We start from the raw sequence: 72,089 nt of genomic DNA, 5'->3' as shown, positions 1-72,089 counted from the left end.
TGTGATTTTTGTCCCTTTCTCTATTTGCAATGATAATTGGCTAATTAGAGAGTTGATCATTCACAAAAAAACACAGCACTGTCGAGAAGATGGCTTTGGATATGCAAATGTTTTTCTGTATCAAAAGGGATTATTTTTAAATGTTTTTCCCCCCAAAATTCCAGTGTCACTGTTTTACTTGTCTTCACTCCTGAAAGGTCATCAATGACATTTTTCTAAACACACCAAAAGAAGAAAAAAAAAAAATCTGTGTTTAATTTGTTTTATGAACTTTGTACTTCTATGTTTGTATACATTTTTAAAATGTACCCCTATAATTTATTTATGCATCAAATCTTGGCTCAACCTACTATAGCATTAGCATTCAGTTTCATCTTTACATGTGGTCATTAGCACATTAAGTCATTAAGAATTATAAAACCTCTTTTAACAATGTTTATGGGAAAGGTATCTTTACTCAAAGAACATACATTTAGAATATCTGTTTTTCAAACTAAATGGGGCACTAAATAGAACCACATCTTTCTCTTAGCCTCACAGTTCTGGGATTATATAATTTTATTTTTTATAAGTTAAAAAATACAGGGACGCCTGGGTGGCTCAGTTGGTTAAGTGTCTGCCTTCAGCTCAGGTCATGATCCCAGGGTCCTGGGATGAAGTCCCACGTCGGGCTCCTTGCTCAGCCAGGAACCCACTTCTACCTCAGCTTCCAGCTCCCTCTGCTTGTGCTTTCTCTCTCTCTCTCTCTCTCTGTCTCTCTCACAAATAAAGAAATAAAATCTTTTAAAAAATACAGCAAATCCAGGGTCTTTGAAACCACTCCTTTTGCAATTAATTTCTTCTGTTTCTTTGTTAATTTCCTCCAAGTAACTTTTGTTCATGAGCATCTATTAATCTTAGGGCAATATTAGTTTGTTTCTAAAACAAATCTATCATTTGTTATGTGTTTACTATGTGTAGTAAGATATTATTTTGTTTGATCCTTATCTAAACTCCATCAAATATGACCAGCAATTTTACAGATGAGGAAAAAGAGGCATAGAATATCCGAGTATCTTACTAAAGTCGTATAGATAACAAGCAGCCAATCTAAGAATTGAGCTTATGGCTGCCTGATCCAAAGTCTGTTTCTTAATCTCTTTGCTATAATCCAGCACTACCATGGCCCAGTTATTGCAATGGAAGACAAAAAGTAATGTATATAGCAATACTTAGCTTAAGGAGTATATTCTCATTTTGGAAAGGATAACACTTCTCAGATTTCAGCTTTTCTTTGAGGAGGTCAAGATCAATGTTGCATTGATTTCAGTGCCTGAAACTATACTATCTCTTAGCTTTCCTTGTCCTTACTGAGCTGCTTCCAAGAGATTTTTTTTCTATGTAGAATGTCAAGTCACATGATTCAATCATGTTGGCCATGGCTTTTTGGATCCAGCATCTGAGCCATGGTATCCTACATAAAAGCTGGATTATAGCCTAGAAAAAGTCTAGCCCAAAGTGTTATTCCATAGAGATGATGACTTGGTCCAATCATATTGTCTCATTTGGAGAGCTTGAATGGAGAATTTTGGAGAGATATTGTTAGTTAGTGGCCTCAGCAGGAATATCTAGGTATAGGAGCAGAATGTAAAAGGCAACTAGAGAAAAGCTGAAATAGAGAGTAGTTAGGTCAAGCATAATGGTGAATCTACAGAAATATCAACAAATTTCTGCTGCTGAGGATTCTCTAATTAAAATCTGGTAGCTAGAGCTGCCTAAGAGGCAAGAACTATAGAGAAGAGAGGGGGAAATCAAAGCAACTAACAAGAAAGCAAGTTCATGAGCTCTTGTCTCCCACTTGCTCCTTTAATTCTCTTGGTAAATATTCTTTTTTATGTCCAGCATACTGGCTTCAATTCCCCGCTGTTTTACTTGTTTTGTGATTTAAGCCAATCTCCTACCCCATTTAGACAATTTACCCAACTATACAATGGACAGGACAGGTATTATGATAGTTCTGACAAATGGTAGACCCTCTTGAAACATTACTTGAATTTACATGTAAACCAAGCAATTCTGCATTGAGGCTTCAGTTCAAGATCAGGCTCTGTTCCTACTTATTCCATCTTGTTTTCTCCTCTCTCCCATCTTCCCTCGTTTCTTCTTGTGATGAGAAGAGAGGGGAGCTCAGTCAGATCCCTCAGTCAATTACTTTCTGAACTTTTCTGCTAGGTTCTACATTTACATTCTACTTAAGACTATACTCTAAATAAGAGGATGTCAGTGGACCTACTACACCTCACATCGGTTTTTGTTTTGTTTTGTTTTGTTTTTATCAAATTCCCAATCATCCTTTAAAGCCATTTCCAAGAAGCTTGGTCTGATTTCTCCCACCAGGTTTATTGTCCCTTATACCATAATTCCTGGTGAAACTATCTTGTCAAAGTGGCAGTCTCTGAGGGCAGAAACAATATATTACTCATTTTTCATCTCTAGAAGTATATAACACAGCGCCTGGCACATAGAAGTTATTCAATAAATATTTGAACCGAAATGCAATATGCTGAGCCATGGGGCAGGCTGCCTGAACAGAAGCAATTACCAAATCAAAAGGGCAGCGGAATGCTTGAGCTAGTTTTGCTGATTTCAGGCCTTCTGTCCTTCCTCAATGTGGGAGATTCACCCTTATTGTGCATGGGTGGCTGCTTTACCACAACCCAGAAGTGCAGGTGCAGATATTAGCATTGAGCAGATTTGCACAAATAAGAACTCTTCAATTTGTCATGTAAAGCTAGGATTCCAAGAAAGAAGGTGATAAGTTGAAAAATTAGGGGAAAATATGTTGTAAGAAGAATCTGGCACACCCCTTCCCCACCTCCATATTAATGAAATGAGAAGGGTGGGGGAAGGAAATGTTATGCTATACATTGGCAGGAAAATTGTGCGTGTCCTGTGAGCAGATGAACATGGGACTGTGAACAGGAAGCTGATTATTCCAACACATTATATTTCTCACTGGAAATATCATCCTGGAGGAAAAGTCCAATATCTCTACTTTTGGATCACCTACTGCTCTAACTTTCTATATTTTCTTGGACTGGAGATAAGAAGATCTATAACTATCTTAGAGGCAGGGCATTTAAAAATAAGGTAGGTAGATATTTATTAACGTGTGTTCAGCCCAATACTGACCTCCACCTACCACCATCACCATTTCGTGGGAATTGCCTCTTTTTTTTTTCTCCAATCAGCTTGTGAGAGTAACTTATTTTTATATACTCTCGGACCAATGCAGAACACTACTTAGTCGCACTGGATTGTCTCACGAGTAGTAACTGAAGCAATCTAGACCAAACAAAATCTCTTTCTAAAGTTGGTACTGAGATGGGAGAGAATTCAGTCTACAATGTAAGAATTGGGGAGCCTCTTTCAGCCAGATTTTCTACTCCTTGGACCAGAGAAATAGAGAAATCTAAGGTGGGATTGAAATAATAATGAGTAAAAATGAAATGCTATAAATAAAGGAGAGAGGCGTGCCTGGGTAGCTCAGCGGGTTAAGCAGCTGACTCTTGGTTTCAGCTCAGGTCATGATCTCAGTCAGGTTCGTGAGGTCCAGCCCCGAGTCAGGCTCTGCACTCAGCCAGGAGTCTGCTAAACGTTTTCTCTCTCCCTCTCCCTCTACCCCTCCCCCGGCCCCTCCCCCTGCTTTCACACACTCTCTCTCTTAAATAAATAAATAAGATCTTTTAAAAAATAAAGAAAGGAGAAAGATGGAGAGAGATAATATTTGAATTATTGGTTCCAAATCATCCCTGAGGACCATTTGTTTTCCATTCCTTGCCTTGTGTGACACTCCCATATCCTTAAAAATGACACCCTCCCCCAAAGAGACTTGGAATTGTTTTCTACTAAATACAGTGAAACATGTCTTAAATATTTCAATTTCAGATCACATTAGTATCCATCTGTCTGAGAATGACCCAGAGAGCTCCTTTCTCATCTTTAAAAAGGAGCCGTTCCATGTCTACCCAAGACTAAAAACATAACCACAGTTAGCATTAAATGCGACTCTTCAAGATTATTAAAGTTAAGCCATTAAAAAAAAAAGTCAAAGTTGCAAAGATTTTTCAAACAAGAAATAATGTTTAATAAATCACAGAAGGAAAAAAAAAGAAATATCACACAGTAAGGAAAAGCAGCCACCTTCATCAATCAATAAAACAAGTTTTGTGTGTGTTTTGTTGTTGTTGTTGTTGTTGTTGTTGTTGTTGTTAAATTCTACAATAGTAGCTTAAAAAAAAAAAAAGGTTTGTGTTTGAAGCTCTGTTGTACAGTGGTCTCCCTAGTCCCACATGGAGGGTGGTATTTTGAAGTAGGTAAGACACAGGTGTGCATCGTTTGAAATGGAATTCATTAACAGTTTGTATTATTTTGCTCAGCCTCCATGGAACATGACAATGAACTGATAAGCTGCCACGCTTCAGGCAGAGGGAGGCACATAAACAAAAGTTTTCAAATGAAAAAGCTGTGGGGTTAGGAACATAACACAATATGCCCATGCCAGCTGATTTATCCAGTAAGACAGGGGAAAAGATGATTTTTTCTTAATTTCAGTGTATTTTCAACGTGATAGAGCACCAAATCCAGTTACTAACCCCACTAAATTACTTGGCAAGGGCTGGACCCTATTTTTCTTTGGAAAAAAAAAAGTAGCAATGCAATGAGATAATTTGTAGTTCTGGGTTTCTAATATACAATAATTCTGACCATTTAAAACAGTTTTTGTAGGAAATATTTTATAGTTAGAGAAATAGTTTTTGACATTTTGGGGGAAAAGAACAATGGGCCGTTTACAGGTCTACACAGCAGATTAATGAATCTAATTGAGTCTGTAGGGAAATGTTTCAGTTTAACTACTGGAACTAATTTATACATTCACTACATCGTAATAAGTCAATTTAAGTTTCTGGAAATAAAACTGGATATCCTGGGTATAGATTTGAACTATAAATTTCTGCAAGAAAGGAGTCTGTGTGTTCATTATACATTGTAAAATTACCATATGGACCTGTCAACACTTCTTAGCACAGCTTTGTAATAATGTCATTTAGTTTAACATTGTAATGTGCCAACTGAATTAATGTGTATGACACAAAGCATGCCTCCCTCCCAACCTCTGCTTCTGGGGAGCTCTGCAACTTTTACAGATTTTTCTCAAGGCAAGAGCCTCCTGCATTTACATGGAGAACTTCAATACAAAGATTGAGTGTAATCACATTTACTGGTAGCTGCTGGAAAACAAGCTACAGGGCTCTGATGCCTAAACTTTCCAGAAATATGCAGTCCAAAAATGGGAATAAATCTTCACCTACGAAACCATACACTAATCTACAACTAGATAGCAATAGCTTTCTTCATTAATTTCTTCTTTAACTGTGTAAAACTCTTTAAGAAGGAGACTTGAGGAAACATTCTACACGTAGTGACACTTGGTGTCACTCTATTACTCAGCCATTCTCCTCAATCTGGATATTTATAAAATGAATATAAAAACATCTTCTACCCGGATATCATTAGACTGTGACATAATATAACCCTGTGGAAAAATAGTCAAGCAAAATGGGAAGCGGGAAAAACAACTGCTAACATTTACCATGTTTGAAGCCATATCCATGTGTAATCTGATTTAATTCTCATAACCTATTTTCTAGATGAGAAAACTGAGGCACAGAGAGATAGGGTCACTCCCCCGAGGTCTCGTACCTAGAACAACGTGGATTTGAACACAGGTATGTCTAATGCCAGAGCCTGAGTCCTTCACCAATACACCACACTCTCTATCCAGAATAATAATTACTAACTCTTACATAGAGCTGATACTGTTCCAGGTAATTAAATCACTTGACTCATTTTATCCTCAACACAATCATGTAAGTAACGATTATTATTATACCAATTTTATGGATGAAGAAACTGAGACACAGAGAGACTCTGTAACTGGCTCAAAGTCACATTGTTAGCAAGTGCAGAGCAGGAATGTGAACCAAGGCAAAGTGACATTAGGATTTTATTTTCTTCACAACAACCACGTAGATGCATTGACCTTTGAATAAAGTAGGGGTTAGGGTGCCAACCCCTGCACAGTTGAAATCCACATATAACTTGGACTCCCCCTAAACTTAACTACCAATAGCCTACTGTTGACTGGAAGCCTTACCGAAAGCATAGACAGTCAATTAGCACAGATTTTGCTTATTTATTATAAACTGTATTCTTATAATAAAGTAAGCTAGAGAAAAGAAAATGTAATTACAAAAATCATAAAGAAGAGTAAGTACATTTACCGTACTGTACTGCATTTATTTAAAAAAAGGTAAAAACATCCACATGTGAGTGGACCCATGCAGTTCAAGTCCCTGCTGTTCAAGGATCAACTGTATATAGTTCCTTTCATGGCACGTCTTAGTAGAAGAGTGGATTTCATTTCTTTCATTAAATCATAAGTGCTTCATAATTCTGTACAAAAATTGGCGTAACCACTCTTTGGGTTAAAGCATTGCCTTTAAAACCATTCTTTTTCCCTCAGAAGGGCAATACACTATTATATAAACATTTACGATCACACCAGCGTAGATGAGTTGATCTGATAAGCAAGCAGCCTTTAGGCAGAGAGTTAAATTTCAAATGAAGGAATCTGGGTTGAGTCTCTGATAAAGATAAAGCTTTCAGAAAAGGTCCAGGTGCTCCCTGAAGAAGTCATGCCTGGTAGGAAGTGAAACTATAGGAAGCCCTGAATAAATAGGCCACCACTTTGTACCATAGAGAGAAAGGACACTTAGGAACACTGTTTGCTTCAGACTTGGACCTTTAAGCCAGCCTGACACACCCAAACACTGGAAATGGGATAACCAAAGAAAATTAACTTCTTCACAGAAAGCTTCTTGCGTGGTGTCCAGACTCAACTTTCATTCAACGTGCACTCAACAGTATTTGCTCACTTCATGTGTCAAATTTTGGTAATTCTCACAATATTTCAAACTTTGTCATTATTATTATATTTGTATGGTGATTTGTGATCAGCAACTATGACTTGCTGAAAGCTCAGATGATAACATTTTGTAACAGTAAAGTATATTTTAATTAAGGGATGTACATTGGTTTTTTTAGACATAATGCTAGTGCACCCCTACTAGACTACAGTATGTGTAAACATAACTTGTTTTTTTTTAAAGATTTTATTTATTTATTTATTTGAGAGAGAGAGAATGGGAGAGAGAGAGCACATGAGAGGGGGGAGGGTCAGAGGGAGAAGCAGACTCCCTGCTGAGCAGGGAGCCCGATGCAGGACTCGATCCAGGGACTCCAGGATCATGACCTCAGCCAAAGGCAGTCACTTAACCAACTGAGCCACCCAGGCGCCCTAAACATAACTTGTATATGCACTGGGAAACCAAAAATTCATTTGACTTGCTTTACTGTGATACTCACTTTATTACAGCAGTCTGGAACCAAACCCCCAATATCTTCAAGGTATGCCTGTATAATTCCTAGAAGAGTCGAATTTAAATATGACTCGTGTTTAAAAATGACAAGCCTAAGTGTGGATCTAATAAATTGGCTGAGTAATTTAGGTGAGAAATCATTAGGACAGAATGCTCACATTAGAACATAAGTGCTCTGGCTTGGCTTCTACCTTGATCAGTGTGGGACACTGGGCTTCATTCTCCTTTCCTTTGCTCTTTCCAGGCATCGGTGCAGTCTTAGGCTTTGAAACCCATGGTGAAGGAAGGGGTAGATAATTATCTCATGAATTCAGGCAACCAATCTAGATCTAGATCATGTAGATTCCAAATTAGATGTTTTGGCCTTGAAATTAAGTTCCAAGAACATTATAAAATCAGCTCCTTTATTGGGAAGTCCTGACTTCGTTCTATTAATTTCATAAGTGTGAGAAAAATTGTAATTCTTTACTATTTTAATAAATTTGCATTGTCTCTTCAGCAGTTTTATAGGAATGCACACATCTCTTGCTTTATGATAATGGTAAATGGGAGAGAAATGTAAAGGATCGTTCTTCTCTTGATTACATTTGCACTTTTCCAACCAACTTCTACTTTCGCCTACCCCCTGCCTTCAATATATGCCTAGCTTTTCCATTTAGACGAAACATAATTTGTTCAAATTCTCCTTTCCAAACTTTAAGAAATCCAATCTAGCATATCAGGCAACACATGGCTTTAAAATACTTAGCATTTGTATGACGCTGCTTATCTTTAATGCACTTTAGAAGTATTAGCTAATTAATTAATTAGTTCTTGATTACAAGGGGGTAGAAGTTCAAGGAGAAAATTGACAACATTTCTCCACCTTTATAAAAAAAAATGCTTATTTTAGAGAACATTATTTCTCCTTTCGAGTAATCTGTACTATCATAAAAAGTGTTGTAGATGCCCTTTGCTCTGACTGGGTACAATAATCATTAAAAATGAAGAATTGTACTAATAATACTAGTACAAATACAGCAATATTTTGTAAGGTGGATACGCATTTGTTAGATTCTGTGCTATTTAAGAGCAGGAACTATATCTTGTTTTCGTTTGTGTTCTGACACCTAACACAGTCCCTGGCACAGAAAATATAAATACATTAATTTATAGGTAATGAAGTCTAATTTATAAAGTTTACTTCATACAGTGATAAATAAGATGAGAGTCAATACAAAACAGAATTATTTCATCTAAAAAGGAAAGTAAGAAATTAACAGTGTGGTTAATTTTCTGATCACGAAGCTATGTCTACATTCCATTAAATCTCAGGAAGAAAAGTAAAAGAAAAAAAAAGAAAAGAAAATCCTACTAAATGTGAGCATATTCTGTATGTAGACAATAGATTTAGCTTTTGATGCCATTTCATACAAAGAGCAATCTAATTCATTAAAACATAGTCTCAAATATATTTTCTTAGAATAGTTACCCTGATATTATAACAGTTGAATTGGTTGAAAGTGTAATCTCTCCTCAACCATCTCATGTCAAACAGCTAAATATTTCAAATTGACCTTTTAGTTTTACACGAGTTCCTGGTATAAGATAGACACAAAACTAGGTTGTCCACACACATAAATGCTACATTGTTTTGATACCCAAATTACAAATTTAGCTAAAGATAAAATGACCGATATATATATATTTTTTAATTTAAAAATAACTATAATTTTTTCCACTAAATAATGATCTAAGATTTAAATTTCCCTTATAGACAGAAAAGCTTCTGCTTATTCTCTATTACTGAGCAAAACCAAACCAACAACTAATAATTTATTCTGATATATAATAGTCATGAAATGTGACCAAAATGCTTGTAAAGGTAGTCTAAAAATTCAGATTTGTATATATTGCTCAAGATACATAAGAGAAAAATCGATGTTAAATTCAGCAGTGCAGCAGTGATTTTTTAAGCCTTTTTTTTGATATCTGACCCTTTTGAAAAACTGATAAAAAATTCTAAAAGCTTTCCTCAGAATTAAGAAATATAAAAGCAATACAAACATAGTATTTTACACTTTATATTAAGAAAGCCACATACCTTAAGAACCCCATGCATGGTCCATAGACCCCAGGTCCCTTGGAAGATAGTACGGATGACAAAAGTTGAGACATCCAGAGAAAAAGGTTTCGGAGAGTACATTGATTCATATTTGGGTGTGTTGAAAGTTTCAGGGGTCAGTAAGTATAAGTCAAATTGTTCAGCATGTAACTGGAAAATCAGAAGCTGGAGAGACAGAGGTCGGGGCGAAAAATAAAAATTTTTGGTCATCCATGGAAGTGATTACTAAAATCATGAGAGTGAATAAAATCAGCAAGGGAGAAAATATAAAAATAGGAAGGAAAAAATGGTTGAAAAGATGGTAGGATGCTTACTTGTAAGGAATGTGAGAAAGAGCAAAGGAAAGGAACGTGGAAAATGGGACACCAAACAGGTAGAAGAAAAGCCAGGAAGATCATTGTCTTATCGAGAGATTCAAGCAGCAGGTAGTCAACAGTGTCAGAAGCTTAAGGAGAACATACAGAGAACTGAGTAAAGACCATTTTGTTAAGGGGCTAAAAAGAGAAGAAGAGAAAGAATAATGAGGAAGAGAAGCCACCATGTTACTGAGAAACTCTGTAGTCAAGTAAAAGGAGAATGGAAGATAGACAATGCTTAGACAAAATTATATTCATCATTTTAGGGCTGAATTCAGAGAAAATTCAGGAACAGCAAACTAGTGAGCACTCCACTTTCCCCCAAACTTCCCTTTTCCTATCTGATTGCTGTCTCTCATGCATTGTTCTTTTCCTGAGGCATCAAAAGTTGCTGAGCTGGGTAGAGTGGAAGATTTAGCAAAGCCAGTCTCTCCTATGGTAGAGAGAGACACACATGTTTATTATATTCATTATATTAGGACTGTGAGTTGCTTGGAAAAAAAAACTTAAAAATTTAAAAAAAGTATCTTTGAGCCTTTCTTCCTGAAATAGAGGGACTTCTGTAATCATAGGGAAGTTGTCACCTACCAACGAATGACTCTGAATTATGTGGCTTGACTGGAAATGTTCACAAGCTGTGGAAATGCTGTGAGATTTCCCTGTGGGTAGAGTCTTGAGCAAAGGACTAGTGAATTTACTACAATCCTACCTCACTGAATTAGATGAACAGACTAATCCTCACAAATGGGTAGGATTTAAGATATGATTGTAAGATTTTTATCTGATTGCATAAATCTATGTATAGATGTAGGTTCAGATTTGTAGACACTAAATATAACAGAAAAAGAAATGGACATTTTCATCTAGCAACTTTTATGTACATTTTAAATCGTTTAGTATGTATTTCTCTCAATAAAAGTAGCATGCTGAAATGGAGGAATTTGTTGCAATAAAATATAAAACCAAGCTATTATGTTACTAGCTCAAGAGCACAATGCCTTAGATACTTAAATTTGTGCAGAGGGAGTTATATATAAAATTCTCTGGCCAAAGTTACCACGTATGAAGCTGGAAACACAACATCTATCTATGGCTGAACGGAGAAGTTTGGAATATTACTTTAAAAAACTTACCTCTTTACATGAGAATCACTAAAATTTATGTATTCTTTTTATTTAAGCAAAGGATGCAAAAGGTATTGTGGCAGTAACTATGCATGAACTCACCCTTAAAACAAAATTTCAAATAGTCTTTTGATAAAATCCTTACCAACCTGTTTTATTACTCCATCTTTTATTTTCTGTGTTACTATAAACTTGCTTTCTATTTAATTCTGATCCAAGAAAACACACACACACATTTTACAAAACACACACACACACACACACACACACACACACACACACACCTGGGTCATAGAGTCAGAGCATTAAGAGCTGTAGGAAATTTTGAGACTAAAGTCTAACTCCAGCCCAGAGTTAGCAGATGTGAAACTGGGTTCACAGAAGATGAATCCTTGTCCCCAGATCACAGTGTGAAAAGCCTGGTAAGAACTTTGGTGTTCAGGCTCATGGTCAACTACCTTTCTCCCATATCACCCTCCTTCATCATTTCACAAATACCCTCTGTAAATGTTTCACTTTTTGGTATCTTATGCCAACACGTATTCCCTTCTTTTGTACCTTAAGGGGGTCATGGTGATTTCCTGTGTTCCTTCAGACATAGTAAACTGGCTAAATATGCAAGAGTCTAACCTTGTGGTATCAACCTAACTAAGCCTTTTCTTTTCTTTTTTTTCTGAGATAATTCTTCTCCCAGATAGAGATGGATTATTATTGGTTTCAAAATCAATATTGTAAAGATAAGAATGGATTCTTTGTAATATCTCTGTCCCTGGTCCCATTTCTGCTGGATCCATAATGTAAGAAAATACCAACTGACTTTATATGCGCTGATCTTTGAGTTTTGTGCAAAGTTCCTAGCCTGAAACATTATCAATCACACCATCGTGTGCACACATAGCTTCTGGCAGAATATGTATTCAGCGGGTCATTCTAGGAATCGTGGTGTCTCCTGCAGTCATCCTGTTGGTAGTCCATTCACGGTGTTACTGCAGAGCTGGAGTGAAGAGGGAACTCCCCTTCCTCATCCACGCTGAATCTAAATGAAGAGGTCTTAGATAAGATGGCTCCATTCTTGATTTAATCCAGGGTAAATATTCAAATAAAGCATTCTATTTCCTCAAGTCCTAATCTGTCTTTTCCTAAGAAAGGAAGAAGAACCTAGTGCTGTAAGAGATGCCTGGGATCTCAACTGAGATAAACAACATACTATATTAGACTAAGAGTTCCAAATTATTTTAAAATACATTTACATCATTTAGATTTACCGAAGTGTTGAACGGCATGTGTTCCTATTCAGAAACTGTGAAAAGTAAGGCTTCAGGAGATTTTTCGAGGTCATGTATCTAACAAATGTTCTCTTTGTTGTTTTTATTCTTTTTTTTTTCTAAAGATTTTATTTATTTACTTGAGAGAGAGAATGAGAGAGAGAGAGCACATGAGGGGGGGAGGGTCAGAGGGAGAAACAGACTCCCTGCCGAGCAGGGAGCCGGATGCGGGACTCGATCCGGGGACTCCAGGATCATGACCTGAGCCGAGGGCAGTCACTTAACCAACTGAGCCACCCAGGCGCCCTGTTGTTTTTATTCTTAACTGTTATTTTCAGTTTTAAGGCTCCACGTACTCTACAGTGCTGACAGTTTTTAGCTTGCATGTAGAGTACCGTGCCCATGATTATGGACTATGATGGCCCAATGGAAAGTCCTTCTGTGTCCACAGTCACCCACAGATATGGGAAGCAGTCACCCACCTGTCTCCTTGTGCTCTTGCTTTGTTCCTGTCCTGGATATTTTGTTCTCGTGTAGCCACAGGCATATTAATACCATCTTCCCTCCAAGAAATGTGAAAAGAGTGGATTCTATGCTACAGCCCGTGCTCCTGAGATATGGCTTATGTCATTGTACTGTTATCCACACATGTTCCACAAATTCACTAGCAACATCTGCACATTTTAATGCATATGTTGCTTAACTGCCTGACCTGCACTCACTGTTAATAATTTCAGTGATTAATTATAACTCATCAATCATTCTATCCTTTCTCCGAGTCAATTGTTCTTTCTTAACATCAAAAAATGTTATAAGTTTGGGGAACCTTCTTAGATTCTACTGCTTTCTGTTCTATTGCCCGAATTATATGTTGTCATAACGTTATTTTGTTAGATTTGGATATTTGTGTCGGTCCCTTTCTTACTTTGGAGAGAAACATTTCACTTTTTGGTAAAACAATGCCAGGATTTAAAAAAACCTAAAGATGTGAAACAGATGAAATTTTTTTTCTTTATCACATTCCTGGGGCATTTGCATAATAAAATTCCAATAGTAATTCATGAATCTAAAAATAATACTATGACTCAGATAATTCTGTAAATAAGATAAGAATTCAGACTAGCTGTCAAAACTCAAAACAAAATAATGTCAGTGAATTTCAAAAAAGATTACTTGAATCAATTTTAATCATTTTTTAAAGAAGTCATGTTATTTGAAACAAATATCCACAGATTACAACTGAGTTTCAAATTTGCAACCCTGTCATATGAATTCAGAATCTTGTATTTCTAGTTTCAAAATCTGCAGCTTTTCCTTGAAAATTTTTTGTTGTTGTTGTGAGGGATTTCTTGATACTTAAACAATTTTAAAGGATTTTAAATCTCGAAGTGTATTTTGAACATACAATCAATTTAATGTCTAGCACTAATGCAAAGTTCACTTTGTTCAAGTGAAAGTTACTGTAAATATTATCTGAAATGACTTGATTTTTTTCTTCATTCTTTTATTAGGTAACTGATCTTTAGATAAAATAAAAAAAAAGCCAGCTTGGTTAAATGAGGTAAACCTCATTTAATCCTTTAGGAGACAAATTATCGTTATGGTTATTGATTGTTTCTTGGTTTTATGTGGAAACAAATTAGAGATGCTTAAAATTCTCATTTTTTATTTCAAGAGAATGTGTCCATAATTAAATATATTTCTGTGTAAATGCAATAGCGCCCTCTGGAGGCTTGGAACACTTTGCATAACTTTCATAAATCAGTGTCTTCTTTTGTTAACCCTACATATTTTTGTTGACTTCGACATTTAATATTTTATATTCTGACAATTGGATTTGTCTCTTAAAATGATTAAATACGTTTAATCTATTACTACTTTCTAGCATGCATTCATCGTGATTTGTGTGTCATCTCATTTGTAATGCTACAATGTAATAACAAAACACACGATTCTGCTGATCTTGGTGATGTATCCATAACTTTTCTATTTTTTATCATGTGCAAATATTTTCCAAACAAGAAATGACAACTTGCATTTCTGAAATCCTTTCATATTTGGTTATATGCAGACAACAGGGAACTCATTTCACCTCCTTTGAAGATTCCTCATAGAAACAGTTACTTTCATTCTTTGAGTCCCTGATCAACAAACACAGCTGTGGCTTTTCTGTGGTTCTGAAGCGAATTTATTGGAGATGGGAGAATATGGAAAGGGGCAGAGGTCAAAAAACATCGGAAAAATATCATGAGTCACTGGAACACATTCAAGAACCAGAGTGACTTCTATTGTGCCATAATAATATAAATAAATGATCCCATAATCATCGGCCTCTCTGTAACAGTTCTACACAAAAAGATCTTTTTGAAGTTCAGGGAGATGGAAACAGAGTTGTTCACCCACTATAAAAAAGGGGATGAGCATATGACTAATACAGGGTGAGAGGAAATAATGTCATGCAACTCTGAATGAAGCTCAGGCTGGCCTCTCCCAGAAGGTTTTCAAGAGGCCACATGTCAGCTAGTTGGGGGTGGATATTGGAGTGGCCCTCAGTTGGAATAGGTCTCTGGGGAGGTTGCTCTTTCTTGGTTCTAGTAAAGGGAGTCAGAGGACCGACCCAGTACTGACACTTACGGCAAAAGAATGACAGCAAGCACATCACCCAGAGTCCTCCTGTTACATACAAAGATAACAAATAGACACAAAGACAAATGGAATCATAATTCTAGCCCCAAGCACTTAAATACACTCAAAATAGATGCACAAAGATATATAAACTCATGATTTCTAAAGCAACTAAAATTCATGGGAAAACTTAATACTGAAATGATTATATACCTAATAGGGAATAGGAAAAAAGAAGGTTGGGAGAGCTAAAACTGCCTCCATCATTCTGTCCCTGAGAGTCTGTTCCCTGGCCCCCTCCCTTTCCTCCCCTCCTTTAGTGATATCATCTAGAAGAGTCAGGTCACAATTCCGTCAGCAAAACTGGGAATTTGAACCATATTAGTCATTATAGAAGTTAAAGATGTCTAAGCTGTGTTGTTTGGGTTTTGTCACTGACTTTCTTGAGTTTATCCAGAGTCCGTTCCATAAGTAAGCTCTCTGTGCTTTGGTTTACATAAAGTGGTGAGGAGAGTTTTATAAATGATGAGGTGCTTGCAAAGCATGAGATGGTGTCTAAGACAGAAACAAAGGCTGCATTTCATAGAGTCTTAACCATGTCACTGACACTTAACACCTATATGGACTAGGTGCAGTTCAAAAATACTTCATTAAGTATTAACCAGTTGACTCTTCCTAGCAACTGTATGAGATAACTAATGCATCATTATCACCACCATCAGCTTCATCGGTAAATCTGAGATGCAGATTAAGCAATTTTCCCAGTCACACAAGCTAACAAATTCTGGAGCCAGCATTGAATCCAGGCAATCCAGCTATTCTATGCTCTTAGCAACAAGGTGATTTTGCAATCCTGCAACTGCCATCATCGTGGTCATTGTTGGACAAGACCATCCTATAACTTTTTGTTGCCAAATCTGTCAACTCAACCTGTACCTAAAGAGAGTGAGGACAACTTTCTCTGGGAATGTAAATACAATGGTGTGACTGAGACATCAGTGTAAGAGATGGAATTTGTCTGAAAAATGCTGCTTTGTTTCTTAAATTGGCCTTAACATTTACTTCTTTATATCCATTCTTCCCTGGGTGGTCATAAGTTTCTGAAAGATCATCCCTCTAAACTCCAGGTGGACTTAAAGTAGAAATAGGAAATCAACTGAGTAAAGGGAACACAGCGAGGGCTGCTGCAAAGGGCCCTCTTGTACCCTCCGCACCCAGGGTTTTGGTTGTGCACCTATCCTGGGAGTCCACCATCACAGTGCTGTGGCTTTTCCATCAGAATCATTCCACAGTGATTCTCGCAGGTAAAGGCTGGAACTGTAGAGGGACCTATACCTTCCTAGAAAGTAGTGGGCTTATGTCTGGTGACATTTGTGCTTCTTGAGTCATAGAAGAGCAATGGCAAGTGCCCTGAATAAGCCTGGGAGTTTTGATGTCAAGTTTTTGGCTCTCGATGGCTTTGACCCAGCTCCTTTTATAAAGGACCCATTGCTTAGCTTATTGCTAGCATTGGGAAAGGGCATCTGTGCACATTTCTCTTAATCATCAGATCTCAGACTCAAGTGTGAATCAGAATTGTCCCAAAGATCCTGATTCCGTAGGTCTAAAATGGAGCCTAGAAAATTATGCATTTTCAAGTGTTTCTGATGCAGCAAACTCAAGGACTGCACTTAGAGAAATAGATCAGGACCAGTTGGTCTGGGAGCCAGAGGGAGGGGTGATCTCCTGGGGAGCTATTTCAAATCCATGTGCCTGAATGCCACACTAGACCCCAAGAATCAGAATCTCTGGAAGACAGAGGGCTGAGCATGTGTTTTTAGAATGAACTACTGGAGTTTTCTGCAACGTCCCCAGAACTTGCTCTGTTCTGGGATTGTGGTTTAAAGGCTGTGTTGAGTAGAGCCCTAGGAATTTAGGAAGTGCTTCAAAGCCTTTCTGTGGCCAAATAGGCAGGCATTTCCCTCCAGGCTTCTTACCAAAGGTCTGCTTATGTTGCTTTTTAAAAATATTGGGATTCCACATAAGTGTTCTCCCATTTTTGGAGAGGGGAGGATTTCTGGGGGGAAAAAATATTTCAAAACCACACCTCTAAAATTAATATCAGGGATTTCATTGAGACCATATAGTTAATTCTGGTCATTTTGAACTAGCTCTATATCCAGCTCCATTCCCCATTCTCCAACAGACAAAAGATGTGATATTGAGAGAATGTCTCAAATCATGGAAATCTCTGAATCACAAGTGATACTAAGAACCTGTTGATTTTATTTTAAGCCCATGACCTAAAACACACAAATACTTTTCATTTTGTTGTTATCTAAAGATAATTCTATAGGAGTAATCATAAAAATCAATAAATTGACATCTGAATCCATGTTAGTCATAATAGATTTTTCATAATCTTTCCACTTCCACTCAGCTATTAGCGTCAAGAAAAAGGCTAATTTATTCTAAGTTTCAAAAATGAGCACATGGACGGAACTGAATGTTCTATTTACTCCTGGTTATAAACTGACAAGGTTGCCATTGGACCAAGAAAAATGTTTCTACTGTGATTATTAATATTTGTTGAGAACCCAGGGTCTGGATTGAGACCATAAAATTTATAATACAAAATTTATAGTCTGTCAAACACTAAAAGTCAAAAACTAAAAACAGGAAACAAACTATATGTAAAAATATAGGTGAACTAAAGAGCCAGAGTTAACTATTTTCACAACAGATATTATTCTTTAATTTTTAAAGATATCTTGGCTTGAATAGGATCATCTTAAAGCACAGATCAACTAAATAATTAAAATATTTGGACAAAAAACACTTATAGTTACAAGTTCTGATTTTGCTGTCCATTGAAAAAACGATAATCAATAAAATAGGCTAAGTACGTTTAAAACATTTCGACCCCTAATTTTACTGCTCTGCTCATCACCTTCATCCCTCTTACCGAAGCCTCCAAGTAGCAAAATAGGAGCCACGTATACTTTATTCTCTTCTCCGTGCCCAAGTACAAAAAACAAAAACGATAAACAGGTACATAGCTCAAACTTAGGCTCAAGACCGAGAAGAAATGTAATAAGGTATATTATAACTGAAAAAATTTTTAAAAACATTTTCAGAAATAACACCTTTGGATAGTCATCCATTTAATAAATATTTATCTTGCCCCTACCATGTGCTAGGTGTGGGGGAAGCAAAAATGAATAAGAGGCAATTCTTTGTCATTTGGGAAAGAGTTTTTCGAATTGGGAGCTGCGGCCCATTACTGAACTGTGAAATCAATAGAATAAATTTTGATCAACAATTAAAAAAAAACGAGAGTAGAGACTATCAAAAGACATTGTCTTATTGTAAAGGAGTACATTCTTTTAATGGAAGTTCTGTTTCAATCTGTGTCTGTGTGTGCTCTGGATTACAATGTAAAAATGTATTTCTAATGGTAGTTGCATTTGAAAAGTTTGAAAGCCACCGTTAAAGAGTCTACTTAAAGAGACAGACAATTAAATAGATAAGTAAAACAAAGTATCACAAGTGCTCTTTCACTGGCGTGGAAAAGTAAGCCTGAAATCTAAAGAGAGAGAGCGGCTATCTCTGCCTGGAGACTTGTAAATGATTGTTGAGGAAGAGTACTGATATTTGAACTGTGCCCAAAAGGATGAAACTGAAGGTAGAGAGGGTGACCCTAAAAGGAAATTCCAGGAAGAAGGAACTAACTGTGTAAGGAGTTCTGAAACGGAGCACTGTGTTTAGAGTGGTGGGAATGTGTCTGTGGGGGAGCATAAAGTTCCCAGGCGTGAGGCGTGGGGAATGGCATGTGATAAAAATGTAGAAGTGCATCTGAAACAGGACGTCCATTGAAGAAAGGAATGACAGATCCACTTTGCTCTGTTTTGTTTGTCTATGTGTTCTTCAGGGGTAACACTGTCACTGAGATGGAATGGGAATGAAAGACGTGAGGAGATCATGGCAATCATTCTGAACATAGTGAAGGTGGAAAGAAGTACCACAGTTAGGAAGATGTTAAGACAGAATCTGTATGAGTCCCTCCTTAATTATGCATGTGTGCTGCGGCAGAGATGATTCTAGAATGATCCTATTATAATAGAACTACAGAGATAAAAGCATCAGAATGTAAGAGAGACATCTATTTCTCCCCTTTTAAATTCACTTTATTTTCAGTGGTGGACCATTATGTAATTTTTTGAGCCTCCACTTTTTAGTCTGCTAAATGGAAATGTATGTCATATAAATTAGCCTTTAATAAGAGCTTTCTAACTTTGTACTCTTTTGAACAGACTATGGTGTGCTATTATAATGTCATAATTCTGTAATGTTAAACACATGTTTGCTAGTGTCATCCTCACTATGATTCAAATATCTCACTTCTCGAATCAAAGGCAGTGTTATTAGCTTAAAAAAGTCAGAGAAAGAAGCTAATTATTTTCCTTTTACTTAAAAATAAGTCTAAGAAAGCAAATTCAATTAAGATTCTACATGATACCAACTTATTTAGGTAAGAGAGAAAATCAATAAATCAATGAATCAATAAAATTGGTCATATTGTCAAAATAATAGAAAAGCCATTTTCCTTCCTTTCCTTGTTCACACCAAGGACACCTAAGCCTCTAAACATTATCTTCTTTTCCTGCCATAATGAGAAAGAAACTTTGTGACCTTGGTGTTTGCTAATTGACACATTTCAAACCTTCCATCTGGGCATCACAGAGTCATTTGCTCCCCAAAGGAAGATATCCAATTCACAGGAGAATGCAACAAAAAGCAAGCCAACCCACGCTCTGGGATTCTTCAGAGTATAACGTGTGTGGCCCAACAATCTGCCTTAAACAAGATTCCACCATTTCCTGTCCATATACAAATATTGATAACCACTCTCAGAAATATTTTTTTAGAACTATAAAAGTCCACATTAAAATAATTGAGTAATTGAGAAAAGTTGAATATGTAATGGCTGAATCATGCTCCATATGTTGGACTGTGTAATGCCCTGTAAAAGTAACCAAGTGAGGATTCCTTGTGGTTTGTATGAGAACCTTAGAATGGTTCTCCAGATACTGTGGACCCAAGGAATGTGATTTGGAGAAACCCAAGAGCCCTGACTGAGACTTTAGAGACTTGGATTCCAGGTTTCACTCTTTCTCCAGCTGACCAATGTCAAGTCTTCACGTTTCCTTAGAGTTTGCTCACCCAGGGGCACCTGGATGGCTCAGTCGGTTAAGCGTCCGACTCTTGGTTTCGGCTCAGGTCATGATCTCAGGGTGTAGGATCTGGCCCTGTGTCAGGCTCCCTGCTCAGCAGGAAGTCTGCTTCTCCCTCTCCCTCTGCCCCACCCCCCTTCTCCTTCTCTCACTTTCTCTCTCTCTCAAATAAATAAATAAATAAATAAATCTTTTAAAAAAGTTTGCTCACCCACAAAAGAAGGGGCTGAAATTAGAGAGATGGTAAAATCTTTTCTAGCTCTAATGGTGTCCAGTTTTATTAAAAAGCTTAGAAAATAAGAGAGAAGGTAAAGTGCCTCCAGCTTGCTATCCTGGTAGCTCTTAAGATGACTCTGAAATGGAAATAAAGCAAAAAAAGTCACAAAGAACTTTCGTTTGGGCACCAGTTGGAGTTCTTAGATGGAGAGGAGGGGATTGGACCATCCATCTTGAAAAAAATTTATTTGTAAATGCCTCTAAGAATGGTGGATTGTGTCCTCTTCTCCATAAAATGCCTTCTCTTATTCACCATAAAGTGCAGATTTTATAGTTTTGCATGACCAGCCTAAGAATTATTAATAATACTTATTTGTTCACTATTCTGCACGTAGGTGGGGAATAAAGAGCAAATAAAGACTTGCTCTCTCATATTTTCCATATCTAGGATTTCTTAAACTTTTGAAAACCATTAGTTATGTAAAGGCACATTGTTTTTGAGGAAGTTTATGGCCTTGTCTTTATAAGAGAAATTAAAACTACACATCTGGTAATAAATTATGATTGTGGGTATTTACCAAGATTCTCCCAGAAAGCAAATCCACTCTCACTGAAGTGTAAGACTGAGTTCTTCTGCTGAAACACTTTGAATCTCTGGGAAATGTATCCTTTTCCTAGATTTTCAGTTCTGGAAAATCTATGCAAAGTAGAAATTAGCAGATGGACTGAGAAACCATCAGAATAATGTTTTTGGTGACAAATTTTCAGCAAGTGCCCTGTGAGCATGTTCCCATCTGAAAAGGACTGCAGCTGTCTTTCCACGTTAATGCAATGAATAATAGTCATAGGCCCTGGTCAACCCTTGGATAGGAAATCAACTCCTAACATCAAGGTAAAAGCAAAGTGCTTTTTTTTTTTTGGATTCCTCTCTCCTGGGTTCATTTAGGCATATTACACCATTTCAAGTTTAAAGTGGTCCTGGCCATTTTATCAGTTATCATCCTCGCTTTGTTGGAAGGAGAAAAACATTTTGCTGTTCAATGAGAGAGGTTTGAGCACACCTGCCAAAATGCGAGTGGATGAACTCACTTTAAATGTGTGCTTTCCTTTGGTGGATCTTTGTGTCAATGTGGGACTCAGAATTGATGGCTTTCCAGTTAAATGGGAAAGCCTGGAGACAACACATACACATTCAGCAAGTACTAATGTTACATATCTATATGACAAAGAGGAGAAATAGTTGCTCAATTTTCAAAACTTCCCCCACCAACATTTATTACTTGGCATCTGTTTCGTGCTTGCAACCCGCTAACAGTTTTAGTTCTGGGGCATTTGCTCCTTTTGCTTAGTTCTGCGTGGACCGGCACGAAGTAACCACATGTGGCTAGTGGCTACCATATTAGACAGTGTAGATTTATACTTTGACTTTCAAAGTATCTCCAGATTTTGGGTAATGGCCACCCAGATCCTGAAATCCAAAATTGTTCCTGACTGCCATTCGTCGGCGGCTGCAAGTGCCTTTTTTGTCTTATGAAGTATAACTCAATGTCAAAGGGGTGTATGTAATATTTAGACTTGTATTACATGAAATTAATCTTAACATGAAAAATCTTTTGATTATAGAGTATGCTTTGTCAGTGATTGATTAACTAATTCATTTATTCATATAATAATGCCACCATTTACTTTTATTTATATTCTTGAGCTGTAACAGAAAGTTTCTATTTGTGCTATGCTAGAGGGTGGATTACATGGTTATCATAATCTTTCCACCTGTTTTACCAGGCTTTCTGGAAATAACCTCTTATTTTCTTTGTTAAGGACTCTCCCTCAAAATCACTTTCTTCATACAGAACCAACATTTGGGGACAACGATTTTATTATCTATAGAGATTCCTACTCTTTCCTCAGCTTTACCTCTGCCCTCACCTCATTGGTGTGGAAAGAATAAAATCTTTATTTTCATCATGCCTTCTTCATAAATAGTTACATTTGGAAGTGAAGTGACATACCGATTTCCCAATGCACACTCGGCCCCTTGGTTATACCATTTGTTTTCTTCTTGCCTTTCCTGTCGCTCCAGGTGTAAAGTGGTTTGAGGACATTAACAATGATCTTCTAGTTTATATATTTTCTACCTTAACAGGATAAATGATAGGTATGAAATAAATTAATAAAAACCTGTACATTGATTTCTTTGTTGACAAAGCCCTCAATAGTGAAGAAAGACAAGAACAAGCTCAATAATAAATTAATTAATCAACGTTTATTTATGGTCTACTATATACTCTGAATTAAGAGATATATAAATAAGATAGGATTCCAGCTCTCAGAAAACTTCCTGTAGTTTAGAAAACCAAGGCAAACACTCAAGAGGCTATTGTGGAGCAAAAAATTATGGAATTAATTACTACATTTATGTAGAAAATCTGTGAGCATTTTATACTTTAATGCTGTAGGACTTCAGGAATCAAAGAGCACAGTGAATCAGTGAAGACAAGAATAAACAAAGAAAAATTCATGGAGAAGATGGGACTTCAGCCGTGCCTTGATTAGCAAGTAAAATTTGATGAGACCCCTGAGAAGATAGACAATATTCCAGGGAAAGAATTACTCACATAAAGTCAGAAAGGCCCTGGAAAAAGCCAGTGATAGTAGAATGGAGAGGTTGGCATGGGTTCAAGAGAATCTTGAAAGGAAAAATGGAAAGTAAGCTCTAGCTGTAAGTGCAGCACACACACAATAGAAAATCTCTGTCCTTCATTCAATAATATCATATTCTAACAAGAATTACTACATCCTCAGATTTTCTTCTGATTCACAGATCTTCATAAGGAGGCCAGGTGGCATGGGAGCTTCTCCTCCTCCTTCCTCTTACCCTTTCCTTTTTTTTCTTTATTACTATTATTATTGTTATTATTATTTTCTAAACACCATGAACCCACTCAATATCAGAGGACAGTTTCAATCACATTGGTATAGACCTCTCCTCACAAAGGTGATCAAAGAACAAGTGAGTAACAAGGAAGGAGAGGCAGCAGGGTGTAAGGAGGGAAAGAAGTTTCTGAAACTGGATTCTGAGTACCCGGTATTCCTTCATGCATTCTCTCACCCACTCCAAAAGAAATATTTCACTGGAATGGTACCAAAATGGCAGCTGGGGAATCCAAAATGCAAACGCTACCCAAATTATATTTATTTTCAATATGAATTTATACCTAAACTTTCTCCTTATGCCCTTTATGTTATTAGGGTAGCCTTTCGCCATTACTACGCTAATTAACAAAAGTAAGTCACTTTAGAGATGCAGTTTGCCATCCTAGGTAATTGAGTACTAGTGGAGAACCAGAGAGCTTAAGGAGGAACAGCATAAAAGTTGAGCAGCTTTTTTTATCTTGCTCTTTGTACAAGGGAGATGCCAATTCAGTCAATCTGATGTTTCAGCAAGATTTTGTTGATCTTATTTCAGATTAGAGAAAAATAAAATCTAAAGCCCTTGCCACAAACATAGTGTTCATATACAAATATATATGACAGGCGGTAGAATATAGGATAAATACATGCCCAGAAGCCAATGATATGCAAATTTTGCTGTAAATTGTCTATTACTGTCACCACTTGTCAGCATGTCACCAAAACAGTAGCTATCTTAGACCATAACTCTCTCTAATGAGTAAATTAAAGGATTGTGAAATCAGAAGAATGCATATTTTCAATGTTAACAATCATAATAATATTATGATTAAAAATCATGCTAATATGGAGTACCTGCATCTTGCTACAAGAAAAATTGCAAAAAAACCCACTAAAAAGGGTCTAGGTTAAAATTATTAATACTATAAAAGTCACTTCATGGTAAGCTAAAGAACTTAAAGAAGATAAGTGGATTTCTCCTTTTCAATGCATTTTATAGATGTTGGGGTTGAAAGTGTAATGAAAATATAGGGGGAGGCATAACTCCCTAGACAGAGGTGAGCTAGAGCATCTGGGATTATCTTCCTTGCTAATTTTTTAATTAATGCTGGACCTTTCTTTTCTCTGTTTATCCCTATTTTATAATCAGCCTAGACTAAAATTTACTTCATTTATATAAGCATTATCCCATGAGGACAGTGCAGATTCCAAGAGATATGCACCAGTGTAGACAATTCCAGTACATGGCAGCTTAGGTGTGTTATGAGTGTAAAAGCATGTAATTGTCTTCCCTTGTTATAATGAATAATGTTGTAGAAGCCTATGAAGATTCATCTTTCCTAACGGACCTTTTACAAGTTTCTTGTCAGTGTCTAAGTCAGCCTGGGGCTAAGAAATGAAAATGGGATGTATGTCAATTTAGTAAATAATTTTCAGCCTCTACACACAGTCAAGAGAGTCCTGGTATTAAAATTTAAAAATTGCTGCTCTCTCAATTAGCAATACTACACTTAAGATCTTTGACTATTATCTTGGTTAACTAGCCCTTTTGCCAGGAATGGTGCAGGTCAATGATGTAGATTTAGAAGCATCACTACAAAAGAATGTTAGTAAAAATGAAACTCTAAGAAAATCTCAGTCATATACAATGCTGTAAGTTGCAAAAACATTTATTGATGGAATTTTAATATCAGGGGTTATATTATGGTATAAAATTATTAGAAAGATCTCAGGAAAAATATCCAGGAAAACAGAGAGGATAAAGAAAACAGGTTAATTTGAACAAGATATATTCCTGGCACCAATATTAATATGATTGAGCCCTGACCTTTGGGATATTGCACACATTATTAATCCATTGAAGACAGTAGGTAATATGACTTTATATGCTTTTTAGGTTATAATTTGCATAACTGGGGATGTAGTTTATTTTTCAGTGCCTCACATGCTGCGAGTGCTCAATAAATACTAAACAACAATAATATGGTGTGTAGCGTATTCCTGAGCCTTCATTTGCATGGCCATCTGGAAAACTCTTGTGTTGTAAACACTAGTTTTATTTTGAGTAAGAATGAAATTCTGCAGAAGTTGTTTAGCATTCTTGGTTCAAATTTTGTCCTGTTTTTCACCCTTTCATTTGGTAGAAAATGTGGAATAATCCAGAGTTTGAAGCTTTTCAATGTAAGAAGTGGAAGATTTGGATAGATTATATCTACATGAAGGCGTGTATTTTATTAAATTAGTTTTCCATAACTCTTTTGGAAATCCATATCTTTTTTACTTTTAGAAATCTTTTTTACTCTCATAAATCTTCCTCTTCACCAATTATATATATGGGAAGGTAATTATCAGATGAGGCCTAATATTCTCTGTTCATCCATTTATTTTTTTTTAAGATTTTATTTATTTATTTGAGAGAGAGAATGAGAGATAGAGAGCACTAGAGGGAAGAGGGTCAGAGGGAGAAGCAGACTCCCCACTGAGCAGGGAGCCCGATGTGGGACTTGATCCCGGGACTCCAGGATCATGACCTGAGCCGAAGGCAGTCGCTTAACCAACTGAGCCACCCAGGCACCCATCATCCATTTATTTTGTAATTGAGATATATTCACATACCATAAAATTCACTCTTTTAAAGTGTGTAATTCAATGTTTTTTTTTTAGTATATTTGCAGAGCTGTGCAATCATCACCACCATTAATTTAAAAATGTTTTCATCATGGTAAAAAGAAATATGGTATTCATTAGCAGTGACTCCTCATTTTCCTCCAGCCCTTCCTCCCAGCCCTAGACAACCACTAATCTATTTTCTGTTTCTACAGATTTGCCTGTTCTTAATATTTCATAAAAATGGAGTCAAACAAATATGGCCTTTGTGACTGCCCTTCTTCACTTAGTATAATGTTTTCAACGTTCATCCTTGCTTTAGCATGTACCAATAGTTTGTTTCTTTTTATAACAAATAATATTCTATTTTACGGGTATACCATATATCAATTCGCCAGTTGATGGACATTTGAGTTGTTTCCACTTTTTGGCTATTATAAGTAATGCTGATATGAACATTTGTGTACAAGTTTTGGGACATGGGTTTTCATTTCTCTTGAATATACACATAGAAGTGGAATTGCTGGGTCATATGGTAAAACTATATTTAACTTTTTAAGAAATTGCAGACTGTTTTCCAAAGTGACTCTACTACTTTACATTCTCACCAGCAGTGCATAAGATTCCAATTTCTCCACTTGCTTGCCAATATTTTTTATTATCTGTCTTATTGATTACAGTTATACTATGGGTGTGAAGTGGTATTTCACTGTGGTTTTGATTTGCATTTCCCTGATATCTATTTATTTTTAATCTGCTAAATAATTAACACAAGCTAAAAATTATTGGAAGGGGTTGGCTAATCTGTATAAGAAGCATAGGGGTCAATTGGAAGGTAAAGAAGAGAGGCAAATTTCTTCCCCCAAATCATTTGAACTAGATTCAAAATTATTTAAAACTTTCAGGGTGTCCCAGGAAACCCATGATAAAAGTTTAGGGGAAACCAATCAAGTCCTGAGATAAACTCCCATGAGAGCAGAAAATATCAGTGGACTGGACCTTACATTGGAGTTGTTGTTATCATAGAAGATAGATTCTCTGGATAAGTGTTTAGACATTGATCAATCAAGATCCTGGAAGGAAACAAATGTCATATTCAGTGGAGGCAATTAAAAATAGTTTAATAAATGAACCATTTACAGAGATGTGAACAAGGTTAGGGGAATCAACAAACAGTGGTGGAGCACCCAGAAACTAGCAATAGTGGCAAGTCATTATCACCCTTAGATCGAAGGGTCAAAGGCAGGAGACAGTATTCCCTCAAACCATTGCAAGCTGTAATTATGGGAGAGAAGCCACCAAAAGGAATTACGATCTTATGTAGAAGAATGCAGCCAAGATTAAAGCTATATCCCAGGTTGAGTATGAGGAGGAATAAACATCCTGATCTTTCCCTTTTCCCACACCCTCGTTCTCCCACCAATACCTCCTATTGGTCAAACCCAAACAGAAGGCAAAAAGCAAAGCAGCTTGTGTATTAGATGCATGGATATTAAAATCCCAGGACATAGAACATGGCAGAAAAAAGCAGATAATGGATCTGGAGTGATAATCAGATAACACACCCTGGGAGGAAAAGTGATAATGTGCTCTCCATGGTAGTGGCAGTCACAGAGACAAGTGGAGGGACTTTTCAAACTGTCTACTTTCGACCTGCTTTTCCAAAGCTTCTGGCTTTGATGGAGGCAACAGCAGCATTGCAGTCCACCTGAAGCAACTAAGTTCAATTCCAAATGGTTCCACCATCAGGCTGGGGACAAGCAGGGACAAGAAGCAAACAGACAATGATAAAAACACATGTCAACACCACTTAGAAGTTGGGAATTAGTTGATTGCATTCTGTAGGTCTCATGTGTTACCCTCTGACATTGGACGTTAGAGTTGGCAACAAAGGAGGAACAATGCATTCTAGGAAAACATCTTCTGATGGCAGGGGCAGAATGTTTCCCACTGCAAAGAGTACATCTATACCTGCAAAATAAGAATAAAAGTGACTAGTCCTTGGTGACAAGAAAGTCCTCTGAAAGTTTTCAAACTATATCAGGTGAGGAGTGATCCATTCCAGAGAAGAGACATAATGGGATTCATGCCTTCTGCGATAATGTAGTCTTAGGTAGTATTTGGAAACACTATGATGGAGCTATTATTTATACTCTAAACTATAAATTGTGTATCTTACATCAGCACGCTCTCTCTCTCAAAAATCTAGTCTAGCTATTTTGTGATGGCAATGATGCTTGAGTATAATAATCTAATTTTTTTGTTATCTTTTATACTTAGTTTAATTATTAAGTATATTTTCACATGAAAAATGAGGTTCAAAACATAAGGCTTATTGTTTTAATGCATTTTCAACCAGAATCAGAGTTTTGCCACAAAGATGTTTTAGAAAAATCGATGAGTTAGAACAAAGAGAAAATATTTCAGTAAAGAGCTAAAGTTTGGTGCCCTATAGGATAAGGAAAGGACTCTTCCAGACAGATAAGGCCACATAAGAGTGACTTCAGGAAAAAGCTGAAGGAATGCTCAGCTTTAAAAACAAAATGGAACAAAACTAGAGTACATTTTCTTTCATTTATCTTTACACAATAAATATTTATTCTCAGTGGGAAGCTCCTCATCAAGTCAGTTGATTTGAGTTCAGAACCTGAATTCTCAAAATAAGAGTTAATGCTAGCCATATTACCTGTCATGGAGACCATGCTCAATAAAAACAGGTTGGTCTTTGGGTGTCTCATGTCTCTGTGAGGAGTTTGTTCCTAATCTTCACTCCCTCCTTCCACCTCAAGCACAAAAGATCAAATGGCAAACAGCATTTTGTATCTAATACCTAATATCTAAGTGACTGGCATAGTACAGTGTTTCCCTTCTTCAGAGGATAAATATGCCAGGAAATCAAATTATTCTAACATAGCCCCAGCCTAGCAACACATTTCCTAATTTTGGCAAGTGTGTGTGTGTGTTTATAACACCTCACATGGTTTCATTTAGAAAAACTGTATTGTGTGGGATTTTTTTTTACATATATATATAGGTGATCCTGTTAATCAACACTTTACATAAGCATGTGTACTGTTCCTTCATTTTTATGCAAATCCTTTCCGCAACCAGACAGGTGCATTGTCTGCTTTCTATTCATCATCAAGAAATCCAATAACTTGGCTGTGTACCTACATCTGGTTAGGGTTTGACCCAATATGTACTTGAATGTGGATTTCAAATACACGCAGGTGTTGAGCCTATCAGAACAACTAGCAATGGGAATCTCATTCAACCCTCAAAGGCAACCAGTGATTTAAAAAAATGATTATAATTTGGACATCGATACCTTTTTTTGGTGGTGGGGGATGAGGAAGGGAATTTATTTAATTACTGGAGCACCACTGAGAGCTAGGTTCTCTAGAATTCTGTTATGCAGTGAAGTGTGGCTTCATATAATTATTGAGAATGGACACATAAAATGAAGAAATTGAATGAAATTTCAAAATCAAAGAAAAACGTACTGCCCACGTTTGCAGTGCATTTTTCATAGTGTTTGCCCACAGAAGTGACCTTCTCAATGGAGCACAGAAGTCAGAAAAGAGCCGGACCCCGGGGGCCAAGACAACAAGCCATCCATAACAAATGGTAACATTGCAGCCTTGCTTCTCCTTCGCCGGCACCCCCTCCCCAACCCCCAGTGTGCTAGAAGGAGGACACGGATGCCACTACATATAGGCAGCTATTAATCAAAGAGCCCCTTTTGGATACTCACATGTTGAGAAGATTAAGCCCTATTTTTAGTTTTCAGGGAACAGAACTGCTAACACATAAGGTCACAATCAGCTGCTCTATAGCAAGGAAGATTTACATGCCCACAAGAGAGAGGAAGTAAAAAACAAGACAGGCCAAGATAGCTTTGAAAACTTGTCTGTTGTCTCATGGCCATGCAAACAGCTTAAAAGCCTGGGAGAAAGAAGGAAAAAAAAAAATGGACCGCTCATATATCAATGACCAATTTATAATCTTGTAAATGTGCCCTTAATTTCTAAGGCAAATTTCGTTGGCAGCATAAAGATTTGGAAGAAAGAAAACCACTTTGTACCTACAGCAGACAGAGAAAAGGGATTAGAGGGGGAAGGAAGTTCTAAAGGGAGTGTTGACAAGGCATGGACTTAAAAATGACTGAAAAAGATGGAATGAGCTCATACTGAACTCACTAGAAAGCATGAAAGGAGAGAACACAACAAAGGGGAAAAACAAATAGATTTAACATATACTTAATACAAAGGGGATAAAGGGAGGGAAGAAAGAGAAAATGTGATCTGCCATTGTAGAACATCCTTCTGGTGGGCTAGACAGAGTATGTTGCTTCTGGAATTGAGACAGAAGCCAGCTCCTTCTTCCTGTGGCTGAATGGCACATAGCTGACATCTCTCTGAGGCCAAGGGAACATGGCAAGGTATCATGAGCCTAGGTGAGTGAAGAGTTTCCTTAATAAGGAAAGCTTTCTAAATGATGAACAAAGTTCAACGAAACTCTCAAGGTAAAAACTACCTCTCAGACAATTGTTATAAATTAGAGGATTGACAGACCTGGACTAAAGCAGAGAAGAGAATCAACTGAATTTGATGGGGATATTTAATTTGCTCTTCATTGAATGCCTCCACTTGAGAGCTGTAAGAATGCACTAATTTAAACCCAGTAATCTATTGTAAGAGTATGAGATTATATCTGATTGGTGCCCACTATAAAGATTTCAAACCTCTGAGTGGAGTAAGGAAGGAAAAAGTTCAATCCAGTGGCCTCCAGGGGTGACTAATTCCACCCCAAAATACACCAAGATCCCACAGGTCCAAAAGGCATTTGACTCACTCCATTTTTACTTTTTTTGTCAGCAGTGGTTTTGCCCATGATTACCAAACCTGTTTCTTCACTAGGCATTTTTTGTAAGCCATCTTGAAATTTCTAAATGTTCTTTTCAACACTAGTTGGCCTGAGAGCATTAAAACACTTCTCAAAGTTGTCTAATTGGAACCTAGAGGGGCTCTGACTTGAGTAGAGGTGACTCTCTATGTAGCATTCACAATCCTTTCAAGTTATTTTATGTCTTGTTCTATGGAGCATCATGATTTGAGGTGTCCATGCACTCAACAAAAAATTATGAAAAACCTACTGTTTTAATTATTTTCCCAGGTGTTGGAATAAAAGAAATGCAGGGATGAATAAAAGGTGGTTTCTGTCCATGAAGAGCTTGGAACAGGCAGAGTTAAAATGTATAAGCTCCTAGTTTAATGGTTAATAGTGTTTGAATAAAAAAAAATTCTCAGCATTATTTCTTTTCCTGACTTATCCTAGGGGTGAGCTAAATATTTAAGTGTATTATAAAAGATCATATTCTCTTTACTATTTTTTCTTTCACCTGAGAATTCCCATCAGCATTGAAACTGGAAACATACTTTTTGGTTTCTCAAAATTTCACTGACTTCAGCATGTTAAAAAGAATACCCAAAAGGCAGATATGTTTTTCTTCTATGCTACTTCTCAACTCTTTCTTCCCCTCCTCCTGCTCAGGAAAAAAAAAAAAAAAAATCTTATAACTCTAAACTGGTCTCCTGCTTGGATTAATTTTCTTCACCAAAACAGTGACCATTGTCAAATGCCGTGCATCTCCATGGAAACTGTTTCCTTGGCCATAGACAAAGGTCTGCCTATAATACAATGCCATGAGAGTGTCTGAGGTTGTAGACCCTGTGTTTAAAATCACAGTGCAAGGGTAGAGTGTAGATTTTATATTATTTCTGCCTGTCTGCTGCAGCTGGTAGGCTTTCATTCCAAAATAATATTTTTTCAAATGAAGTAGCAGAAAACAGCTTTACATTTTTGTTATCCCTTCCAGCACAAAATAAAAAAAATGCCTGTGCTACCACTACCTGATTCAATCAAGTGGAGTACATTCGATACCCACGGGCTACAAGTGCTAGAAAAGCTGACTTGTATTTTAATTAATAATGTGCTACACTTTTTCAACCGCCAGGCCTTTGGCAATCTGATTTGCTTTGTTCATTATTTGCTGTAAACAATTTTCAAACAACATGTAGGCAACTCTATTTCTGAATATCGCCTGCTAATTCATAACATTAACGAAAACATAGAGGAGATTTTTTTCTTAGTAGTAAAAAAAAAAAACAAAAACTAATTAAACTTTAATCATAGCCAATAGAGAGACTTGGAGATAGGAATATTGGGGTTCATATGTCCAAGAGATCAAATTAAATACAAAAATAAAACAAATATTAGATATGTGTATATTCTGTCAGTTCACTAAAATATAGGATGAACCAGGATGAAGCATAGGTATTGATTAAAAATCTGGTGACACAAAATGGAAAAATCCCATAGTTGTTATCTGGTATGGTGCTACAGACTGAACTGTGGCCCTCCTAAATTTAGATATTACAGCTCTAAATCCCTGTGTGACAGGATTTGAGATAACACCGTTACAGAAGTAATTAAAGTTAAATGAGGTCATAAGGGTAGGGACCTGACCCAATAGAATTAGTATTCTTATAAGAAGAGACACCAGGAAACTCACTTTCTCTATTCCAGGCCATGTGAGGACACAGCAAGAAGGCAGCTATCTACGAGCCAGGAGGAGAGGTCTCACCAGAAACGGAATTAGCCAGCATCTTAATCTTCAACTTCTCAGCCTTTAGAACTGTGAGAAATAAATTTCTGTTGTTTAAGTCATCTAATTTATGGTGTTGTGTTATGGCAATCAGAGTTGACCTATACATGTGGAAAAGAAGAAATGGAAAGTGTTGAATCACTCTCTTTATATTGAGTGGAATATATGGCCCCTCCCCAAATAGAAGTAAATGGTTAATCTTCATTTACACAGGACAGGACCTTCTGAGAATAGTATTGAAGTTTAGGAAAAAGGACTTGGTTTAGATATGAAAAGTAACTTCAGAATAAGGGACATATATCTTTCCTTTACATGTCACTTTACGGATAGCAAACCAACTTCCCACAGATTGGCTTTCCATAATCCCTGTAAAGTCAATAAGAATTAGTATCTCTATTTTTAAAATGAGGAAACTGATCGAGGTTACACAGGTTATAACTGGCAGCACAAGGAACAGGTGATAAAGCATATACCTGCGGAAAAAGGTTAAAATCCTTCCTACCTTGAATGTAGTCCATCATGAGAGGCATAAAAGGACCAGTTTTGAAGCCTACTTTCTAAGTATGAATAGCTTAAAGGGAAAATTGGTTAATTTAATTTTCTCCTCTTTGAAGTTAAATTAATAGTATATAACAAAATAAATTACCATTCCCATCATACTAACATTATCTACCAATTAAAAACTTCCATAGGACAACAGTGAGTACAACTGTAGCTTATATAGTTATGAACTTGGGTTGATAACTTCAAACAAGAGATGAACTTGGGTTGATATCTTCCAACAAAAAACCATTTATACACTTATTAATCTACTTATACTTCATTTAACAGATATTTAATAAGCACCTACTTTGTTTCAGACATTGTGTTTACTGCTGGGTATATATAATGGTGAAGAAAATAATCATGGTCCCTGGCCTCAAGGAGCTTATATCCATTAATGCTAGTTCCAGTGAGCCAACATGTGCTGAGAACCTGTTAGGTAGCAACCACTAGATATACTAGAAAATAAATATGCAAAAGTAAGATTCAGTGACTGTAAAAAATTATTATGAATACAGAATTTTAATGCAATATAATTACAATCACATAGAAGTATGTACTAGATACAATGGTTTCATAAAGTCAAAGACAATCAATGCTTCTCACGATGGGGAAGCAGAAAACATTTAATTTGAATGTCATAGAATGAAAGGAAGACTAATAGGTGCAAATGATGAGGAAAGCATTTCTTTCAGGTGTAATAGCTAGTGTAAATATACACAGGTTAAAATAAAGAGTAGGGCCAGAGCAAAATCTTTCAATTTCACATATTTTCATCTTTTTAGTGGATGGGTAAGGTGTAACCACGGATATATTCTGATGGACAAAAAGCAATGAGGCTGAAGATATAAATGGAACCAAATCATAAAGAGCTTTAGATGCCACACAAAATAAATTTATTTCATTTTATAGGAAATTGGAAACCATTGTAGAGTTGTAAACAGAGTCATGACATAATCAGATCTCTGTTTTCAGGAGATATCTAACAGGAACATGGAAGACAGGGTAGAGAAACGTTGAGACTGGAAACTAAGTGATAGTTGGAATGGTCAAGTTGGAGTTAATAAGGACTTGAACAAAGGCACTGGTGGCGAAAATGACTCCTTTACTCATATAGTTAATTGAAGAGATCATCCAGCTCAGACTCTTATTTTATGAACAAAACCTTCAAAGTTGGAGAGAACAAATGACTTATCCAGTGGCACACAGAACCAAGGTTAGAGCTCAGATGCTCTCGTTTCCTTTCCACCTCACCTGCCACAACAAGGGAAGGCCCCACTTTTATCTTTATCCTATTTCACATAATGATAGGACTATAAAGCAACTGACTTCCCAGGTCATGCTTCTGGTCATTTCATACACTTCCACTTGAGCCTGACGAATTGCTGATCAATAATTAATGCACAACCAGGGTGCCTGGGTGGCTCAGTCATTAAGCGTCTGCCTTAGGCTCAGGTCATGGTCCCAGGGTCCTGGGATCGAGCCCTGCACCGGGCTCCCTGCTCGGCGGGAAGCCTACTTCTCCCTCTCCCACTCCCCCTGCTTGTGTTCCCTCTCTCTCTGTGTCTCTATCTGTCAAATAAATAAATAAAATCTTAAAAAAAATAATACACAACATAGGTGGAGAATTAAAGGGTGTCCATGGTGCTGGAAGCTTCTTCTTATTTCCAAAGGCTTTCAGTCTTAAAATAACTCATCAGCTACTAAGTGCAGGCATCTAATGCTGTCCTATACCCAGCCAGTCGCACAGTGTCACACCCAGTCTAGCCCCATCCAGAACACAGTTTGAAGAGGAATGTTTCCTCAGGACATCAAGAGTGTAGAATCCCTGTTCTCCTAAGAGAAGCACTTGGCATAACTTGAACCTCTTTTTTTTTTTTTTTTTTTTTTTGAGAGAGAGCTCAAGAGAGCTCCAGGGGTCAGGGAGGTGCAGGGAGAAACAGAGGGAAAGAGAGAGAGAAAATCTTAAGCAAGCTCCATGCCCAGCACGGAGTCCCAGGCGGGGCTGATCTTGCGATCCTGAGATCATGACCTGAGCCAAAATCAAGAGTCAGTTGCTTAACTGACTGAGCCACCCAAGCACTCCAACTTGAACCTCTTTTAAGTCAATGAGTATACTTCATGGCAACTCACATCAGCCTTAGAAAACAACCTAATTTGAGTAATATTCAAATATTCAAAGTTATTGCCTGAGGTCATAATCTATCCTGCTATGTCTGGAATTCCTAACACATGCCTTGGCAATTTAACCTTAGACCCTTCATCTAAACTTGCATCTGATCCTCATAAAGCAGAATAGTACCTCAATCCCCCCATATTGGTATCACTAGAGTTAAAAACATTATTTTGCATTGAAAAGAGTTGTTATCATTGGGATTCTCAAACGATACCCTGGAGGGCCAATTGCTCAATCCATCTGCTCAGTTTAAAAGTATTCCCTCACTTCAACTAACTGTGAGAATGGAATATTATTTCCAAACTCCTGATAAACACTAATCTTTGGGATTCATGAATGAGAAACTGGAATCCCCGCAATTTCTTGAGAATTCTCAAAATCCTAAATTATTACTATATTTTTCATAAGACTTTCTTTATGAAATAATAATGAGTGGCCATAGTAATAAACATGAATCATTCACTGATAAGGTTACTTAAAAGTTTCCCAGAACTTTTCTGTTAAAAAAAAGATATAATAATAAATGAACGTTTTCTTCTGATTTAGAACATATCTGATGATGAGCTGATTTTCTATATATTTCTTAAGATACTTTCAACATTTTCCATATTTTTTACTTGATATTATGAATATCACAAATTGTTTAATAAATTAAAATTATTAAGTTTAGGATTATTTACAAAGAACTGTAACCTATAGAGTATATTTAAACACTGGAAAATGCCAGTGAATATTATTGGGCGGTATTTGGACACAGTAACATTCTAATGTCCTAGCAAGGTTAAAGATACTACACAGAACCAAATGTCGAAATTACCAAGTTAAGGACTTATTTTGCTCCCCAAACTTGTTTATTCTTGGAGCATCACTCACAGGATTTATATGAAGTATACTATATGTATAAACTTATCAATATTTATTTTAGTTGTAAGGATGACAAACCAGTAGCTAAAGACAGGATCACAAACACAGTTATAGCTACTCTATAACTAAGCAAGCCTGACTCATTAGAATTATGACTACTCTCCTCCCTGCTCTTGCCATGCTTCCAGGAAACATCAACATTTTTCTTGGACTCCACATATCAGCACTTCCTACTCTTGCTTTTGACTTGAAGTTGCTCCAGGAATGTTTTTATGTTGATTGTTTAAACTTAATTCCTGTAGAATTACTCTTCCCCATTTTCCTGATTTCTAACCTGATTTTTCTCAGGATTTAGGATTCAGAAAAACATACGATTCTCCCAAGAAATAGCAAGAAAAATTTCTGCGTGTAACACTGAACCGAATCATCTCTTGGCAACCTGAAGTCACAATACACACCAGCCATTACAGCAGCTGATCATGGACTTTGAGACTGTGGATAGTGAATTGATGTCCACAGAGTATTTCCATGTTCAGAAGTCAGTGATTTACACTCAGATAACAAACTCTTAATTTCAATGAAAAAAAAAAAAACTTTTATTTCAATATTACATTAGCCAAATGACTAGAGGAGCAATTACTCTTTAAATTTCAGTAATTGCTCATTATTTATTTTGGAATGAAGAAATCAACAGATATTCATGGTACTGATTTGCCCTGGCATAAGGATAAGATGAATTTTGCCAAGTTATTCACTAAATTTATCTCATTATAACAAATACAAATTGTATCGCTCCGCTACTCAGAGAACTTCCATAACCTTCTGTAATAGGTGAAGTACAGAGATACATAGTAATTATTATAGGATTCCCATTGCTCCAAAGAAAAGCATTTGGCTTTTTTTAGTTTACAAAACCAGCATAGGCTCTGTAATCTCAACAACACCATTCTGGTCATTGCTTAAATAATCCTTGCATCCTTTTCATGGACTTTACCTGGGTGCTGAATACAAGAAATAGAGACCAATGAGCTAGTCCAACACGAACACCACACTGTGGTATCTGGTTCACAGGAGAAAAGGGAACATCTCCATTAGTATCTCTGCTCTCTGATTAATGAGGAGGCATTCATTACAACACAGGAACAGACAGCACCTTCATATACCAGGAACTTAATTTATTAGTTTAAGGGGCAGAGGTTAAGGAACACGAAAAAGAGAAAGGAAAGGGAAAAAAAAGGAAAAGAAAACAGCTGGAGTGAAACAGAGATGTGGAGTTGTAAATGTACCAGGCTTAACAATAATCATAATGACTCCTAGAATACGCACCTATTTTAAATATGTATAAAACCCTTTAATTGATTAAAGACTTTAAATATTCATGATTCAGCTGGATGTGTTATTTTATATGTACCCATGACACTGCCATTTATCTGTATACAAAACTGATTATATCATGTCAAAAGAACAAAAGAAAATGGGATCAGCTACCAAAAACTAGAATTTTTTGGAAGCCTTTACCACCTACTGCCTTCAGAGCTAGTGTCTCAGTCACCAAGCCATTCTTAGATAGGATGACTTACTTTCGAGCATGACGCTTCCTTGGGTCTGGATGGAAACCAGGACTGCCTGAAAGCCAGAGAGACCCAATATAAGGTTGACAAAGGAGCTGATTTCTGTTTCCATCCCCTTTCTCCATGGATGCAGCAATTCTACAAGAGGGCTGGGACCTTTGTCACATCTTCTTCCGGAAGTATAGGCATCACTTCAGACAGTTCAAAGTATAGTTACTCAAAGTCTCTTACTTCGAAAGAAATAAATGCATTTCTTTGGGGGATGGCTGTATAAGCTATTACATCAACCATGGAGTATATAATCACTGGAATAGTGATGTGACGTCATTTGAAAATACCATAGCTTTGCCAGATGCTGGCTAACTCTTCACCAAACCTATTTCTTCTTCTTCCCCACAACACAACCTTTCTTGCAGTTGGGTGTGGCCATCAAACTAAGTTTTAGGCAATGACTTTTGAGTGGAAATGGCTGATCTGTAAAAGCCTCCCACACAAGGTCCTTCATGACCTTTCTCTTTCTGCCAGCTCAGGAAAGGAATCTCAGATATGTTTGGGTGCCAGGCTTGAGGAAGACAAAAACGACAAGATGAGAGGAGTCTGGCTTCTTGAGTCACCACTTAGAAGAAAGGTATCCACCAATTCAGAGCACCTGTTTTGGATTATATGAGAGCAAAATATAAATTTCTATTGCATTTGTGCCATTATGTATTTGTCGCTGTTGCTGAAGTCACGAATGTCACCTTAACTATTGCAATAGTCATCATTATGTAAAATCATGCTTTATCACACCGTGTTCCGAGATTTCATACCATTCATAAGGCCCGTGTGATTTTTCACTAGAATGGAAACGTGTCACTCATGCCTCTCCAAATAATCACTTCTCATAATTAATTTAGAAAAATGGAATTCATTATTGCTCACCACTATATTTCCAGGGTCCTTTCTGCCTTATTTCGCTATTTAAGTTATAGGCCTCAGGTTTATTTTTTGATCTTTCACAGTGTGTGAGGCATAGTCAGTGCTAGCTGATAGCAGTAAAAGGAAGGTGACTGAAATTCTGAGTATTATTTATTCGAGTGCAGTGACATCAGAAGGTGATTCATTCCAAAATAGGCATAGTATGGATACTTAGTTCCTCAGAATCAAACAAACTACTTTGATTTAAGGGCAAATGGCATGTGAATGGTTGGAAGGTTTTTAAAGCACCATCAAACCATTTTAAATGATGGCTAATATCTGAGGAAGACAACTAAGGTTATTGTGTGATCCTGCAGGAGCTCACATTTTGCAAGAGAAATGTACAATTTTAAAGTGATCATCCCAAACTGCCAAGTAGCACAGTATAAGTGACTAATCTCGATTATTTATTTTGTCATCTTCTTTCCTTCATTGTTTTGTTTAAAAAGAAAGAGAAATGCTACGCAAACGGCTTTCCCCTCCTCAAAAGAATATCCGTAAGTCACATATGTTGTAATACATTTGCATTCTTAAATAAATAGAACTCAGACAAATTAAAAATGATTATTTATGCCCTAAGAAGCCGTGTTACCCTGCAGTGCCAGCAAAAGGTCAACCATGGCCTCTAACTCTGCTGCGTCTACCCTGACCTGGAAGCACCATTGATAATGACCCCTCGGCTGGAGGACTTGAAGACTTAATCATTTGACATACAAGCAGCCCAGGGCATTCAGAGCTGGCATTTTCCTTTGCGAGATGTACACAAACAATATGCATTTTAAACAATTCAAAGCTCCAGTGCCTAAAATAGACCTGGCACCGCTCTCCTCCTCAGGAGCCACTTCTCACCCTCTCAGCTAGCACGCAGAGGCGCATGCCGGGGAACGTGAAGCTGGCGGAGGCAGCTGGAACTAGAAGCCGCACGTACTCCTGGCATTTCCCCCACATTTCAAGGCGCGCCTGTCATCTGTATCATCGGAAACTTAATTACAGGGAGATGTAACTCCAGCCTCTTTGGGGAGGAATTTTTACGCATTGTTCAGAGAAAGAAAACTCTTTGCTGAGAAAACTTCACCCCTCTCCTTCTAAGTGACACCTGCATTGAAGGCATTTGCATAAAGTATCTTGGTGGCTGCGTTCCTTTAAGTTGTACCACGCTGTCTTTGTGAACAAAAACACAGAATATCAATAGAGTTATTTCGACGATCATTGAGATTCACCCGAGCCCCCTGGAGAGAGCTTTCTACTCATATAACTAAGGCAAAGAGAAAAAAAACTGCATCCAGAATCTGTTTTCTAATGCTAGACAGGAAAGCTTAGGGCTGTAGAAATGACCATCCTTTGGAGGAAGGAATCCTAAGAGCTAAAAAAAAAAAAGAGAGAGAGACTCTCAGCTTGTCAGTTGGAAACTTCTGTTTTAAAGAAGAAGAACCATTTCTCTTTAATGTATAAGAAAAACGAAAGTGATCAGGGGACTCCTCTGCTTAAAATGTCAGTTTCGTCTTCTTGTAACCAGAACTACCAAAGCACTGACCTACCATCATTCTAGATGGTCAGGGGGAAACCTCGCTCCTTCAGCTGAAGTCTTGAGCGCGGTTGCACGTGGCAGTGACGCCGTCCTCCCATCCATAAAATGAGGAGTGCTTGCATTCTGCCCAGCATGCAGACACCCCAGAACTGGCTCCCGAGTCCAAATGAAAGGCCATGAATCAGCTTCAGCGATGAGGCCATTTGTCAGGAAATCACTATCAGTAGTCGTTGTTGGTCCAACCGTTTATTCATTTAACGGTGCTATATGTATTTGGTAGGAAGATGGCTCTAGGGAAAAAGAGCCAGCCAGGTGTGTATGCAGATTGCCAGAACAGGTGGTGTTGCACATGCTATGGAAAGATTCACCCCGGGGTTATCCGTCACAGGTATTTGATTCTTTTTTGCTATTTAATATTTTTCATAATTTATTTCATCCATTGAAGGGTTTAATCTTAATAAAAAGAGGAGACAAACAAAGTAAAACAAAACACAAAAAAGCTTAGCACCATGAAATGTGATGTCTCTCCTATTTTTTCCATTGCTCAACACCAAGAAAATGAAACCTTTCTCTTACCATGTGTTGTGTTTTAATAAACTGTACATTAGTTTCATTCAACTGCTCCAGCCCCTGGCTATCCACTTTTCTGTATATTAGTTTTAAATACACATTGCTTGCAATAACACTGTAGCGGGAGCTGTGCCTCAAGTGAAGAAATGGTTAGGATTGCTTTATATTTGCAGTCCCATTGAAAACATTTATTCAATCAAAGGGAAAAATAAATGTGGTCCCTCAGCTCTGTCAAGTATAAACTGTTATTGATCCCCTAAATGAAATTTGTTCATGCTGATCGATCAAACACATTATCTTTTTTTCCAGTCTATTACCAGCAATTGGAAACTCTCAAGCGTCAATAGTTGTTTGACCACATACAGCTGTAAATTTAGACGATTGCTTTCAAACCTGAATTATGTCTCCCCATCCATCTCTCCCCAAAAGTGATGTCGGCATTCAGATGATTTCTCTCTGAGCTGATGGTTAAAAAAGTAATTGAATAACATGTTGACAATAATTGGTGTCTCTCGCACTAAGCTACACAGCAGGGAAGAGTTGAGGCTATAAAGCATGCTTTAGCGACAGCAGACTCAAAAGGCCCTTTTCCTTCTCCAGGTCTCCTTACACTGGGGGCCATCTCAACCTCCTTATACATCGTTAACCACATCTGACACAGAATCATTCATTATTGAACTTTCCTCCTTACAAGTTCTGTTAGCATTGGTTGGCTTCTGACTTCTTACACTACTCAAGTTTCATTGCGCCTTGCATAACAAACTAATCCACTAGGAGCGCAACCTCTCCATAGAACCCCCAACGTTCCTATCACAGATGGACTTTACGGGAGTTTCAAGTTCTGCTAGGTCTCAAAAAGCCAATCTGACTTGATAAAGTCAATGGATTCCATTTATTCATTCATTTATTAATCCAGCAAGCCTGCCAGCCATTTATTCATTCATTCTAGTCTCAGGGTTCTGCCTTCTGTGTCTTAGGCACCACTACCGCATGGCCTATTATATCATAACATTATTGCACAGCAAGTCAAGCTGTATTTCCTATGCATTTAGTGAATTGCAATACAATAAGTTGATTACATGGATGTTGAACCTGGCCATACCAACACTATGTATTTGGTTCTAGAGTCATAACACAAATCTGACATATACCTGATTAAATCTAAATTGTCTAACTAAAAATGCAAATCATTACAGATAATCAGAGAACCATAGCAATTGTTTGAAATAAGACAATGATTTCACCCCCACTTCAGTAAACAGGTAGATTGCTGTTATCCTTACACTGTCTCTCAATACTTAGACTTTATGAAAAAAATCATTGCTAATGAAAATTTTATCACTGAATGGATACATGGATTGGGTTGGTTCGAGTACTGTGGAGCCTTCCCCCCCCATTTCAATTTTACTATTCATCAAAGCAAATCTTCTGCTTCTAGCTTAGACTATAAAAGCAGCTTCTCACTACTAGTTTCAATTGTGAACTCTCTAGAATTCAAGTTACATCTTCAAAAAGATCTTAATTTATTTTATTTTTTTTAAGATCTTAATTTAGAATTACGTTTTTTTTTAAAAAAAAGTAACTTGCACCTCTTAATTGCCATCATTAGGGACCTACTTTCTACTACTGTCAATATCATATATGTTTGTCTTCTATCTTGCTGATAGGTAATAATTTCCCAAGTAAGCTTAGGGAGCAGTGGTTCTTTATTAAAACTAATAAAAGAGGAAATCACAGGTTTTTAAAAAATTACTCTGGAAATTACTACTGACAAGTCTATCTTGAATTCCTAAGCAGAAAAGAAACAGTGAGGAGTTAACTTGACTTGTCACCACAGCAAGCTAGTGGTTTTTTTGCCTTGTACTACACTTGTGCCTTGTATAAGTAAGTTTTAGCAGGTGTCATTCTACTATTGTCTGAAGTTCCATTTTCATTATGAAAGCGATAAATGTGATGATCTTTTGACATAGGAGAAAATACAAAATGCATCAACTTGTAAAACCGTATTTCAATGATGTTTACTAATTATAAATCTTACTACTCCTGGTAATATGATAAGCAGTAAGTAATGGATAACAAGGTTCAAACAGGAAAGAAATCAATTTATAAGAAAAAGCAGTATTGAATGATAAAGACCAGCAAAAGAGTGTTTGAACTAGATTAGAAACCCACAGTGACACTAGAAATAACTATAAATATGAGAGAACCATATTCTTCTTTCACCAACTCAATTCACCTTTGTATTTTTGTTCTGTCTTCCATTTGAGGCAGTCTCAACTGGTGGACAAGACATAGTTGCTGGAGAGAGGTATTTAGGATGTGTTTAACATCTGTCAGAATCCCAAAGTCATTGTTCCTTCCACTTTCTAGTGAATTCATACAAAAATAAACTTTACCTTAGTTTTATTAAATCAATTACCAGTCAAGAAATATTTTTGGAATGAATTCCCATAAAATAATGAATGATATAAAGCTTCATGCTTCCTGGTAATTATGACAGAAGCATTTGATGTGACATATAGTTTACTTTTAGAAGTGGCACTATTCACAATACAATGGGAATGGGGCACTTTAAAATTAATATTGACAAATAGTACTGAGGGTTTCTATAATGTTAAAAAAAATACACATTTCAGAGAACCAAATGTAATTCTCATATTTCCTCATAGGAGAATCAGTGCAATTGAAAGTCCAAATTAGTTGGAGGTGATTTTCATGCTGTATTACTGGATTTGGAAAAAAAACTTTCTTGATTCCTCAATTTATTCGGTCTTCTCCCTATGTACTTAATATAAACATTTAATTATGGTTTATGGTTATATGGATGGAATTCTAAAAACAATGACAAAAAAGAAGAAAATTATTCAAAAAGTCAACATGATGAACATATGTATAATTCATTCTACCATAAGGAAATGCTAGATACTCATATTCACAAAAACCTTAGTTTGAGCAATGAATAATTTTACGTTGAACCACAACTGTACAGGACTTAGTAATAATTTGTCATCTAACTATATATAGGAAGCTGCTGTTGAGCCTTGATTTGTTGTGTCTAAATGGTTTTGTCAGGGATGCAAAAGAATGTGAGTATATGTTATGTTAGAATATGTTAGAATATCTAAGGCAAACTGCCTTTTCATGGTAGCACAGAATGTAGGATTAGCTTCCTACTAATCCAGGAAGCCTCTGTCATGTTTGTTGAAGCAATAAGCAATGCTTCCTTTAAAATTAAAGAAAAAAAGCTATACAGATAAATATCAGAATTAAAATTATTTTGAATCATTTTGTGTCTAAACATCAGACTATCCACCATGGATTCATCATATTTTTAAAATGCTCAACAATAGTCATAAATAATGCTTATTGAGGCACTATTTTAAGAGTTCTATATGTACAATTATTGCCATCTTCACAACAATCCTATATGACATAACTTGTCTTGAGTCATATGGCTTCTTAATGGTAAAGCCAAGATTTGAATTCAAAACGACTGTTTCAGAAGCCACTTCCTCTACCTTATTTTGCTTCTCAAAACAATAAGAAATCTTAGATGTCAGGTCTCTGCTTATCAAAGGAGGAATTAGAAAAATATCTTTAACAAGTAAAAGGAAAACTGAAATTCTTATTTTGTCACTTTGAGAAGACTAATTACCTCCCTAAACAATTGTACTTACCTTTCTAAGTGAACTGACATGACATGTTCTAAGAACATGGCAAATTTATTCTTCTCTCACATTTGGATCCTCTAATTTCACTCAGATAGTAAATTCAGTGATACAAATTCAATAATACAAGCATCCTTAGGTCGAAATGGGCCATCCAGGGATCCTGATATCCACTTGTTGCTCAGAGAATTCCTTCTAACATTGTCCGATAGACTGAGCAATATTTCTAAAACTGTGAGTAGCTGGAGAGCATGGATGATATCATGCTCATTTATGCCTCTGCAGAGACAAGTCCAGTGCTTGGGTCAATGGCTTTGATGCCATGTGGTAGACACGGTAGTGTGTTGGAAGTTAATCTTGAGGACTTGATGTAATAACAATGATATTAAGCTCGGGGCCTTAACATTCCCAAATTCTGTAGAATTCTTCACAAAGAACAAAAGCCAAATCAGAATAAAATGCTACTATCCCTAGGGCCTGGCAAACCCTAATAATTCTTCATGTAGGAACTATTGATTATTACCAAATTGTAAAACATGACTTTGACTTGGAGGCCAAAAAAAAACAAAAAAACCCTCCAAAAACTCTTCTGCTTCTTCTTCTTATGTACACACATAACTAGGGCTCCTTCTCACTTGATCTGTCTTCTCTAGAATTTTTTCCTCACTTCGCAGCAACTGTGGTTGCCCCTAATTCTATCCTGTGGCTCTTTTGGCAGGAAGACTGGGTTTTTTAATTGGAGTTTTGGCTCTTCCAAATAGTGCCAACTTTACTCTGCTCCTCAGCCTGAAGTCTGCAAAAAAGGAGAAATTTACCCCATGCTGCTCTTATTCTAATTGTCTACCCTCCTTCAGAATCTTCCTGTTTCTGTTCATTTTCAAATCTCGGCAGGTCACTGTGTGTGTGAGTGTGTGTGCATATGTGTATTTTTCAGAGTTTATAACTGTCATCTCATCTGTAGGTATATTAGGTTCAGTAGGAGCTTACTCAACCATACCATAATTGGAAGCCCTAATTAAATTACAAATAATGAAAATAAATAAATAAATAAATAAATAAATAAATAACAAATAATGCCTGCTAGATATTTTCTACCTGCACAAATGATAACCAACAGTACCAGGAAATGCATAATTATTGAATAAAAGGCATAAGCAGTAATTCTTAATGGAGCTCAAATGAAGATAAACCAATTTTAATGCTTTGATCAACAACAGCTATATAATTTTTAAAAAGATTTTATTTATCTATTTGAGAGAGAGAGAGAGCACAAGTGGGGGGCAGAGGGAGAGGGAGAAGCAGACTCCCAGATACTCCCCTCTGAGCAGGGAGCCCGACACAAGGCTGGATCCCAGGACCCTGAGACCCTGACCTGAGCAGAGGGCATATGCTGACTGAGCCACCCGGATGCCCCCTATTTAATTTCTTAATTTCCTATAAATATTAGTAGGCTTACCACCTGTAGATTTCTTGACAAGAGGTGCATTCCCATTTACCACTGTCTACCCATATCTATCATAATGCCAGGTACATAATTGCTATTTAATAAATATTTGTTGTATAAGTGAGGAAAATGATTAGTAAGTATTTTGAAAGATCTGAACAAGAGAATAAAGAAAATCAGAGACATAGCTCATTATTAAATCTCAATTGAGTGCACATAAGTAAATCATACAATAAAATTCAAACTTCATTTTGGATCTCTAGAAAAAAAAGGAAATTTACCAATCCAGCTAAGGAAAGTTGAAAAAGCAAAAGTCGCAAAAGTCTACAGAATAACCCTGGTGAAAATAAGGTAAAGATAGCAGTAGGATTTCTTAAAGAAGTTGAATTAAAAAGACAGAGACCTATACCCTCCTGAGAAAAGGAAAAGAAAAATTAATTGCTTGGTAATTTGAAGATATATAACTTGATACAGAATGAAGGAAAAGGGCCGCAGAAACCTGCAGAGCTCTCTTCTTGACCCTAGGCACTTTTAATTTCCTAGAGAGGGCTCCCCAGTCCCACACTGTTGTTTTGGATAATAAAAGGCCTCTATGTGGTGGATATGAGTCATATCTCTTAGAGGAAGTGAAGTTACAGGCAGCAATCAGGCTTCAGTGGGCTCAGCAAGCTTCCCTGACCACATGTGCAAGGATTTGGAGAAAAGTTACCCAAGTCCCATCTAGAGTAAAAGCACTAGCTTCTCTCACTTTTTAAGTCATGTCAAAACAACAAAGCAGCTGCCGTGTCCATCTGCACATTGGGTTATAAAACCAAAGTCAGTCACCAGAAAGGGAAGGCAATGTTTCTGCAGCAGCAGTTAGGACTCAGCGGTGATAGAACCCTGATTGGTTACAGAAGTGGAGGAAGGTTGTAATCCCCACAAGCAAATTTTGAAACCCTTGGCACAATAACTACAATGGAAAGCTTAGTGGAAACACCCCAAAGAGAAACTATGGTCCTCCCACATGAAAGTCAAGAAAAAATTCCAAACTTGCTAGAGCCAGGATGTTAGCATTAAGTACTGACAGACATAGACAGAGGCAGCATCTTCCCAGAAGGATAACTGGATGATTACTACAATGAGTCTGGCCAGCTCACTTCCTCTTGCTAAGTACAAGATTTTTCTCTGAAAATGAGGAGGCCCAGGAAGGTGTTTCATGAAATCATTTCAAGCTATGAAAAATTCATATTCTAAAAAATGATGGAGAAGCAAAAGACACAAGTGGAATATTGTCCTTCCACACCTTTCTGTGTTACAGCAACATATAGTAAGCACTGATTTTCAAGACATTTGATATCAGGCAATGTGGAAAGTGATCTTCCTGAGATGGGAAACACATAAAGTAAGCCCTGTCATTCTTCCAGCTTATAGTTTTGAGAAAGGTTGAGAGAAAATTCTAGAACTCTAGAGATCTTCAGTGGATTCCCCTCAAGCATGCAATAAAGTATTAGCATACGTGTGAGAAAATTACCCAATATTAAGGAAAGAATAACTAGAAGAAATAGTACTCACACCAGGCCACAAATATTGCCTGTTCAACCAGCCTCCTGTTAGAAAATCTCATAATCCAGGAGACATTTAGTAGAGTACTCAGACAAGTCTCATTTCTATAGTGGGGTAAAATTAGCCCTAGATTAATACAGCTCTAGTCATGACAAACATATCTTAAAAAGCAAGATCTAAAAACATCAAACAATTTCCAAATAATTACCTGGAACCCGAACAAAGTTCAAGAGTATTTATCATAACATAAACATACCTATCATAAGGAAAGGTAAAATTCACAATCTCAGGCATCCAATGAGAAATTACCAAGCATGCAGAGAAACAGGAAATATAACCTATAATGAGAAAAATCAATCAAAATAGACCCAGAACTGACGCACATGTTAGAATTAGCAGAAAAGGATAGGAAAATGGTTATTATAACCATAGGTCTTATATTTAGAAAATGTACAGAAAATATTGAATGTGTTAAACAAGTTTTATGAAAAGAATACCCAAACTAAATTTTAGAGATGAAAGACAGATTAGACATTGTGGAAGAGAAGATTTGTGAATTTGAAGGTATATCAATAAAAACTATCCAAAATAAAACACACAGGAAACACACACACAAGTAAATAGTCAGTAGGCAGTAAGCTGTTGGTCAACTTTAAGAAGTCAAACATGTAATTGGAGTATCCAAAAGAAAAGGGGGGGTAGTCATGAAAGAGAAACAATTAAAGAGTAATGGCTTAATTTTTTCTAAAGTTAATAAAAACTATAAACCTTAGATTCAAAAAGCTCAACAAATCTATGCTTAAGAAACATGAAAAAACTACACAAAACATATTGGAAGCATAAGGCCAGTGACCAGTGATAAAGAAAATCATAAGAGCAGTCAGAGAGAAGAGAAATGTTATATACAAAAGAACAAGACAGTTCTTGTTAGAAATTTTACAAGTGAGAAGACAGAGGAACAACACCTCTAAAAAACTCAAATTCTATACTCAATGAAAACATCTTGCAAAGTGACAGACAAAGGCTCTTCCAGACATACAAAAGTTGAAATGATTTCTCCCCAGCAAATATGTTGTATGGAAAATGTTAAAGGAAACCCTTCAGTGAGAAAGAAAAAAGTACCAGTTGAAAATACAGATCTACACAGGAAGAAATAAAGATTGTGATAGATGGCAACTACATGGAAAAATAAGAATTTTTTCTTATTATTTAAATCTTTTAAAAAGACAATTGAATACACAAAAATAACTTAATATGAAGGTTATAACATATTTAGAAGTGAGATATATGGCAATAAACCTATGAATGTCAAGAGTGAAGAAGTGTAAGTTTATTGTTTTAATTTTCTTGTCATATACATAAAGGATAAGAGGTAGACTGTGATAAGTTAAAGATGTATACTGTAAACCCTGAAGCAATCACTAAAACAACAAAGTTGTCACTAAAGAGATAAAGAAATAAAATAGAATTATAAAAAGTACTTAATTAACCCAGAAAAAGGTTTTTATAAAAAGGAAAATGAGGAGCAAAGAATAAATATGACAAATAGAAAACAAGTACCAAGATGGTAGATTTAAACCTAGCCATGTAAATAAACAGATTGCAACAAATGATCTAAGCACTCAGTTAAAAGATAAAGGTTGTCAGATTAAATCCAAAAGCAAGACTCAACTCTATGTCACCTTCAAGAAAGACACTGAAATAGAAAGATAAAAGCCTGTTAAAATTTGAATATGAAAAGATATACCATAGTGACATTAGACAAATAAAATTGGAATGGCTATATAATATCAGACAAAGTAAAGTTCATAGGAAAGAATAATACCAGGGATTTTTTAAAAAGTCATTTCCTAATGATAAACGTGTGGATTTATCAAGAGAACATAATAACATTTTAGTGCATGACAATAGAGCTTCAAAATACATGAAGCAAAATAGAAGTACAAGAAATGGACATATCCACACTTAAGTATTGCAATATGTCTCTGTCAATACGGAATAATTAAACAGAAAATGAGTAAAAAGATAGAAGACATAAAAAAACACTAATCAGTTTGTCTCAAAATTGACATTTGTAGAACTCTCCAAGCAACTCTACAAGATTGCCCATTTTCTCTCAAGTGCACATAGACTATTAACGAAGATCAGCCATATTCTAGACCATAACAAAACTATCAATAAATGTGAAAAGACTCAAGTACCCAAAGTATGTTTTCTGGCCATAACAAAACTAAATTCAAAATTAACAACAGAAATATTTTTGGAAAAGCCCAAGGAATTTGGAAAATAAATAATACACTCCTAAAATTGCATGGGTTAAAAAAAAGTTTAAAGGAGGATTTAGAAAGTATTGTGAACTGCATGAACATGCAAACATAACATCAAAATTTGTAGGACTCCACTAAGCAGTAATTAGAAGAAATTTTATAGAACTGATCATCTATAATAGATGTGATATCTATCTATCTATCTAGATCTATCTATAATAGAAAAAGTAAATCAATGGCCTCAGGATCAACTTTAAGGTATTAGTAACAAGAAGAGCACATTAAACCCAAAGTAAGCAGAAATAATAAATATCAGAGCAGAAATAAATAGAAAACTGAAAAACAATAGATAAAACCAATGAAAAATAAAAATGATTCTTTTGAGAAAATCAATATAAATGGCTCAAATTCTTGGAAAGACAAAAATGATCAAAGGCAACTCAAGAGAAATAGAGAGATGTCATCAAAATGGTGACATAGGTCATTCCTGACTTTAATTCCTCTCACGAGAAGACTAACTAGCAACTCTCTATACACAGGACACCACTGTGGCAATCCCAGAACCCACAGCTGGTGCGGAAGCACCTGCCCTACAAAACACCAACTGAGAAGGACCACATGATAAAGGTAAGAGGAGTGATTTCACTGTGACCACATCACCTCTCTCCCAGGCTGGCAAAGCACCACACAGAGAGGGCCCTCCTGCAACTACAGTTTCTCCAGTGGGAAAAGAGACCCCAGAGGTGGACATTCAACACTGCCAGCATTGTGGTTTGCTTCCTGGGAGGCTCACTCTCGTCTCACTTCTGGGAGATAACTAGAGAAATAGAGCTTGACAACTAGGGATGGAGAACGGGGAATGGGGCTTACAGCAACCAGCCGTCAGCTTTTCGTGGATCACAGTCCTGCTTGCAGTGGCATCTGAGCAGACATCCCAGCCAGCAGCTCTGCCTATCTATAGAGCTGGGCTGGTGACCCTGTCAGGCAAGGGAGCTGGGTTAGCAGTTCTACCTGATAGGATCCCCAGCCAATGGGCCATACTGGATGTGGAGCTCATTCTATAGCCCCATCCCAGGAGGGGAGCAACTTCCAAGTCCTGCCCAATGGCTCAGTATAGCCTTCAGTCCTGCCCCTCTGAGAAACCTGGTCACAGATATCTAGAAGCACATTCTATGGTTCACTCCAACAGGGAGCTAAGCCAGCATCCCTGCCCAAATATTTCACATAGCCTTTAGCCTGGCATAACAAGAGAACCTAAACAGTGAAACCTAGCAGCCTCAGAGCCCATCCTAGAGTATTGCTAACATACAATCTCACCCAGCAGCAGAGACCAGCATATGGCCCTACCCAATTGTTGAACACAGCCAGCAGACCCACCCAACCAGGAAGCCAGGATAGTGACCCCACCCAACCAAGGAGCACAGTCTCCAGTCCCATCCAACTGTGGGGTAGAACAATAAACTTCACTCAACCAGAGGGCCGGGCTGGCAACCTCATCTAAGAGTGGACCACAGCCAACAGCCTACCAATGATGAAGCCCACCATGTAGTCCCACCAACTTTGGGGCACACCAAAAAGGTAAAAGATTTGTACAGTGAAAACTATAAAACACTGGTGAAAGAAATTGAAGAAGACACAAATAAATGGAAAGGCATCTAGTGTTCATATAGCAGAATTAATATTGTTAAGATGGCCATATAACCTAAAGCCATCTGTACATTTAATGTGATCTCTACCAAAATTCCAATGGCATCTTTTTACAGAAATAGGAAAAAAAAAATCCTAAAACGTATATGGAACCACTGAAGACTCCAGACTCCAGAGAGCCAAAACAATCCTGAGAAAGAACATACTTCCTGATTAGAAACTACACTACAAAGCTATAGTACTCAGAATAGTGTGGTGTTGGCATAAAAACAGACACACAGATCAATAGAACAAAATAGAGAGCCCAGAAATAAATCCACACGTATATGGTTAACTAATATTTGATGTGGGAACTAAGAATACTCAATAGGGAAAAAAACAGTCTTTCCAACAATTGGTGTTTGAAAAACTGGATATCCACATGCAAAAGAATGCAACTGGACCCTTATGTTACACCACTCACAAAAATTAACTCAAAATGGATGAAAAACTTAAAAGACTAGAAACCATAAAACTCTTAGAAAAAAAAATATAAGGGGAAAAGTTCCTTGAAATGTCTTGGCAATGACTTTTTGTATATGACACCAAAAGCACAAGCAACAAAATAAAAAATAAACAAGTGGGACTACATCAAACTAAAAAGCTTTTGCACAGCTAAAGAAATAATCAACAAAATGAAAAGGCAACCTACACATTGGGAGAAAATATTTGCAAATCATATATGTGAGGAGTTAAATACCCAAAATTTATAAGGAACTCATACCGGCTGCATTTAGGGAAATGCAAATTAAAACAAAATGAGATACTACTACACTCCTATTAGAATGGCTAAAATACAAAATACTGACACTTCTAAATTCTGAGGAGCAACTGGATCTCACATACATTGTTAAATGCAAAACGGTACAGCCATTCTGGAAAAAGTATTTGGCACTTTCTTTAAATGTATTTTATTTTATTTTATTTTTATTTTTTTAAAGATTTTATTTATTTATTTGACAGAGAGGGACACAGCGAGAGAGGAAACACAAGCAGGGGGAGTGGGAGAGGGAGAAGCAGGCTTCCCGTGGAGCAGGGAGCCCAATGTGGGGCTCAATCCCAGGACTCTGGAATCATGACCTGAGCTAAAGGCAGACGCTTAACCACTGAGCCACCCAGGCACCCTTCTTTAAGTGTATTTTAAATGTACATTTACTATAAGACCAAGGAGTCCTATTTCTAGATATTTTTTCCTAGAGAAATGAAAGCTTATGTTCCCACAAAACTCTGTACATAAAATAATTCATTATTACCCCAAACTAGAAACATCTCAAATATCCTGCAACAAATAATAAACAAACTGTGGTGTATCCATACAATGGAATATTACCCCGCAAGAAAAAGAAACAAACTACTGATTTAACAACTGGATTATGCTGACTGAGGGAAGCCAGTCTTAAAATGCTCCACCATATAATACAATTTATATGACAATTGTGAGAAGACAAAACTATAGAGTGAGAATAGAACAAAGGTTGGGAGAGGACAGAAAAGTTGCCTACAAAGGGGCCGCTAGATGGAGTTTTTGCAGTGATGGAGCTGTTTTGTATATTAATTGTGGTAGTGGTTACATGAAACCATACATGTGGCAACATTCACAGAACTGTGTACCAAAAAAATTTTGTTGCATATTAATTTAAAAAATAGAATAACATATTTGAAAACAGAAAATAAACCTTGATACGAAGAAAACAAAAAACTCAATAAAAATGGGCAAAAGATACGAACAGATATAAGGTTGGCAAATAGGCACATGAAAAGATATTCAATATCATTAGGCCTTGGGGAACTATAAATTAAACTCACAATGGTATACCATTCCATGCCTGTTAGAAAGACTGAAGTTGAAACACCTGATGATACCAAGTGCTGGTATTGTGGAGGAACTGTAATTCTCAGTGCTGCTAGGGGAATCTAAAATGGGATAACCACTATGGAAAATAGTTTAGCAGTTTCTCTAAAAGTTAAAAATATACCTACCATGGGCTTCAGACATCCCATTCTTAGATGTCTGGGTGGCTCAGTTGGTTAAGTGGCAGACTCTTGGTTTCAGCACAAGTCATGATCTCAGGGTCATGAGATGGAGCCCTGTGTGGGCTCCACATCTCCTCAAGATTCTCTCTCCCTCTCCTTCCTCTCTACCTCTCTCCCTGCTCATATGTGTGCTCTCTCTCTCAAATAAATAAGTAAAATCTTTTACTAAAAAAAGATATTTACCCAAGAGGAATGAAAGCCTATATCTGTACAAAGACTTACACAAATGTCATAACAGCCATATTTCTGGTAGACTAAATTTGGAAACAACTCAAATGCCCATCAACAGTTGAATGAAAAAACAAACTGTGATATATCCATACAATGGAATATTACTCTGCAAAAGGAAAGAACTAATACATGCCAGATGGACGGATTTCAAAATAATTATGCTGAGTGAAAAAAGTCCTTACAAAAAGAGTACATTCTGTATGATTCAATTTCTATAAAATTCTAGAGAGTGCAAGCCAATCTATCAAGATAGAAAGCAGAGCAGCAGGTTGCCAAGGGATGGGGTGGCACTGGTAGGGAAGGGTGAGATGGAAAACAGGAAGGGACAAGAGAGAGAGATTAAAAAGGGGTACAAGAAAACTTCTGGGCATGATGGATATGTTTATTTCTTGATTTTAATCATTGGCTACAAGGGTGTATACATATGTCAGAACTTATATTATATACTTTTAAAAATGTGCAGTTTAATGTCTATTAAATTTACCTCAGTAAAACTGTTTAGAAATAAAAAGTAAAGTAAAATAAATTTTAAAAGATGAAATATGAGAAAAAAAAAGAAACAATGTCAAGGAAGAAACTGATAATTATTTTTACCTGTTCAAAATAAATAAATAAATAAAATGAGTAAAGGTGAGTAGAGGTGAATACTTGCGCCTCACAAATACAAGTGTAATTCCATCATGACTGCCCACTTCTTATATTTCCATTCTTACATCTTTATATGATACAAGGATAGCCCTTTAGGAACGGAAGAAAAAGGGTAGCAAGTTTGGTCCAGGTTTGCCTTCCTCCTCCTAATCTCTTTGGATGTATGTTGCCCCAGGCTGCAGGAAAAGACAAAGCTCATTGCTTTTCTCCAAATCTCCTTGACAGAAGTGAATTCAGTTGGTTTGGGAGCATGTCTAGTATAGATAATTCATCAGGACCATTGTCAAGATTGTCAGCAATATGGAAAAGCTGTTTCCCAACCTTCGGCAAAGCACAGTTCCATCCAAGTGAGAGTCGAAAAACATCTCAGTTTTTGTACGAAAATCCCAGAGACCTGACAGATTCAGTGTCATCTGAATACTCCACATGCAATTTCACTTCTTGCTCATGTCTATTTAAGTGATTTTTGAAAGCTGTAATTATATAAACAGAGAGCCTCCCACACTCTGACAAGAGGAAAAATACATATTAACTCTAGACAAAATGTGGGTGGTGGTATCTTTTTTTTTTCCCTTAGCAAGCTTTATACTGTCAGAAACTATGAAATGCTACTGCAAACAGCAATAAGTCACTAAAAGTCTTTCATATTAGAAACCACCATGCAGTTTCCCAGGATATTATTTTACTTTTTTATTTCTCCTGGGCAATGTGAGAGGTGAAACAGCCAAGTTCTTAAATCCAATTCTTCCTTCCCTGTAAGATGGTATCAGTCCATCCCCTTTCCCAAATACGTCTGTTTGTAAAACTTGGCTAATTAAGAAAATGCTTGCTATGTTCTGTTATGAGATGTATTGATACAAGTTCCTTCTGGACACCATGATTTCTCATCATTTGAATTACATGGTATGGCTGGTATGGCGGGGTGCGAAATGGAAAAGAAAGACAGGACATAGATTTATATTCTGGTTTACAAACTAGACACATCTAATGGAACATTTCACGTTAATATTAATGTGAAAAACAAGACCACACACTAAAATCAGGTGTAGGAATTAGCATTGTTAGTATTGCTTACCTGGGACTAATTTTATCTTGTAAATAGTTCATAACATCAGTGTTTGTTGAATGTTCATCATGTAAAAACTGGCATAAAGAAATTAAGATCACCCTGGAAAAATTAGGACAAAAAAGTAGAACAGGTATTAAAACTCCATTATCATGGCTTCAGAATCCTACTTTCAACCATTGTGCTCTTCTATACCTCAAAATTGTGACTGATACTCATTAAAAGCTTACTATGGGCCCACACATTATTCTAAGCCCTTTATATTTATTATTTCATTTAAGGCTCACAATAGCCCTATGACGTATGCATTCCTATTTTCCCAATTTTTCAGATAATGAGATTGAGGCACAGAAAGGTTAAGTAACTTGCTCATGATTCATGGCAACTGGCAGAGTAGGGGTTTGAACAATGCCACTCTGAGTCCAGGGCCTCTGCTCCTCACCACAAATCCAGGAACATGAATTAGGTTCACATTCCGGGCAAATCATCACACCCAGTACTGCAGTTCTACAGATAAAGCCCCTGCCAGAAAGCAGTTCAGCATCTAGTTACACGGTTAGGCAAGTAAGCCATGATCTTACCTATTGCTTCTCTTTCTTTTTCCCCCTTTCTGTCTTCCATCTTCATGCTTTCTTCTGGCAGGATTGCATTCTATGGTCAGGAAAGTAATGAAACACATAATAATTGATCCACCTCCCACTTCAAAATGGAAGGGGAAGGAAGTGGGAGAGTATAAAATTTTATCTTCCTCTTTAGAGAGCTTGGGTTTAAAAATGTTAAGGCATACCAGAGATTGGCAGTTGCAAATTCACCTGATCTTTTGTCAAATCTGCATCCACATGTCTACAATTTTCATGGGTGACAAGAAACCCCCTCCTATATAGAGCTGGAAGGAAGGTGCAAATACTTTCAAGCAGGGGAAATGTTGTCTGGGAAACCCAGGGACACATAAACAAAAAAAAAAAAAAAAAAGATAGAGAGAGAGAGAGAGAAAGAGAGAGAGAGAGAGAGAGAGATTGATTCAGCTGCAGTAGATCATTCCTGAGAGGAATAAGTGGAATATCTGGTCAGCAGGACTATAGAGCAGCAAGAAATAAACCTTTATGTTACTGAAATTTTGGAGATCTTTATTATAACAACTAACAGTATTCATCCCACTTAAAACAGAAATTTTACCAGAAATAGGGTCCTGCTCTAACAACAAATACTAAATGTACAGCACTGACTTAGAGGTCAGGTAATGAGAGTCAAGCTAAGAGATTCAGCAGGCTGGGCAACTGGAAACTCCCATGACACTATGGGAAATATTTAATAAAACTGTGACAATTTGGAAGACAGAATATGTGCCTCCCGAGACTATAGCTTTTAAGGAAGTTGTTGGAAGATGTCAGAATGCTGTGTGCTACTCTATGTTGTTCATAGCATGGTATTATAAGAAAGAGATGACTTCAGGCAAGAGTAGCTTATTTTGTGGTAAAAATTTTTAAAAAATTAGAGAGTCAAGAGCTTTACTTAGTTGTAAATGATGTTTATTTCTGGACTTCAAAATAGTAAGTTAGATAAGATCAAACAAAGCTTTGGGCATCAAAGGTCCAGCAAGACTTCCTAATTGAAGAAAGTGTCTCAGTCTTGCAGCAAAGATTAACCATACAATCTCCCCACCCAAGTCATTAAGTTAAGGTAGAGAAGCATAGGAATGAGAAAACAAAGGAAAAAAAAGCAATAAATAAAGAAGGAAACTTTGGGTGTAATCATTGACACACGGAACAGAATGAAACAAAACAGACCAAAAATTTAATTAATGCATGGGGGACTTGTATTGCCCCCCAAAAATGAACCCAAACAACTGTCTAACACCCTCTTCAGAGTGACCAAAGAGAACATGGAAGAAGTTCCCATAGACTGAGGGCATCAGGGGCCAAGAACAATAAACAAGGAGTTGGAATCTTCCAGAAGATGTAATTAGAGCCTGGGAAGGAATTCCCCTTCTGACAGGGCAAAGGTACTTCACAGCCCAGCTGGACTTTATTATTGAACTAACAAAGACAGCCAAAATGCTATGAGTTTCTCATTGTTGCCTTTTCCATTTGGGAGCTTGCATTGCAGTTATCCTCTCTCCATCCCACCATTGTGTGCTGGATGGGGAAGGGGGTGCTGGAAGCAGCAGAAATAACTTATCTTCAGATCATAAGCCAGCAGAACATGAATAGCTATTTCTGTACCAGAGACAGAGAGAGAGAAATGGATCTCCACTAGAGGTTTTAGATTTCAGACTGGGTTTGTTTATTGCATGACATTTTGGGTCGTCTCCTTAGGGAAGAGGTAAGTGTATTCTAAGTATCCAGAACTGGCAAGGACTGGTCAGCTCTTCATCAAATGCATTTACTCTTCTTCCTCTGCACACAGCTAGATGAGAAACCCCATTCTCCCTTTCAGCCGACATGGTCATGTGGCTAGTTATCACCAATGAAATTTGGGTGAAGGAACACTTGTCACTTAGGGGATAAGGTCAAAAGAAGTGAATGTGTCTTCTTCACCCTCTTTTTCCTCATCAACAAGCTAGATGCAGATGAGCAGGAGGCCCTGGAGAAAAGCAGAGTTACAAGATGAAGGGATCCTCTGTTCCAGAAAGATCATGTGGAAGGCCAGCTACCAAGTAGGAACATCCCATATGGGAGGACTATTTATGTGCAAGAAAGAAACTTTTATTAAGTCATTGATATTTTTTCAGATTTGTTTGTTACAGCAGGAAACATTATCCTTATTAATACAATACACAAAGCCTTTAGTATTCTAACTTGATCTACATCACTTTATCCCTTCTTTGAACTTTATATAGTACTTAATCTGTGCTAGGCACTGTTCTAAGGATTCTAAAAAGTATATATTCTGCACATACATTTAGTTCATCAAATCCCATACCAAATAAAAGCTCTACTTCAGAGCTTAACACTTAACTGTACCCCAGGAGACACACAAAAAAATGGTTCTTTATCTAAAAGTTAAAAAACAGAATAAAAGTTAGTTTGGCTAAACAAATATGGATCATTAGGGGACTTTAGTAAGATCTGCTTGAAGAGTACCCACCACTTCCAGCTCTATCATAACTTTATCCTATTCATCTCTTTATTGGTCATTTAATTTGGGGACACTGTCCAGCAAGAGGAACGTGGGTCTAATTTAACTAATAAGTTACACAATAGACTTCTTTGGATTCTATCTTATCTATGTTATAAAAAGTATTCTTTTGGTGTTGTAGCATCATCATTAAACAAACATTTGTTGGGCACTTACTATTGCTCAGCTTTTTGCTTCAGTTATAAAGATGATTGTGACACAATTCTGTTCTTGAGGACTGTAGAGTTTAGGGAACACACAGGCATGTTGAAAACTATTACAACAAAACCTGATGCAGGCTGTTGTAGCAACGTGTATACAGTGGGCTATGAGCACTGGTGTCAGAGCCATAATTCTGCAAAGGAGCAATCTGTAGGCAAAAAAAAAAAAAAAAAATTTGAGGCAGAGGTATGAAAATACACGCACACACACATTATATGAAAGAAAATTCTCGTGGTCCTTTCAGTCAATTATTCACAATTATTCACCATAGTAATATTCCAATTTGGTCCCTAAAATGTTCCAGTCATCTTAAAACTATACATTAAGAGCTGTGTCTAAGCACTACAGTGTTTACTGTTATTTGGAAAACCTTGTATGATTCCTGCCATTCATTAATATCTTCATATTTAATACCAACTTGATTACCACTATTACTAGTACACCTGCCTTCAAAAATTCTCCCTATCCAGGCTTTTTTTTTTTTTAATTAGTTCTCCCACAATTCTCCCAGGTGAAGCCTTGGAATCATGTCTGCTCCCCCTTTCTTTATCACCCCCACATTTAAATAGAGCTTTGTCTCTCATTAAGGCTGCTTATACTTCATGCCTAGCCTCTGGAGATAGCTTCCATGGCAGCCTCTCTGCCTTTCTGTCACCTGATTCATTCTGATACTCTCGAACAGATGAATAGTCCAATAGCCCTGTTTTAACTGTGTCACACTCTTCCAAATCTTTCCATGGCCCCACATTACTTGAGTCCTGACTTTGTTACTTACTAACCAGCTAATTAACCTCGTTGAGATTTGATTGCCCAATCTGCAAAATGGGGATAATAATCACATCTAAGGCATACATTTATCATGAAGTTCAAATGCTTTCAAACACGTGGAGTATTTAACAGTTTCCAGCACATACTAAGCATTCATTAGATTTTAGTTGTTGCTATTACTTTCAGTAACACAACATGTGAGGCAGTCTGAAATTTGACCCAAATTTAACTTTCTACTTTTAACTCACATAAAACACCTGTTCACAACAGAGAGGAGTTTCTCACAGTTTATGAACACGTCTTGCAAATCCCTTCCTTTGAGCCTGTAATATGATCATGTTCTGCCCCAAACATCTCTTGCTTTCCATTTATTCAAATTTGTTTCATTGTTTATGGATCAAATTGAATCTCACCCCACAAATCTCTTGTCATAGCCAATGATAGCTCTCTCCCCACTCCAAACATTCATTTGGAGATTACCATGTATTGTGGGGTAAGAGATAATGAGGATCCAGATCAGAGTGGAAAAGAAGACGTTCTCATCCCCACTCAGTCATGGTTTGTCCAGCATACTGCCCCAAAGCAGGAAGTGAGTCATAAATGTTTGGGGACTGACTGTTCATAATGTTAATAAGGATATTCCTATGAAGTTTAGACTTAGAAGCCATAAGGCCAATGAGAAAATAGTGAAGGGCCCATGTTGGAATTCTCCCTTGAGTTGCATAAGGGGGAAAATGGCATCTAGAAAGAAATATTGCTATGATTACCATATCTCCAAATGATACTACATGGGAAAAACTAAATGTTCCAAAATGAATATTTCCATGTCTTCTAAGAATTGGCTTCTTTAAAATTTTGCAACTGGAACTGCTTTTCATTCTTGTGCACTAAATCAAAATTGATACACACTAATCTAGTCAAGTAAACGTGTCAAAACCATACATATTTATATACAATTCACAGACTTCCTGTGGCTGAGCCCTCACCCTACCACAGGGAAGCTGTACAATCCAGCAGCCTCTGCCTATCCAGGTGGGTTGGAAAGAAACCTGTGCATATATTTTGTTTTATTTTTCAGAGTGTAATAATGCATCAAAAGAGACAGGGAAAGCAGTTTAGCCAGTGTGAGGATTAACGGATGCAAGCTTTGGAGTCAGCCACATCATTGCATCCCTTCACAAGGTAGGTGGCCATGGACAAGTTACATAAACTTCCTGCGCCCTCGTTTCCTCCCAGTAAAATGAGAATAGCAATACTACTTCATGAGGTTTTCAGAGGGGTTAAATGAAATGAAGTCTAGCAAAGTTCTCGGCTCATAGTAGGAGTTCAGTGTTCACTTGTTCACATTTGCATTTCAGAACTATGATTGCATTAGGGAAAGAGGTTGTCCTTCTACGGCATGAATGCTGGAGAGTAATATCTCAGCCTGACTTCAAACCCCCCATTCTGGAAAATCGTGCCGGATATTTTCAATGAGTGCAATGGCTTTCAAACATTTTCTTCAGCAGCAGCAGAACCTTTTGGTTTCCAGTTAAAAATCTTAAACAGACCCCAATTAAAAAAAGAAAAAAAAGGCAGCCATTCTGGGTAAGACTCTGAAATAGATCTGGTCCCCTCTACCCTGGTATTGCCTGAATTTGGGAGAGTTATTTGACCTTTTTGAGTCACTTTTCTCATCTGCAAATTTTGGATAATAAAAACATGCTGCCCTGCTTAGTTTACGAGATTGTTGTGACACTCGGAAGGGTACATGTGTATGAACGCACTTTGAAAGAGTAATGCAATACACAAATATGCACTAGCTTTCTTATCACAACACAAGCTTCTGCGTTTTGGCTCACCTATTTGATTTTTTCCCAACAGATTTACCTCCCTAATTACAGGCAGTTCCTTGCTAGCAAACAGGTGTATTCCAAAATTTAATTTGCTCATCAGTTGTTAGGAACTCAGCACACGTTTTCCCTTAGAAATGATGTTATAAATGGAATAGCTAATTTCTAAAGAAATTTCAGCCCAAGGTGTAGCTGAGATATTATACATTTGATATAAAACCATTGGAAATATTATTGCAATAGAAGTAATTAAAATAGTAAAATAACAAAAATAAATGAGTTAAATTTATTTTTAATGCTAGCATTTAATGACCAGCAAGTCTAATAAAAAAAAAAAATGGTAGACATTTAAGCCAACAGAGATTCTAAAGAGAATTTGTGTTGTCCCACAGGGTTCTAGAGTTGGTATTACCTGCTTTGGTGATTGACAAATTCAAAACTTATACATTTTCATTTCTTTTTTGTTACTTTTATATCTAGCAGTTACTACCGGGGTAATTGACAGGGGCAGGGATATATAATAGGGAACCAAGACAGATAAGAACAAGCATGGAAAGGGAAGAGATATAGGCAGAGAAATAGTGATAGAAAGAGCCAGAAGTCTGGGCTGAACAGGAAAATAAAAAGGAAGGCTGAATGATGTGAATTCAGTTGGGAAGAAAAAGGAAAAAAAGGTAGGAAAGAAAATGAACCCAATTAAAGACTAAGGGGAAAGAAACATTTTGGAGGGTTTATATAGTCAAGTTTGTCCATCCTACAAAAAGGTTTGCAGTCCTTGCATCAAGCAGCTGAATGAGGGAATATGGAGGCTCTGAAGGGTAGATGAAAAGGAAACAGGAACAGATGTGGAGCTGACCTTTGGTATGAATTAGACATTTGTTACTAAGTGCTAGTGACTCTGGAAGTCAATAACTTAAATAGTATTAAAATTATTTCGGGTGGGGAATTAGTATCCAATAAATAATTAGGAGAAATTATCCAAAGATGGAAAAATTTAACTGAACAGTCTACATGGTGGATTGATATACAATCATTTGAGAGATGTCTTTAATTTATAGTATAATAGGAAATTGTTTTCCATTCGAACATTAAATATTTATCATAACACCTGATGCTTGTGAAGACCCCTAGGGCAGTGAATAAAAAGCTAGTTGTTAAAGTAAGGGCAAACTCTCTCTCTCTGACAAACCTGCCAGCATTTCCAAAGGTCACCGATGGCTTATTCATTGCCTCATGCAATTAACCAAGAATCCATAGCAATGTGTCCTGATCCACGCTTTCTGATGCTTTCCATTTTGGGGTTCTCATGACCATTCCTTCTTGAGTCTTCATCCATCTCTCCAGCTATTTATCTCTTCCATCAGTTTTTGGGCTCATCCTCCTTGCCCTTCCTCCTCCCATTAAAGGTTAGTGTTCCTCAGGGTTCTCATTTGGTTTCCCTATCATTTTACAAATGCTCCATAAACAATCTCACCTACACCCATGGTTCCAACCACCATTTACAGGCTGCGTTCAATACACTGATAACACCCAAATTTCCACCTACAGTCTAGACTTTGCCCCGAGATTCCCAACTTCTGCATTCATCAGAAAGATAGCCAGAAGTTTTAGAAATTCGCTTTTTCCTCTCATTTGAAATGCCATGGTTTTGATCATTTAAAACATCGAAGTGCATTAAAAAAGAAAAGGCAATTTTATCTTTTGTATATTTTTGCTAGTTCTGTCAGAAATTAAAATAATTTATCTTAAACTTATCCCCTTATATCTACACCCCATCTTTAGTACTATAAGTTGGTATGATAAAGAATTCACAAACATTTTAGAATTCTCCTGGCAAAGGAAGCTTTTGAGTGAATTTTAAAAGTTAAAATCTTCAAAACTCCAGAATAAATTGTGTTATATTTTCTCATTAATGAAATTTACCCAGGGATTTTTAAGTGGGGGATTAATTAGGACCCCTCATATTTTATCTTTAAACATAAAATCTCCAGATCTACCTAAGCTGGGGTCTTCAGTACTCACAGTTTCTATGCCAAAATAATGCTTTCTCCATTCTGACGTACTATTGTTTCTTTAGCTTTTTTTTTTTTTTTTCTCTTTCAGGTAATGTTGAACTTGGAACAAAGAGATTTATACTTTGAAATATTTCCACAAAAGGTTCTTCCAATAATCATTTTTTATTTGCCGGGGAATAATGGCAGTTATCCCCCCACAAATGAAATGTTGGGCATGCTAAAACAAAATAGGATCTATTATAAGAAGTAAATAAAGTAGTAATATTATTGGGAGGGCACTAACAGAAAGGAAAATATCAGTTGAGTCAAATTTCAGGTTGTTTTTTTTTTTTTCATTTTCTATGATACTCTGAATATCTTCCATTACCTATTGAGTCATTCTGCTAAAGAAGAACAGCCAGGTCATACTTTCATGAAATGTAAGCCTTTTAATGCTAATAAATCCAGGGACACCTGAGTGGCCTAGTCAGTTATACATCTGCCTTCAGCTCAGGTCATGATCCTGGGGTCCTGGGATCAAGCCCCACACCAGGTTCCTTGCTCAGTGAAGAGTCGGCTCTTCCCTCAGCATCTGCCTCTCCCCCTGCTTATGTGCTCTTTCTCCCTCTCTCTCTCTGACAAATAAATAAATGAAATCTTTTAAAAAATATCAGTAATCCAAATTTCAAGATAATTCAGATTCAAAAATACACGCAAGACAAATTCTCCTTTATTACACTGAGTTGATTGTAACCTGGGCTCACCAAGTATAGGCCCTAGTTAAAGGTTATGAAAATGGAGCCTGCGGATGCTGACGGGCTGCAAAGAGTAATAAAGAAAAGTGGATTTTTTTTAAAGATTTTATTTATTTATTTATCTATCAGAGAGAGAGAGTGAGTGAGCACAAGCAGGGGGAGCGGCAGCAGAGGGAAAAACAGGCTGCCACTGAGCAGGGAGCCCCATGTGGGGCTCGATCCCAGGACCCTGGGATCATGACCTGACTGGAAGGCAGATGCTTAAACGACTGCACCACCCAGTCCTCCCAGAAAAGTGGATTTTTAGATCTGAACACCAGTATTTGAATCCTAGAACTAGTTTTGTTACATAATATCTTCACGAACTTAATAAGGTATGTGGCCTCCTGAAACCTCAGTTTTCTCCGGTTTGAATGGGATAATAATATCTACTCTGCAAAGTCCTTGTGAATAATGTCATTGACATACACTAAAAAAAATTCTTGTACATTGCTTGAAACTTAATAGATAGATCAAATAAGTTTTACAGTCTGTTACTCTTTCACTGCAAGAACAGATATCATGCAATGGTTTTTAGAATTCTGCTCTAAACACATTTTACCTCCAAAACATGCTCAGGACCACCACCACCACAGTCTATTTCTCTGACCTTATCCTTTGCTTCTTTTCCTCTTTCACCCTTGGTTCCATCCATACCAAACCCACTCCTACTCTTGAGTTCTCTACAGAAGGAACTCCTGCCTGGAATTGCCTCAATAATTCTATTTCTCCTTCCAGGTTTGACTCAAAGTCACTAGCTCTGGGAGGTCGATTATGCCCACCTAGAATGACCGTGATGTCTCTCCTCTGGGCTTCCATACAGCCTTCTATTGTTCTGCATGATGTCTAGATTGAACTGAAAAGCAGGAACCATGCCTTTGTTTATTTATACTTGTATCTCTAAAGCCTAACTTCGTGTTGAGCACACAGTAGGTGCTCAGTAAATGTTTCTCGCATAAATTAATGTAATCCATGCATAAAATAGTAGTTTTTGAAATACAAAATATGTTCATTATTATTGTTAATATAATTAATAATATTAATTATTACTAACATATATACACAAATATGTGTATGCCATAGATAGGAGTTACCTTCTGACACATTATTCAAACTTAGTTTATTGCTGGAAGAGCAAAAGATAAACTTCTCCAATGAGAGTGGGGATTCTGGACCAGTGAGAGGTGAGTGAGCAAGGGAAGAAGTAGAGACCATGAAAAAAAATGTTTCACAATTCTGCCGGGGACTTTCTTTTATTACCAATAACTGAAATAGGTGATCAGACTTCTTTCTTTTCCTCTCATAAGGGCTCCATTGCCTGCTAGTGATGTAAAGGCATATGGTAATGCTTCTGAATGAAATTGTCACAATCAATATCTGTCCATGTATATAAAAATGCATCAAATGACGAATAAAAGCCAGCAGCTTTGCACCTAAGGTACCTGCAGTAGGACTGTGTTTAATATGCACATGTGTTTCCCTGGGCGCAGAGGTTTCTGGGAGCATAAAAGATGACAACAGCAGCTAGGCCAACTTTTGAACCTGCGAGAGGTGGGAGAGGAAAAGGAGAAGGTGATTTGAGCCAACTCCCAAAGCAGTATTCAAGGAGAGACCTACCTTCTCATACAAAGATAAAATAGAGACAAACTACTCAGGATGCCCCTGAAGAGGTTCGCAACCGTGACTTCAGGAGAGAGCTGGAAGAGAGAGAGCGAGCTGCTGCAAGAGAACAAAAGAGAGATGGTCCAACACGAGAACATACCACCTCCTCGTCAGTGTCAAAGAAGCCTCGGTTAGACCAGACTCCTGCTGCCAACCTTGAGGCAGATGATCCTCTAACAGATGAGGAAGATGAAGATGAAGATTTTGAAGAGGAGGGTGATGATGATGATACTGCGGCTCTTCTTGCAGAACTAGAAGAAATTAAACGAGAAAGAGCTGAAGAGCAAGCAGGCCAGGAAGGAACAAGAACAGAAAGCTGAAGAAGAAAGAATACGTATGGACAACATTTTGAGTGGAAACCCTCTCCTTAATCTCACTGGCCCATCCCAGCCTCAGGCCAACGTCAAAGTGAAAAGAAGGTGGGATGATGATGTTGTTTTCAAGAACTGTGCGAAAGGTGTGGATGATCAGAAGAAAGACAAAAGGTTTGTAAATGATACGCTGCGATCCGAATTTCACAAAAAGTTCATGGAGAAATATATTAAATAGTACAGTTTTATGTGCTTAATTAAAGACTGTAAAATATAAAAAAAAAAATATGCACATGTGTTTGTGTGTGTTTGTGTGTGTTTATACCTCCCAAAACCATAACAACTCTCCCATAGGAGTCAGATAATCCTGTCATAAGGGGAAATATTACACGCATTACTGAGAGGGACTGCTTGTCTCCTATAGACCCGCAGTGATTCAAAATCACAGTCTTTAACAATGGTCTCAAATAATGTAAGCGTGTCAGGGAGGGCTTTTATTGTTTTTACTACACTGACCCTGCAGTGTAGCAAATTACCCTCAGGTCCTAGGAGACAACACATGACTTCCAAGAGCAGTTTCCACATGTTCAGCATTTAGTAAGTAATATGGACCTCATGGGACATAATTCCAAGAAATGGAGCAAGACTTCAGCTTCCTGAATTTCCCCATAATTTTTGAAAAGCTAGGTGAAAATGACCTAGAGATCTCAGTTTTACCTTCACTGTCTTGTCATTGTGTACTTGGCAGGGCATGGAAAGGGGCAAATACACCTCTCTTACTTTCTCAAAAAAAAAAAAAAAAAGGCAGATCCGGAAGCTTCTTGTTTAGTGTCAAACTTTTTCAGCCAATAATTTGTCAATCTAAAGAGTCTTTCTTTTCCTCTAATCACAGGCTTGACCCCAAAAAAGGGAAGATAATATTCAGGTTCTCTATGTGAATGTTCACTGCCAGATAATTCAATTATTGCAGAAAATTATTTTAAACATTAAGATGCACAAAGTTCAGTTTTTCTCTGTTTCTGCTACTATCACCGAGCTATTGATAAGATGTCTAAATTTATTGCAGAATAATTCTGCAGGAAAAGAGATAAAAGGTTCCTGAATAAAATATGAGGCGAGAGCTGTAAATTGTAGCAATGCATATCATTTCATTCAAATGTAGGAAGCAATTACCATCTGCTATACTCATCAGTTCCCTCCTTTATGACTTAATTATATGTTTAATGCTATCAGATCAAGGAAAGGGCACAATAGATGAATGAGTGAGAGAAATAGAAAAGATCCTGCAACAAGACAAAAGGCAGATGAAAAGTAACCTAAGAAGAGAATTGATTTCATTTGTTGGGAGAGAAGTTAATTTAAATAGTATATTCTATCATCTCCAGTGGTGCACTGAGATAATATAAATCATGTGTTTGTGAATTTGCTTCATACAATTTTAACAAAAGCATTCAAGTTTCTGAAAACCTAAGGTCTGCAGGTTTTGATTTATTTATGAAATGGGTAACATTTACAAAGAAAGAGCAATGACTGACAACTAAAGCATTTAAGCTATTATTAACAGTACTTTGCTATACAAGTAGTAGATGGCAGAGTAAAGGCTTACAAGCTCTCTCTGGTTTTTTGCTATCTGGTTTTGAAACAACAAAGATCATATGCCAGGCTCTAGGAAAGAGCGCTGGGGTCTCTGGTGAAGACATCTCCACGCCTTCCTTCTTTTTCTCACTGGAACCAATCAAACAAGATGAACGACCACTCAAGAAAGGAAATCACACCCAATTAAATGAGTGAAGTGTAGGTGGTTGTCTTTCTCAAGGTATTTGAAAACTTAAAAAGTAGGTGTAGCAGGTAGGAAAAGATGAAGATGTGGCATCTCTGGAGACACATAATTTTGTGTCCCATCAAACTCAGGATCAGCTTCATAAAGCATAGCCCTGAGTTCCTGGTCGAGGGACACTAGGCCTTGAACACTGCAGTTGCTCTAGGGGGTTGCTTCCCACAGGAAAGTGAACATTTACCACACCCCTCGTGAACCTGATGCTTTTATCCATTGCAAATTCGATATTCTGTTGATATAATTCTACTTCAACTTTAATTACAAGCTTTTGAAGAGTGGTTGCCTCAATATCATTCTCCCTTCTCCTGTCTTCAGACTTAAGGATGTGGCCAACTTGGGCTTAGTCCACTGAGAACCGGAATGACTCATCAGGCCCAGATTCTCATACCTGGATTTTATGATTTTTGATCACTAGCTTATCTAAGCTCTTCAGGACAAGCTCCATTAAATATTTTTTCATTATTTTATGTATACTCTGAACAAAAATATTAACTGTCATGGTTTTGGAAAACAATACATTTTTATAGAGTGCCTGGATTTTCTTTTTATAAATTATGGATAATCAGAAACACGGGGCATGGTGTCAGTGCCTAGGTACAATGCATGTCTAACAGTTTTATTTTGTCATTTAATGTCAGCTTATTCTATTATTGATGATATAGCAATCACAAGATATAAATAATCTTTAAATAACTCATCACCCTTCCTGCAGCACTTTGTCGCTGGCGTTCATGCCCTGAAGTAGAAGTGACCAGAAACTTCAAGCTCTCTTTATGATTCACACTGAGTAAAAATTGGTACTCACGGAAGCAAAGATACAGTACAAGGGCCAGAAAAACACTGTTATTTTTTTCCTTCTTTATTATTAACTTACATATGTTTTATACTCAAGTCAAATGTCTTATCCAGCTAACACAAATTTTCTCTTCACGCTCAAAAGTAACCAGAATTTTACTAGTTTCTTAGGTTCTTTTCTACAGGTACACACATACTGGTGTAGATAACTTAGCAAAAATCAGGTCATCATGGTTCTGCAAGTGCTGACACGGAGCAGAATTATCTACTTATTAAAAACAGACATGCATCATCACTCTGTGAAAAGGAGAAGTCCTAGACCACCATATGGAGTTATTTGGAGACATCAAAGCTCTAAGACTCACTGTATCTTTTTTTTTTTTTTAAGCTTTGGATGTGTTTTTTTTTTATGTGTTAGTTTGAGTAGTACACTATTTTTTTTAAAGATTTTATTTATTTATTTGAGAGAGAGAGCATGAGCGGGTTGAGGGGCAGAGGGAGAAGCAGACTCCCCACTGAGTAGGGACTCGATCCCGGGACTGTGGGATCATGACCTGAACCGAAGGCAGACGCTTAACTGACTGAGCCACCCAGGCGCCCCTGAGTAGTACACTATTTTGTAAAATACAAATACTATCTTGAACACAGAGTTATCTTGACATACCAGCAATCAATGTCTTTTATTGTTTTTTTCTACAAGTCTTAGCTCCCACATTTGTTCAGTTTCAAATGCTTAGAAGAGGTTTTGATGGTAATGAGAAAGGTTTCATTCTGACCTCCCCAGTGACTGGTCTGAAACAGTCTGAAGCAGGCATTGTCCACCTGAGAAATCAGTGTCTAAGTTGGTTGTGCAGCAAAGAGGGGCAGGCAAGCCAAGGCTCAACAGCAACATGAGAAAGGTTCCTTGTAGAGAGGACAATGTGCTGCCGTCATGCCTTGTGCAGTCTTTTTTTTTTTTTAAGATTTATTTACTTATTTGAGAGAGAGAGAGCAAGCGCACAAGTCGGGGGAGACATGCGGAGGAAGAAGAAAGAGGCAGACAACGCCCTGAGCGTGGAGCCAATGTGGGGCTGGATCCCACGACCCATGAGATCATGACCTGAGCCAAAATCAAAGAGTCAGACACTTTAACCAACTGAGCCACCCAGGCAGCCCCCGCCTTGCAGTCTTTATCTTCTTCACACTATGTATTTTCTTCTTATATAAATATACACATATATATACACATATGTATATACATATGGGAAAAGATAAATATTTTTATTTTTACATATTTTTATTTTTTTTAAAATAAATTTTTAAAAATTTATAAAATGAAATTTAAAATAAAATATAAAAGTTTTTGTCTTCTTACTACATATAGTTTGTACATAGTCTATATTACTTATATGTAGTATCTAGAAGATATATATAATGTGTACATACATAATAATTCTTACTTCTTACTCATTATATAACTTCTTACTAGGTACATGGAGTATAATATACACTATACATAATATATAGAAGATATATACATTCTGACTGTATAATACGTATGCACACACACATATATAGTAAGAAGACAAAGACTTTCATATTTTATTTTATAAATTTTATAAATATGTGAAATATGTGTATATAAAATTCTCTGACATTTATTATTATACTCTGCCCTGTAATCATCAAACAGATGTTGGGTACCCAAACCTAGTCCTATAGACTATGGAAAATGAAAGAAACTCAAGTCCTTAAGAGACTTACAGGACTCATAATTTTTGTAACCATTTGAGCTCCTTCAAGGCAGAAAATATTTGCATCTTATATTTGCATTTGTTTCTCCCTTTGTACGTAGTAGGACCTCAAGAAGACTTTGTGAGGGAGAGAGAGATTGTGAATTAGAAGTGCTTTCCGTGTCTTCAGCTAATGTAGCTTGAGGAGCCTTCACTTTCATGGGCTCCTTCCAAGTCCCTGGGAAGGTTTCTAGGAGGATATATCTTTTGTTTTTGTAAAATATTTCTAATTCCAATTCACTAAGACTGTTGCCTCCTTCAGTTTTGAATTCTCTGTTGCCGTATGTTACATTAATTGTGAGCAGGGCGTTAGAGTAGCCAAAGGCATTTCATATCTTTAAATTTGTATCATTTTTCTTAAAGAGGAATGCAAATTGCCCAAGTTTATGACCCCACAATACCTGCACCTTCTCTTACCCTTAAAGCAATGTGGCATAGAATATTATAGGAATCCACTTAACTACATAATGTATATACTATGAGAAATGTGGGCTCAAGTTGGCTTCCTACAGGATCATAGGACTTTAATTATTTTTATAATAGCCAATGCAAAAGAAATTTTTCTAAAGGAAGTGCCTTATTTAAAGTAGCTCCCTAAGGAAAGAATAACCTTCCTATCTAACCCTAATGAAATTAACATTGCATAGATGAAATCTTACTATCTCTCCAAAATGATAAAGATGCTAAGGTACAAAACTTTTGTAGTGTAGCAGCCAAGGGCAGGCTGCCCCAAATTGTGCCACTTTGGCATGCAGATTATTTGGAGCTGAAAACAATTGAGGTCCAAAAGACTCAGGAAGAAACTTTGACATCCCCCACCCACAATTGCCTAAAAGAATTTAGATAGAAGAGCTGCTCCAGAAAGAGTGCTATCATCATAGATAACTACTTTATAATATGAATTAGGTATGGCAGACAGGGAGGAACCTAGCAAGGCCTGTTTGATCAAATTTCCCTCTATGTCCCATCACTTCTGTATGGCCTAGCAAACATTTGTTTACCAAACATTTACTCTTTTTCATCAGTCTATGAATTGCATTCCTTTCCTTTGAAGTCCCAGATCATTACTCCTTCTCCATGGTTCAGTATGACACATAAATTTCATGTTGCCTGGCTGCCTTTGGAATCTCCTGTCCATGTAGATTTCCCATATGTACAAAATTAAATTTGATTTTCTCTGATTAATCTGTCTCATATCAATTTAGTTCTTAGACCAGCTAGAAAATCCTTGAAGAACAGAGGAAAAATTTTCCTACCCAACAGTAGCTTGGGTTAAAATCCTTGTCTGTTCAAAATCTTATAGATGCCACATAGTGTCTGTGTGTGTGTGTGTGTGTGTGTGTGTGTGTGTGTGTGTGTGTGTGTGTATATATATACACACATACAGTGTTGGTCAATATCTGAATTCAATCCCTTCATCTTCCTAAACAATTACAAAAGTTTCTAAGACCAAACAGTTGTACAAACACATCTTATTCACACACCCCAGAAGATAGGAAAGGGCAGGCACTGAAGTAAAAACCCATGCCATAATGTAAAGCATCTCTTACCCAATTCATGCAAGCAGTGGTAGGTTATAATGAAAGGAGAAAGGGCAAATCCACTAAACGTCAAGG

General features: G+C 37.0%; 1 pseudogene; it reads left to right on the top strand.

Moving 5' to 3' along the window:
- The first annotated feature begins 65,580 nt into the window (after positions 1–65,580).
- On the top strand, positions 65,581–66,307 carry LOC112810827 (spliceosome-associated protein CWC15 homolog pseudogene; annotated as a pseudogene).
- The last annotated feature ends 5,782 nt before the right edge of the window (positions 66,308–72,089 follow it).

Source organism: Callorhinus ursinus, unplaced genomic scaffold (assembly GCF_003265705.2).
Source record: "Callorhinus ursinus isolate GAN/ISIS: 27379988/994484 unplaced genomic scaffold, GSC_fseal_2.0 scaffold2, whole genome shotgun sequence".
Classification (NCBI taxonomy): domain Eukaryota; kingdom Metazoa; phylum Chordata; class Mammalia; order Carnivora; family Otariidae; genus Callorhinus; species Callorhinus ursinus.
This window is presented reverse-complemented; position numbering and strand designations above follow the sequence as displayed.